The sequence below is a fragment of the Zalophus californianus genome, chromosome X (assembly GCF_009762305.2).
Source record: "Zalophus californianus isolate mZalCal1 chromosome X, mZalCal1.pri.v2, whole genome shotgun sequence".
Classification (NCBI taxonomy): domain Eukaryota; kingdom Metazoa; phylum Chordata; class Mammalia; order Carnivora; family Otariidae; genus Zalophus; species Zalophus californianus.
The window spans coordinates 50,876,670-50,948,758 of NC_045612.1; positions in this window are offsets into that span (position 1 = coordinate 50,876,670).

Genomic DNA, 72,089 nt, shown 5'->3' on the forward strand with positions numbered 1-72,089 from the left:
ACAAAGGCTGAGGTTTTGTTTCTTCTGTTATGCTATCAGAGAGCAAACATAACTTTAAAGGGTCTTACTCTGCTTGTATTTCTTTTTTTTTTTTTAAGATTTTATTTATTTATTTATTCATTTTAGAGAGAGAGAGAGAGCACTCCAGGGAAAGAGCAGAGGGAGAGAGAGAATCCCAAGCAGACTCCATGCTGAGTGCAGAGCCCAATGCAGGGCTCCATCTCACAACCCTGAGATCATAACCTGAGCCAAAACCAAGAGTCCAGTGCTCAACCGACTGAGTCACCCAGGCAACCCCTGTTTGCATTTCTGCTTCCAAATATATTTAACAGGTACATGGACAGTTTTGAATAATACACAAAATGTAATATTTTGCCTGACAATAATCTGTCATTTATTCCTTGTAAATCCACTAAGTCTATCAAAGCAAATCACAATTTTGGAGCTCTGTTAAGCACTTTGCATTTTTCATAGTACATCAGCACTTAGTTATTTAACACAGGTGTTTCTATACTTGTGCTACTTTAGGAAAATTCAATGTTCGATGGCCCTCAAGCACTTCCACCTGTCGAGTGTATTGGTCCATTATTAGTATACCGAATAAAATTACAAAATGTGTAAAATGTTAACTGATTAAAGACTAGAGGTTTTGTTTATTCTGATTCTGGTTAGATTTTTCTTGTCACTTCATTCATGTTAAGCATATTTTTACCACCTTGGGGGAAAAAAATGAAGTTGTTAATGATATATTTAGCAAGAAATACAGAGTTATATATTCAAATCAAGACTGCTTGAATTTAAAGAACAAATAGTTTTCTATGTTATAAATCTAATTTTGAAAAGAAATGAAGCAAGATAGAAAGCCAGTGACTATTGCAGGGATATAGTTCCATGCTATACTGTTCTAAACCATGCTGAGATGATAGTTCATTGCAAAGGGTTAAATGATTTAAAAATCACTCAAAAAACCCTTTGAGCACAAATAGCCCTAGAGAATGGGGGGGGGGGGAGCGATGCTGTGCTTAGTATTGTGCTATGAGAAAATGCAAGGTCCTTGACCCTTCCAAAACTTTATCATTTAGTTTGGAATGCAAAACTAATATGGGAAACAATTAGTGAACAAGTAGATGCTAAAGCTTCACAAATGAGGTAAAACTGGAGGTTAACTTTAGAAAACTTGAACAACAAAAAAAGATGATCTTAAATTTGGAGGGGAGAACAATTAGCATTAGCAAAGGCTTGAAGGGAAGAATAAATATGAAGAAGGCCTTGAAAATAATAGCTTGAGAGACTAGAAAAATGAGCTACTATCTTTGCTGTATTCAGAAGTTTGATTGTAGTAATTTTAATTACCATTTATTACTAAGCATTTTAAAATTTCCATTATAATTTCTTATTTGTCTCATGACTGATTTAGAAATGTTTCTGATTTCTGAAAGTATCAGTGCCCTTTCTTCTTTTTTTGGTATTGATCCAACTTAATAGCATTATCATCAGAAATTAATCTGCATAATATCCATCCACTGAAATTTTTGGTAGCTTCTTTATGTCTAATATGTATTCAGTTTTCATGAATGTGTTGTTAAGAAGAAAAGGCATAGGGGCGCCTGGGTGGCTCAGTTGGTTAAGCGACTGCCTTCGGCTCGGGTCGTGATCCTGGAGTCCTGGGATCGAGTCCCGCATCAGGCTCCCTGCTCAGCGGAGAGTCTGCTTCTCCCTCTGATCCTCCCCCCTCCCCCCTCTCATGTCTCTCTCTCTCTCTCTCATTCTCTCTCTCAAATAAATAAAATCTTAAAAAAAAAAGAAGAAAAGGCATACCCTCTAACTGTTCAGTGCAGGGTGCAGGGTTTTATATACATATATATCATATATCTGCCTATATATCTCCATTAAGTTAAATATATTATTTATGTTATCTAAGTTTTCTATAATTTTATTAAACTTTGTCTCCTTGACATATCAATTGAGAGAAGTCTGTTGAAACTTTGCACTAAAATGATGGATTTGTATATTTTTCCCTGAAGTTCTGTTTTTGCTTTATAAATCTTGAAGCTATATTATTAGTTACATGCATATAATCTCTATCATCATGTAGTGACTCTCTTCACCTCTAATATTTTCTTATACTATCTTTTGTCCAGTATTAATATAACCATGCCAACTTCATTATATATATTATATTTTTTTATTTATATTTATTGTATATAGTTAGTAATTTTCTGGTATTTTTTAATCCTTTTACCTTTTTCTTAAATTTTTTAATTTGACTATTTGACACACAATGTTACATTAGTTTCAGGTGTACAATTCAGTGATTTAACAAGGTTATACATTATGCTGTGTTCACAAGTGTAGTTACCATCTGTCCCATTACCTCATTATTACAATATCATTAACTGTATTCCTTATGTTGTGCCTTTTAGTCCCTTGACTTATTCATTCCATAGCTGGAAATCTGTGTCTCCCTTTCCTCTTCATCCATTTTGCCCAACCCCCAACCTCTCTCATCTCTAACAAACATCAGTTTGTTCTCTGTATTTATAAGTCTGATTCTGCTTTCCATTTTTTTACTCATTTTTTAAGACTTCACCTATGAGTGGAATCATATGGTATTTGTCTTTCTCAGTCTGACTTATTTCACTTAGCATAATACCCCCTAGGTCCATCCATGTTGTCTCAAATGGCATGACCGCATCCTTTTTATGGCTGCATAATATTCCATCATGTATATGTAGCACATTTTCCTTATCCATTTGTCTATTGATGGGCACTTGAGTTGCTTCCATCTCTTGGCTATTTTAAATAATGCTGCAATAAACATAGGGATGCATGTATCTTTTCAAATTAGTGTTTTTGTTTTCTCTGGGTAAATACCCAGTAGTGGAATTATTGTATCATATGGTATTTCTATTTTTAATTTTTTGAGGAAACCCCATACTATTTTTCACAGTGCCTGTACCAATTACATTCTCACCAACAGAGTATAAGGGTTCTTTTTTTTTGCCAGATCCTTGCCAATACTTGTTATTGCTTGTCTTTTTTATTTTAGTCATTCTAACTGGTGTAAGGTGATATCTTAATGTGGTTTGGATTTGCATTTCTCTAATGATTAGTGATGTTGAATATCTTTTCATATGTCTGTTAGCCATCTGTATGTCTTCTTTGGGAAAATGTCTGTTCATGTCTTCTGCCCATTTTTTAGTTGGATTGTTCATTTTCTTGGTATTGAGTTGTAAAAGTTCTTTATATATTTTGGATATTAAGCCCTTATTGGATATACAATTTGCAAATACCTTCTCCTATGTAGTAGGTTGTCTTTTTGTTTTGTTGGTGTGGTTTCCTCTGTGAGGCAAAAGCTTTTTAGTTTGGTGTAGTCCCAATAGTTTATTTTTGCTTTTGTTTCCCTTGCATCAGGAAACATATCTACAAATATGTCACTATGGCCTATGTCAAAAAAAATTACTGCATGTTCTCTTTTCTAGGATTTTTATGGTTTCAGGTCTCACATTTAGGTCTTTAATCCATTTCCAGTTTATTTTTGTGTATAGTGTTAGAAAATGGTCCAATTTCATTCTTTTTCATGTAGTTGACCAGTTTTCCCAACACTTGTTGAACAGATTGTCTTTTCCTCATTGTATATTCTTGCCTCCTTTGTCATAGATTAATTGGCCATATGATTGTGGGTTTATTTCTGGCATCTCTATTCTGTTCCATTGATGTGTCTATTTTGATGCCAGTACCATAGCTGTTTTGATTACTATGGCTTTGTAGTATATCTTGTAATCTGGAATTGTGATACCTCCAGCTTTGTTCTTTTTTTCTCAGGATTGTTTTGGCTTTTCAGAGTCTTCTGTGGTTCCATACAAATTTTAGTGTTATTTGTCTTAATTTTGTAAAAGTGCTCTAGGTATTTTGATAGGTATTGCATTGAATCTGTATATTGCTTTGGATAATATGGACATTTTAACAATATTAATTCTTCCAGTTCATGAGCATAGATTTTCCATTTGTTTATGCCATCATCAATTTCTTTCATCAGTACTTTATAGTTCAGAGTACAGGTCTTTCATCTTTTTGGTTAAGTTTATTCCTATTTTATTTTTTTGTGTGTGTGCAATTATAAATGGTATTTTTTTATTTCTTTTTCTGCTGCATCATTCTTAATGTATAGAAATGCTACTGATTTCTGGGTATTAGTTTTGTATCATGTCACTTTACTGAATTTGTTAATTACTTCTAGTAATAAGCTAGTAATAAAATAGTTTTTTGCTGGAGTCTTTAGAGTTTTTTATGTGCAATATCATGTCATCTGCAGATAGTGATGGTTTAACTTCTTTACCAATATGGATGCCTCTTTTTACTTTTTCTAGTCTGCTTGCTGTGTCTGGGACTTCCAGTACCATGTTGAGAGTGGATATCTTTGTCTTATTTCTGACTTTGGGAGGAAAGCCCAGTTTTGTTTTTTTTTTCCATTGAGTATGATGTTAACTGTGGGTTTTTCATATATGGCTTTTATTATGTTCAGGTATGTTCTGTCTAATCCCACTTTGTTGAAAGATTTTATCATGAATGGATGTTGAATCTTGTCAAATGTTTTTTCCAAATCTATTGAGATAATCATATGATTTTTATCATTCATTTTTTTAAAGTAATGTATGATGTTGATTGATTTGCAAATATTAAACCATCCTTGCATCCCTGGAATAAATCCCACCTGATTGTGTGAATGACCTTTTCAATTTATTGTTGTATGCCATTTGCTAATATTTTGTTGAGGATTTTGCATTTCTGTTCCTCAGAGATATTGGCCTATAGTTTTCTCTTTTTGTGATGTCTTTGGTTTTCATATCAAGGTAATGCTGGTCTTGTAGAATGCATTTGGAAGCTTTCCTCCCTTTTCTATTTTTTGGAATAGTTTGAGGAGAATAAGTATTAACTCTTCCTTAAATGTCTGGTCTTGTAGAATATATCTGGAAGCTTTCCTTACTCTTCTATTTTTTGGAATAGTTTCAGGAAAATAGGTATTAACTCTTCCTTAAATATCTGGCAGAATTCCCCCATGAACCTATCTGGTTCAATATTTTTATTTTTAAAATATCTATGTTTTTTATGTATTAGGCATAATACATAATAGTATTTAGATTATTATTTTTTAACACACCTGACAATTTTAATCTTTTAATGAGTGACTTTAATTCAATAACATTTATTGCGACTCACTGAGATATTTGAACTTGAACTTGCTTCTACAATCTTTGTACTTTCCCTTTCTCCTGATAAACTTTAAAAGTAATAAAGTAAATCAATAACAAAATTTCAAGGACATTAGAATACTCACCTTAATCAGTGCCTTCTGACTTTCACAATAATGTTTTTTTCATTATTTTAGTTCTCTTTTCTTCAATATCACACATTGAATATTGTTTTTGTTATCATTTCATAAGGATATCTGTTTATATACTTACATGTCACTATTTTCTGTGCCCTTAATTTACTTTTTTCTATCACACATTACTTCTGTACTTATTTCCTTCTACCTGAAGACATTCTTTAGAAGTTCTTGTGTTAATAGTCTGTTGGTGATGAGCGCTTTCATTTTTGGTTCATTTCAAAATGATGTTTTTCTAACCTTTTCATTGAGAAATAGTTTTCTGGATACCCAGTTGTAAATAGACAGTTATTTTCTTTCAGCAGTTTTAAGATTTTATTCCACTGTCTTGGATTTCTTTGTTATACTTAAGACCTCTACTGTTATTGTTATTTTTATTCCTTTGTAACTGGTTTTTCCTCTGGATTTTTATAAAATCTTTTTGCCTTTGATGTTCTGCAAGTGCACAATATCCCCAAAGTGTGGATTCTTTTTTTAAATCAATTCTGGAATGTTTTTATCCATTATCTCTTTAAATACAGTTTTTCTCTGTTCTCTTTATTATTTTTTCTGGTATAGTTATTTATATTAGACTTTCTCATTCTATCCTACATGTCTCTAAAATCTCTAGGCTCACTCTGAGTAATATCATCTCAGTCACTATTTTTTTTTCCATAAGTTGTTTATAATCTGCACTAAACCCTATCCAGTTAACTTTTAATTTAACTATTTTACCATTTCTAAATGTTATATTTGGTAATTTATCAAATATTACTGGTCATTTTTGGTTTTTTTTAAAGATTTTATTTACTTTATAGAGAAAGACACAGTGAGAGAGGGAACACAAGCAGGGGGAGTGGGAGAGGGAGAAGCAGGCTTCCCGCTGAGCAGGGAGCCCGATGTGGGACCCGATCCCAGGACCCTGGGATCATCACCTGAGCCAAAGGCAGCCGCTTAACGACTGAGCCACCCAGGCGCCCCTTACTGGTCATTTTTGATCATTTATTATTTGCTCTTTTGTATTTGACCTTTCATATCATTAAACATTTCATATGTCAATATTTACAACACATAACATTTTTGAGGGTCTAAATTTGTTATATCTAAAGGAAAGTCAGGGATTTTAAGTCCATTCAAACTGCCCTTCAAATGTAAATTCTATGAATAAAAAGTATCAATTGTGGAAGAGGTAAGAAAATAAAACATATGAGCTTTTCTTAAGGAACTTACAAGATAATAACCTCCAGTCAACCAAAAGATGACTACAAGAAAGGACAGTCCATAAGCATTGAAGATATTTAACAGTATACCTAAATCTACAACGATAGGGTGGATTACCAAGAAAGAGCACAATGAAAATTATGTCCAAATAATGATAAAATAATAAAACTAAAAGAAATCAGGAGAACAGAGAAAGAATGCTGATTCAAGGGGTAGAACTAATTCATTGATTGCCTTATCTGTAGAAGCTAAGAGTGAAACAATGTCATTTTAAAATTGCAAGACAAGTAATAGAACACAGTGGTGCACCAAAGGGTGTGTGTGTGTGTGTGTGTGTGAATAGTAGGAGTGGTCCATTTATGTGTCTGAAGGAAGGAGTGTTATATCACTGACATAGTTTAGAATTTCTAGTGCATGATAATAATAAAACACAGATATATTCAGTTAGTATTGTTATTAAATTCCTTATAGACAATGTACTCCCTTATTTCTGTACCTAGGATGGGCCACTCCCACTGTTCCCACTTGATATGCCACCAATAGCAGTATAAGCATACCAAACACTACATAAGTAAGCACCAAAAAATAATAATACTGCATAAAATTGATTGGTGGTAGGATGAGAAGAAAATGATAAGGATCAGGAAATATGCTAATTTTATTATTGCTTTCAGTAGGAAACTAAGAGAGTTTGAAGAAAGAGAACCAAGGTATTATGTAAAGTCAGTATAAATATAATTGCTTGAACAAAAATACAAACTTTTTTAAGTGTCCAAGGATTTATAAAAAATAAAGGCAAACTGATCACATTGTGAAAGACTTAAAAACAAAAAAGATATAAAATACTATGACATTATAACATATCTGTTATATCACTACATGTAAATTGGCTAAATTTACAAATTAAAAGAGAAATGGTTTCTGATTTTATTCAAAAAGTAAACCCAACTCATTTTTATACAAAAAATATACATCAAAGTGATTGAAATAGACTGAAAATAAAAGGATGAACAAACTCATCCTGGGGACAGGCAAACATAGATAAACACAGCATAGATAATGGTATTACAAGATAATGGTCTTAGACAAGATGATATTCAGTTTCAGTTGAGATGTGAAAATGGAATTCAAGATTATAGGGAGATTAGAAGAAAATTACTTGATAGCTAAGATGTAAAGATAACCATGTATTTGAGATATTTAGGCTGAATGAGAATTTTAGTATTATCTAGAAGATATACCTGGGCCAAGTGGAAAAATAACTTTGAACAGTTACGGGACCCCATCAAGTTCTTATCTCTTCCTTCCTTCTTTTTCTAAATATTTACTGAGTACCAGCTATGTGTCAGGCACTGTTTTAGCCACTTGGAAATCAGCAGTAAATAAAACAGATAAAAATCATGGTTTTTACAAGTCTGCATTCTAGTAGAAGAGACTCCCAATAAAGGCTCCCAATAAAATATTTCTACTATTTTTACTTTAAATAAAGTGAAAGATAAAAATATTCCAAGAATAGATATAAGTATCAAGGAAGAAAACATAACAGGACAGTATGACAAAAGAATGTAGAGGACATTGCAATTTTAAATAGGGTGGCCAGAGAAGGCCTTGTTAGGAAGGTAACATTTGAGCAAAGACCTAAGGAAGTGAAAAACAAAATCAGCCAGATATCTAAAGGAAGAGTGTTGAAAGGCAGAGGGAACAGTAGACGCAATCTCTAAGGTGGGTGAATGTCTGGCAAATGTGAACACTGGTAAGAGGGCTAGTATGGCTGAAATTGAAGGAATAAGGGCAGGTGCAGAAGGAGATGAAGTGAGAGAAATAATGGGGAACGTGCAGCATAATCTGCAGGGCCTTGCAAACCATTATAAGGACATTGGTTTTTACGTTGAGTGAGATAGGCAGCCATTAGTGGGCTTTAATGAAAGAAGTGACTTAATCTCTTGCTTATAAGCAGAAGAGAAAAAGAAGAAAAAAGAATCAAATTGGTAAAGAGAAAGGCATAATTAAGTTCCTGTTATAAAACACTTAAAGCCAAAGTTTGCATTTTTCTACCTCATTAGTAAAGCCATTGTAGTATATTTATAATACATAGAGTACAATATTTATAAAATGTTCATTCCATGATGAATTAAGTTTACTACTGCTGAAAATTAAATGTAACATTCTAGAGCAATTATCAAACTTTAGGGTGCATCAGGATCACATGGAGGGTGGGTTAAAACATAGATTTTTGGGCTCCACCCACCGAGTTTCTGATTTAGTCCTGCTGAGGTAAGACCTAAGAATTTGCATTTTTAACAAGTTCCTAGGTGAAGTCTGTGCTGCCGGCTCAGGGTTTGAACTTTGAGATCCCCTGGTCTAGAATACATAATGCATGTAAGTATTGCAGAGATGGTCTGAGAATTATTGGCAATTTTTTGTAGTCCTTCTGAGGAAAAAGCCTTGTGTATTGACCGCCAATACTTAGAACCTCCAAAGTATTACATTCTCATTACTGACATCTGAAAATAAAATGATTGGGTCCTTTTGTGTTTATTTACCTACCATATGTTAATTAAAAAGTAAAGAAAGGCATAAACTTCCTTTTTATAAAAACCTGCTTAATTTTTTAAAAAATTCTGAAAGTGCTAATATCAAATTTTTGGAAGAGGTCAAAATATTTTACTATCAAGTCAAATGCATTCATACTACAAAATGCGTAAGCCAGCTAATTCTTATTATTAAACCTAGTTTTTTTATTGTTACTCTGACTCTTGCAATTTTAAAATGACATTCTTTCACTCTTAGCTGTTATAGATAAGACAATCAATGAATCAGTTCTGCCCCTTGAATCAACATTCTTTCTCTGTTCTCCTGATTTCTTTTAGTTTTATTATTTTATCATTATTTGGACATATGTAATTTTCATTGTGCTCTGTCTTAGTAATCCACCCTATGGTTGTAGATTTAAGTATACTGTTAAATATTTTCAATGCTCACTGACTGTCCTTTCTTGTAGTCATCTTTTGGTTGACTGGAGGTTATTATCCTGTAAGTTCCTTAAGAAAAGCTCATATGTTTTATTTTCTGACTCTACTCTCAGAAATTTATTAATAAGATTTCGTTTTTATCATAATTATTCTGTCTCTGTTCTGAAGAGGAAATCGATAAGAGTTTACATGATATGTCATCTGGACAGTGATTCTTTTCATTAGTTTGTTTTTACTAATTATTATCCTTTTTAGAATAAAATGTGTAAGAAACCAAATAAACTTTTCCAAGGAGTTTTTGCTGTGATTTTAAGATGGTGTACCTGGAAACAGTTGACTATTACTGGAATACTAACCATATTAAGTGGGATTGATGTGCTAAAATTTTCAGTCCAAGAATTTTTCATAAATATTCTTTGCTATCAGCAAGGTGAATAGGAAAAGCATTTGGTATTGCAAAATTTTTAGGGATTTATTATTGTCAAGGAACATTTCTTTAGTTTTCTGGCTTTACAGATTTTCAGTTAACCAGTGAGGTTTGACATGTTAATTTGGTATTTAGAAAATCAGCAACCAAGTGAGAAGCAGGACCAAAGCCAACAAAATAAATGTGGAAAAAAGGGAGAATGTCTTTAATAGTCTTACAAGTTTTGCGAGCTTATCAATTTCTTCCTGCAAGGAATGTTGGCAATTGACCTATTATGCCCTGAAAATGAAAGGTTAAATATATCTAGTTACATGTATATTTGTTTTCCAAATCCCAAAGAAAACATAAGATAGAATAAATCATTTAGACTCAGAATATGTGATCTATTAAATCTGTCAATTTGGTGAAAGATGGTTTCAGGATGCAAATATCTTGTGACTGTGTTTGAAGTGAAAGAGGAGACAAATCAATTGGGCTTAGATTATTCCAAACCACTTTATTTTTAAAATGGTGCTTTTGGGAAGTTTCTAAAAATATTTTGTTTAAGTCTGAGGAGCATTCACTAAGAAGATGTACAGGTAATGACATGCTTTTATTTTTACTCTTTTTTTTTTTATTTGCACACTTACCTTTGAACTTCTGAAAGAATATTGATTATTTTAAATATGTAATTTCCTCAACTAAACAAAGATGATTTTAAACTGTCCGTATTTTCTGTATTCCACAGGTAAAGTTATTACAGTATATGAACACTTTAGATGCTACTCATTGCTGATGAGAACTGTTTTCTGATTTGTATATTTAGGTAATTTTAGTAATTACTAGTAAAGCTAGGTATATAGGTTCACTGAGAAGATTTGTGATCTTCCTGAATATGAGCCTTACTAATAAAATCTGAAATTTTTCCATGTATCTGGGCAGAAGCTATTAAAGCTGAATATCATCTGTGTTCTTTATATTTTCCCTATGTCTTACACATAGCAAGCACCAACAAATAAAAGATTGTGGAAAGAATGAATGCAAGAAACTTCAAGTACTTAATGGATAAACCTTTAATAGACCTTAATACAATGGTGTTGTTGCTTTTTAAAATTATTATTTGTTATTTATGTGAGGGTGGTAGATCAGTCAGGAAGAGATATACGATTTTGCCAACAGTTGTGCATTGTGCAATATGTGTGCTTTGCAAATGTTAACTTGTTTAATCTTTATAACAACCATATGAGGTGACTACCATTATTTTCTCCATTTTGCAGATGAGGAGACTGAGAAACAAAGATTAAGAACATTGCTGATGACAGAGCTAGGATCAAAACACATCTGGTTCCAGAGAACATGCTGTGAACCATTTAAGCACACTGATTCCTTTCACAGTCTAGTCTGTCCATCTTCTATTGTGTAGGCCAGAGTGAGGACTTTGAGAATGCAAAGTAGGTGATCCCTGTTGTGGATAGCAGGAGAGTAAAATGTAGCTAGTGAAATGATTGTTTCTAACTTAGAGGTGAGGTCAAGGACTTTTGAAAGACTATATAGCCTAAGGCTTATTCAGAGAGAGAGAATAAGGTAGCTGGGAGAATTCATATAGAGGACAGAATGATAAGAGTACTTCCAGAACAATTGAAGTAGCAAAGGAAGGCCCTTCACTCTTCCATTAACAACAACATTGTCATCATCACCATCATGATCATCATTATCATTTGTTTTGGAAAAGAAGGTATATACCAACAGAACTTTGACCCTTTTAAAAATCATTTACAGAAGTCTCACCCAGCATTTTCTGCTTAATTTCACTGTTAAAAAGTGGGTCACATGACCACATCTAGATAGGAGGCTACAAGACATAAAGGGAGTTCTAGATGGGATTGGGATCAATCAACACTCTATAAAAAATAATAGTTCACAATGAAAACAAAACCTTATGTGTGGAGATTTCATTGCAACATTGTTCATAAGAGCAAAAATTGGAAATAACCCACCTATCCAATGATAATAAAAAAGTAAATCACTGTATACACTTACAATGGAAAATAAGCAATCTTTAACAAGTTTATGAAATGTTATAGAAAATTCTTATAATATTAAGTGAAATAAAGCAGTACATTCTTCAGTACAAGATGTTAGCAGATCTCCTTAAGTTAGTAGGAAAATATGTGATTTTCAATATTTTTGTCATACTAATAATCAATATTTTCCAAGATTTTTACAATGTTTGTTAATGTTCTTCATAAGAAGTGTATTAACTAGTAGACTTTCAAAATTAAATTTTGAAAGCATTAAAAAACAACTCTGACTACACCAAGAAGGAAAAGAAAAGATTTATTGGATAGATATTTTGTCAAAAGCAAAGGAAGACTAGAGAAACCAGGCCTCATGAAAAAAAGGAACCAGGACAGTTCTAAGTATTTCAGTTTTAGTTATTCTAGCACCATCTCACCAGGATACTTCTACTGATCTCTTAGATCCAGTTGTCTTAATTTCTGTGTATCACCACTCAAAAACCAAATTCTCAGGAAGGAAACTCTAATAAGCCTACCTTGGGTCATAAACTAACCCTATGGCCACAGGAGCAGAGTTCTGTAAATGACAACCCTATTGGAATTATGTGGAATAGGGAACGGGCTATTTCCCAAAGGAAAATATTATGGTCAGATAAAACAGCATGTGTAATACCAGCAGAAAAAGGTTTCTTTTTTAAAATATACTCAAGCAACAATCAGTTTGTTTCTTGAGATTAAGAATTCCTCATATCAGTGAGGTCATATGATATATGTATTTCTCTGATTGACTTATTTCGTTCAGCATAACACCCTCCAGTTCCATCCACGTCATTGCAAATGGCAAGATCTCATCCCTTTTGATGGCTGCATAATATTCCATTGTATATATATACCACATCTCCTTTATCCATTCATCTGTCCATAGACATCTTGGCTCTTTCCACAGTTGGGCTATTGTGGACATTGCTGCTATAAACATTGGGGTGCATGTACTCCTTCGGATCCCTACATTTGTACCTTTGGGGTAAATACCCAGTAGTGCAGTTGCTAGATTGTATGATAGCTTTATTTTCAACTGTTTGAGGAACTTCCATACGGTTTTCCAGAGTGATTGCACCAGCTTGCATTCCCACCAACAGTGTAAGAGGGTTCCCCTTTCTCTGCATCCTCGCCAACATCTGTCATTTCCTGACTTGTTAATTTTAGTCATTCTGACCGGTGTGAGGTGGTATCTCATTGAGGTTTTGTTTGGATTTCCCTGATGCCGAGCGATGTTGAGCACTTTTTCATGTGTCTGTTGGCCATTTGGATGTCTTCTTTGGAAAAATGTCTGTTCATGTCTTCTGCCCATTTCTTGATTGGATTATTTGTTCTTTGGGAGTTGAGTTTGATAAGTTCTTTATAGATTTTGGATACTAGCCCTTTATCTGATATGTCATTTGCAAATATCTTCTCCCATTCTGTCCGTTGTCTTTTGGTTTTGTTGACTATTTCTTTTGCTGTGCAAAAGCTTTTTATCTTGATGAAGTCCCAGTAGTTCATTTTTGCCCTTGCTTCCCTTGCCTTTGGTGATGTTTCTAGGAAGAAGTTGCTGCGGCTGAGGTCGAAGAGGTTGCTGCCTGTGTTCTCCTTTAGGATATTGATGGACTCCTGTCTCACATTTGGGTCATTCAACTATTTTGAGTCTATTTTGGTGTGTGGTGTAAGGAAATGGTCCAGATTCATTCTTCTGCATGTGGCTGTTCAATTTTCCCAACACCATTTGTTGAAGAGACTGTCTTTTTGCCATTGGACATTCTTTCCCACTTTGTCAAAGACTAGTTGACCATAGAATTGAGGGTCCATTTCTGGGCTCTCTATTCTGTTCCATTGATCTATGTGTCTGTTTTTGTGCCAGTACCATACTGTCTTAATGATGACATCTTTGTAATAGAGCTGGAAGTCCGGAATTGAGATGCCACCAGCTTTGCTTTCTTTTTCAACATTCCTTTGGATATTAGGGGTCTTTTCTGGTTCCATACAAATTTTAGGATTATTTGTTCCAATTCTTTGAAAAAAGTGGATGGTATTTTGAAGGGGATTGCATTGAATGTGTAGATTGCTCTAGGTAGCATTGACATCTTCACAATATTTATTCTTCCAATCCATGACTATGGAATGTTTTTCCATTTCTTTGTGTCTTCCTCAAATTCTTTCATGAGTATTTTATAGTTTTCTGAGTACAGATCCTTTGCCTCTTTGGTCAGATTTATTCCTAGGTAACTTATGGTTTTGGGCACAATTGTAAATGGAATCGACTCCTTAATTTCTCTTTCTTCTGTCTTGTTGTTGGTGTATAGGAATGCCACTGATTTCTGTGCATTGACTTTATATCTTGCCACTTTACTGAATTCCTGTATGAGTTCTAGCAGTTTTGGGGTGGAGTTTTTTGGGTTTTCCACATAAAGTATCATATCATCTGCAAACAGTGAGAGTTTGACTTCTTCTTTGCCGATTTGGATGCCTTTTATTTCTTTTTTTTGTCTGATTGCTGTGGCTAGGACTTCTAATATTATGTTGAATAGCAGTGGTGAGAGTGGACATCCCTGCTGCATTCCTGACCTCAGGGGGAAAGCTCTCAGTTTTTCCCCAATGAGAATGGTATTCACTGTAGGCTTTTCATAGATGGCTTTTATGATACTGAGGTATGTACCCTCTAACCCTATACTCTGAAGAGTTTTGATCAAAAAAGGATGCTGTAGTTTGTCAAATGCTTTTTCTGCATCTATTGAGAGGATCATATGAATCTTGTTCTTTCTTTTGTTAATGTATTGTATCACGTTGATTGATTTGCGGATGTTGAACCAAACATGCAGCCCACAGATAAATCCCACTTGGTCGTGGTGAATAATCCTTTTAATGTACTGTTGGATCCTATTGGCTAGTATTTTGGTGAGAATTTTTGCCTCCATGTTCATCAAGGATATTGGTCTGTAATTCTCCTTTGTGATGGGGTCTTTGTCTGGTTTTGGGATCAAGGTAATGGTGGCCTCATAAAACGAGTTTGGAAGTTTTCCTTCCATTTCTATTTTTTGGAACAGTTTCAGGAGAATAGGTATTAATTCTTCTTTAAATGTTTGGTAGAATTCCCCTGGGAAGCCATCTGGCCCTGGGCTTTTGTTTTTGGGAAATTTTTGATGACTGCTTGTATTGCTATATACTTTCCTCTCCGACTGCCTTTGCTGCATCCCAAAGATTTTGAACAGCTGTGTTTTCATTTTCATTTATTTCCATGAATTTTTTAAATTTTTCTTTAATTTCCTTGTTGACCCATTCATTCTTTAGTAGGATGTTCTTTAGCCTCCATGTATTTGAGTTCTTTCCAACTTGCCTCTTGTGATTGAGTTCTAGTTTCAAAGCACTGTGGTCTGAAAATACACCGGGAATGATCTCAGTCTTTTGGTACCGGTTGAGACCTGATTTGTGACCTAGGATGTGATCTATTCTGGAGAATGTTCCATGCGCACTAGAGAAGAATGTGTATTCCGTTGCTTTGGGATGGAATGTTCTGAATATGTCTGTGAAGTCCATGTGATCCAGTGTGTTATTTAATGTCTTTATTTCCTTGTTGATCTTTTGCTTAGATGATCTGTCCATTTCATTGAGGAGGGTGTTAAAGTCCCCCACTATTATTGTATTGTTGTCAATGTGTTTCTTTGCTTTTGTTATTAATTGCCTTATATAATTGGCTGCCCCCATGTTGGGGGCATAGATAGTTACAGTTGTTAGATCTTCTTGTTGGATAGACCCTTTAAGTAGGATAGAGTGTCCTTCCTCATCTCTTATTACAGTCTTTAGTTTAAAATCTAATTTGTCTGATATAGGGATTGCCACCCTACCTTCTTTTGATATCCATTAGCATGGTAAATGGTTTTCTACCCCTTCACTTTCAATGTGGGGGTGTCTTTGGGTCTAAAATGAGTCTCTTGCAGACAGCATATCGATGAGTCTTGTTTTTTTAATCCAATCTTATAGCCTGTGTCTTTTGATTGGGGCATTTAGCCATTTACATTCAGGGTAACTATTGAAAGATATGAATTTAGTGGCATTGTATTGCCTGTAAGGTGACTGTTACTGTATATTGTCTGTGTTCCTTTCTGGTCTATGTTGCTTTTACGCTCTCTCTTTGCTTAGAGGACCCCTTTCAATATTTCTTGTAGGGTTGGTTTCGTGTTTGCAAATTCCTTTAGTTTTTGTTTGTCCTGGAAGCTTTTTATCTCTCCTTCTATTTTCAATGACAGCCTAGCTGGATATAGTATTCTTGGCTGCATATTTTTCTCATTTAGTGCTCTGAATATATCATGCCAGTCCTTTCTGGTCTGCCAGGTCTCTCTGGATAGGTCTGTTGCCAATCTAATGTTTCTACCATTATAGGTTACATCTCTCATCTCCCGAGTTGGTTTCACGATTTTCTCTTTGTCTCTGAGACTCGTAAGTTTTACTATTAGATGTTGGGGTGTTGACCTATTTTTATAGATTTTGAGAGGGGTTCTCTGTGCCTCCTGGATTTTGATGCCTGTTTCCTTCCCCAAATTAGGGAAGTTCTCTGCTATAATTTGCCCCAATACAACTTCTGCCTCTCTCTCTCTTTCTTCTTCTTTTGGGATCCCAATTATTCTAAGGTTGTTTCGTCTTATGGTATCGCTTATCTCTCAAATTCTGCCCTCGTGATCCAGTAGTTGTTTATCTCTCTTTTTCTCAACTTCTTTATTTTCCAACATTTGGTCTTCTATATCACTGATTCTCTCTTCTGCCTCATTTATCCTAGCAGTTAGCACCCCCATTTTTTATTGCACCTCATTAATAGCCTTTTTGATTTCGACTTGGTTAGATATTAGTTCTTTTATTTCTCCAGAAAGGGTTTCTCTAATAACTTCCATGCTTTTTTCAAGCCCACCTAGTATCTTTAAAATCATGATTCTGAACTCTTGGTCTGACATTGTACTAATGTCTGTACTGAGTAGGTCCCTGGCAGTCAGTACTACCTGTTCTTCTTTTTGTTGAGGTGATTTTTTCCATCTTGTCATTTTGTCCAGAGGAGAATAGATGAATGAGAGAACAAAATGCTAACAGGGTAACAATGTCCCCAGAAAATATACTCTAAACAAATCAGAAAAGACCTGAAGCCAGGGGAAAAGGAAGGGAAAGAAAGAAAAAAAGAAATAGAAAAAAAAAGAAAAAGAAAAAGATAAAAACAATCAAAAACATAACATAACAAAAAGAAAAACCAGAATATGATCAAATATGATCAGGCTGGTGCATAGATCAATGCCACACACTAGATTTTGGGTGTATTTTGGTCTCTTAGAAGAAAGTGCCTCCCAAAATTTTAAAGAAAGAAAAACTTATATATGTACAAAAATAAGAGTTGATACAATGAAGGGATGGAATATGACTATAAAGATGAAAATTATAAAAAATTTTATAAAAGGCGTTGATAAGAAGTTGTTTGAAAAAGGAAAGAAGAGGATTTTTAAAAAAAAGAGAAAAAAAAGGGGAGAGAATGTGATCAAGCAGGAGACCAGAACAAAGCCATGCACTAGAGATTTAGGGTATATTTTGATCTGTTAGAAGAAACTGTATCTCAAAATTTTAAGGAGAGAACAACTTATATATGTATGCCAAAAATAAGGGAAACTACTATGAAGAGATAGAATATGACTCTAAAAATGAAAAATAAAAAATTTTTTTTAAAAAAGGGATTGATAAGATGTTGGTTGAAAAAGGGAAAAAGGAAAATTAAAACAAAAAGTTAAAAAAATTAACTTTGAAAGACTAAAGAATCCTGGTTAAAAAAACATGGATTCTATGTGCAGTATTTCCCTAGCTCTGGAGTTCTGCCATTCTCATTGATGGGTAAACTTGGTCTTGGCTGGCTGTTCTTGCTGATCTTCTGGGGGAGGGGCCTGTTGCGGTGGTTCCCAAATGACTGCCAGAGGCGGAATTTCCCCACCCTTGCCGGGTCCGGGCTAAGTAATCTGCTCGGGTTTGCTCTCGGGAGCTTTTGTTCCCTGCTAGCTTTTGGTACAGCTTTGGAGGACAAGAGTGAAAATCACAGCCTCCCAATCTCTGCCCCCGAGGAGCTGATAACTTGGGGCCCCACTTCTCAGTGCACCTCCAGAGAAAAGCAGTCAGTCACTCCCGTCTTCCCAGTCTCTGGCCGCACTCCATGCTCACCCGGCCTCTGACTGAACATTTCTATCTCTGGCACCCGACTCCGTGTGGCGTATCCAAACCCAGCAGATCCCTGCGGTGCACTCCCACGCTGCTCCTCCCAGGGGAGGAAGGGGAGTCTCCCTGGATCTGTGGCTTGTTGGGTCCCTGCTGGAGGAGCAGTGGCCCAACTGTGCCAGGGATCATGGTTTATGGCAACCCCGAGCTGAGAGCCCATGCCTCGGCTCCGCTTCTGCAGCTGGCTTCCCCACTCTGATACCCGGGAGCTCTGCCATACTCAGGCACCCCCGGTCGTTCTGTGACCCCGAGGGTCCTGAGACCACACTGTCCCGTGAGGGTTCCACCCCCCACTTAGCCACTGGAGCGATGTCCCTCAGTGGAGCCAACTTCTAAAAGTTCTGATTTTGTGCTCTGGGGCTCTATCACTTGCCAGAAGCGGCCGACAGAGGCCCCTCCCCCGCCATCTATTGCCTCAAATTCACTTCTCCACACGTCCTACCTTCCAGAAAGTGGTCTCTTTTCTGTTCAGAGAGTTGTTGCTCTTCTTTTCTTCAATCACCTGTTAAGTTCATAGGTTTTCAGAATGGTTTGATCCCTATCCAGCTGAATTCCTGAGACAAGAGAAAATTCAGGTCTCCTACTCCTCTGCCATTTTGCTCCACCCTGATTAAATTAAATTTTTAATTCTATGATTTTCACTTTCTCTAAGGAATTTATTTCTTCCCTTAGCTTTGCCATTTCTTTCCCTTTGCTTTTCTTTGTGATATTTTCTTGTCCATTCCCTATTTTCTTGATTTAAAGCTAATTCATGTTTTTTCCATTAGCTTTTGTTTAAAAATGAAAGCTTTTAAGGCTACACGTTTTTTCTAAATGAAGTTTTGGCAACATTGTCTAAGTTTTAATAGATTGAGCTCTCACTGCTATTAATTTATAATAGCTGTGTACATTTTTTTAATTAAGTTAGCCAACATTTTTTTAAGATTTTATTTATTTATTTGAGAGAGAGAACGAGTAGGAGGAGGGGCAGAGAAAGAGGGAGAGGGACAAGTAGACTCCCTACTGAGCACAGAACTGGACTAAAGGCTCAACTCAGGGTTCGATGCTGGGCTTGATCCCAGGCTCAATCCCAGGACCTGAGATCATGATCTGAGCCAAAGTCAGATGCTTAACTGACTGAGCCACTCAGGCGCCCCTGTATACGTTATGTTTTTATATTCTCTTTGACCTAATCCTTATTTTAAATAGTCAAGGGATGATAATGATGATTCCTTAATAGTTATATATTTCATTGCTTAAACTACAGATATCTAGATTTATTGTCTCTCATGAGACAATAAATTGTATAATTTTAACTTGATTTGGAGGGATTTATTGAGGCTTATTTTGGTTGCTTGTTTGATTATTTGCTTTTTTTTTACATTTCATTTTCTGAAATTCAAATTTATTAATTTCTAAATATTGAAGTAGCTCTTACTTTATGCCAAGCACTGACTTAAGCACATTAAAAATATTAACCAATTTCACCTTCCAATAACACTGTGAGGCATTTATTATTATTATTATTCTCATTTGACTGATGAGAAAACTAAGATAGAAGAGTATAAGTAACATACTTAAAGTCTCAGCTAGAAAGGAGCACAGCCAAATTTGGAACCCTGACGGTCTGGTTCAGGAGCCCCTACCCTTCAGCACAATGCTACTCTACCTTTCTTCTTTTTTTTTTTTTTAATTTTTTATTGTTATGTTAATCACCATACATTACATCATTAGTTTTTGATGTAGTGTTCCATGATTCATTGTTTGTGCATAACACCGAGTGTTCCACGCAGAATGTGCCCTCTTTAATACCCATCACCAGGCTAACCCATCCCACCACCCTCCTCCCCTCTAGAACCCTCAGTTTGTTATTCAGAGTCCATCGTCTCTCATGGTTCGTCTCCCCCTCTGACTTACTCCCCTTCATTCTTCCCCTCCTGCTATCTTCTTCTTTTTTCTTTTTTTTGATTATTTGCTTTTTAATACTTAGAAATTTATAAATTATATTCTTAAGAGGAGGTTTAACAAGTTCGCTAAGTTCTGATTTATGTTATCAAAATATATTTTAAAAGTTTTGGTACTATAATTTCAAATTGCATATATAATACCTGTTTATACATGTTTTCTTATTGAGTTCATAAGAAGCAAATGTTATAAGGATAAATATATAAAATAATATAGATAATATCAAATTTTTATAAATTTTTCATGTATGGTTGAAAAGATAATGCAATTTCTCTGAATTTTCTTTAAAATTGTTACATTTTATTTTTGTGAGTTTGTCTATTTGCCTACTTTATTTTTTATTTTGAAATGTGTCATACATACAATAGAATATATATAATATATATATATTTAATATGTAATAACAAAATTAATTCCGTGTATACAGTACCCAATTTAAAGATTAAATATTATCAGTGCCTTTAAAGTTAGCTGCATGTCCTCCACGTCACAACACCCATTTTTCCCCCAGAAGAAGCACAATCCTAAATTTTATGCTTGTTATTCCTTTGCTTTTGTCTATAAGTTAAAACCATAATATAATCTCTAAATAATATTTCTTGCTTTTGGAAAGTTATTATTTATTAAAATGAAAAAATTCTTCTACCTGTTGACTCAGTAGTCTCATGACGAGAAATATTCCTCAGAATGTTTAATCTGCATTTAAGGTGGTCAATCCTATATCTGTCCATTTTTAGAGTTACATTTTCCCTTTTGTAAATTAATGGTTAATCTTCAGAGTGATACTTCGAAACTGTGTATATATCTATTCTTCAATAGCCTTACATTCATTGATGATCCTGCCTGAATCAATTATTATATTGTTAGATGTAAAATGGTGACTAAGTCTGTCATTTCTTTTATGCTTACTAGCTGTCATTATCTCTAAAGCAAAGCTTTCTTTCCCCCTCTCTTTTTGTGTACCATTATAGACTCATAGATTCTTTTTTATTTAATATATTACAATATATTACCATGCTCAGATTGTTCCAGAAATGGCTAGTGTGAGCCTTTTTTTTGATACACTTCCATTATTCTTTGAATACTTCCTTGCTTTCTAGCACAACATTTTTTTTTTAAGATTGCATTTATTTGACAGAGAGAGAGTGAGAGAGCACAAGCAGGGGGAGTGGCCAGCAGGAGAGGGAGAAGCAGGCTCCCCACTAAGCAGGGAGCCTAATGTGGGACTCTATCCCGAGACCCTAGGATCATGACCTGAAGGCAGATGCTTAACTGACTGAGCAACCCAGGCGCTCCCACAACACATTGTTCTTATATAGGTTTATCCTGTGCTTTGTCTGCTCCAGATCTGGAATTTGTTATTTTTACAAGGAGATCCATTTTCTTTTATGGAGAATAGTATTTAGAAATCAAGATCTGGGTATTAGGGTGCTTATTACTACTGGGGTCATTTTGCTTCTAGGATCTAGTTGACACTACAGAGAAGTATAGTCTTTAAGAAATCGTGAGTTTATACTAGTATTCAAATGCAAATGTAACAATAAAAGTTCTGCATTTTCTCCCATTGCATATTTATATCTCATTAGGGGACAATGTACAATTATTGATTTTGCCACGAGAAATGACTGGAAGACTTTCTATGTTATGGAATTTCTGAAATTTTTAACCATAATAAAGAAAGCACTTTCTCCTTCTGAGAGAATGTTAATAAGGTAGTGAGATTGAATTGTTGTTGTTGTTTTTTATTACAGCCAACAAGTCATGCTCCTTTAATGTACTGGTCACACATTTATTATATATATATACTCATTATTTCTCTATTATTTTCTACACATATGCCTGGGAACCTTTATTAATGTTGTTTTACCATCTCATAAAGAGGAGAAGTGAAATATAATTTCAAACGTTATTACTTTCAAGTGTTATTACAACTCTTTTACACAACAGAATACAACTGTCTTGTAATTTTAGTGAAATAGTATAATTAACCTATATGTTTATTTTTTCTTGATGCAATTATGATCTCTTTTGTTGTTGTTGTTGGTGGTGGTGGTGGTTGTGTGGGGGAGAACCTAATAAGATATTCTGGCAGATTTTATGTTGGATTTTAAAAGGAAATTTTCAAGTTTTAAAACAAAGTCCAAAGTTTTATAAGTATCAGAAAATTCAAGGAGATGAAAAAAATAGGTATTTCAACTACAATATAAAAAAAAAGACAAATGGAACTACACAACAAAATGAAATTCTGTATTTGATAAGCAAAGATAAAAGATCTCAGCAGGAGATTCAGCTACAAACATAAAAGAGGTGACCATTATAAGAAGCATATTTGCATGAAATAAAAAATATTGAGAACCATAGTCTCAAATATATGATGGTAATAGGTTAAATAAAAGCATATATTGTATGTGTGATTTTTTGTATTTATATAACAAATGACAGAAAAATTTGTTTACAGTGGAGACATGCATCACAGAACATTACTTAGACAATCTTTTTATTACTTTACTATACATATCAACTTGTTTGATTATGTAATGAGGCAATCAGGAAAAGAAATTGAGTACAGTCCAGTCTTTTCTTCAGTCACCTTAAGAACTAAATTAAATTATTGGATTGATCATTCAGTGATAAACAAATCTGTAAATTATCCAGCTTGTGATCACAGATACACAAGTAGTGACGGTAAGGTAGTGCAATTATTATCTTATTGTCGAGGTCCGGTTAAACATTCTACTGAGGGAAGCTCCAGGTATTAGCTGTGTCTTTCTTAACCTTATCTAGGAATCTCCTCCTGTGTTCTTTTCCAAAGTTCACTTCAAAGAGGGAAGGAGACATAGAACAGAAAGAGAAAGAAAAAAAAAAGAAAAAGGACAAAAGAAACTAGGTAGAATTATTTGTAGGCTGTAGAAGTTAGAAAAATAGATCCTAATAGCCATAAGTGTATTTATGTCATATATTTTCATGACACCTCTTAATCTTAACTGAATCTTACATTTTAAAATTAATCTGTTGTTCTTTCCTCCTTTAACTTATACTGTGTATGAAGTAACCAGCAAAATATCTTGGGAAGTACATTAACATTTTGCTGATAGATACATTAAGGAAAAATATTTTTTCATAACAGCTTAATAACATCTACAAAGTAAAATATACATGTAAGTAAATTTATAAGAACCTTCCTTTAGACTATCTATTACCTTATATACACATACAAATCCCTTTGCTCATTGAAATAAGAATCTATTCTTTTTTGAAGTTAACAACATAACAATTCACTATGAATGATGAGCATGAAGCTCATTAAGATAGAGAATTGACTGCATTTTTCACAGGAGTAGTTGTGAAGAAGATCTACAACCTATCCTATACATAGAAAAAATTCACAAACACAGGTGCACATGTTTTTAAATACTTGAGATTTCTGCATCTTGTTTGGGGGGAGCTTTTTTGTCCAGTAGGTAGATGATATTGGATGACAAATGATGGTGGAGTATTTCCCAAAGTAAAAGACCAAATGATGCTTATAGGATCCTGGTTCATGGTGGTAGAATTGTCTTCCATTTTTCCTTATTGTCTCTTGATTCTAAAAAGTTTATTAATAGCTTTATGAAGTCAGAGCTAAAACTTGACTAGAGTCTCCTATGGCAATAAGCAACATTCTATGAAATTTTCTCTTTGCTCTGGATAGATAAAGCCTCCCTGTCATGGAATGTTTAAGGACACTTAAACAGATATTCAAGCATGTTCCCTGATATAAATTTGTTCAGGGCTCTCAAGGAAAAGAAAAAAAAAGTCTTGTCTACAGTTAGGGCTCAGATTTGACTGATAGAAAGAGGGATGATACGATAGGAGGCAGGTATCAAAGGGGAACAACAAGAACTTTGTAAGCAATTCATCATAACTGAGGAAGATGTCTGGTGAGTGGGCCAGATTCAAACTATAACCTCATTGCTTTTCTATTTCAGAATTTTCTTTGATTTCTATTTCAGAATTTTCTTTGATTTCTATTTCAGAATTTTCTTTGATTTTCTGCTTGTATATTTTTCCATACAAATTTTAGAATCAGCTTCTCTAATTCCAGGTTAAAATAATAACCTGTTAGTATTCTTATTGGGACACATTATATTTATAAATTTTCTTGGAGTCCATTTATGTATATGTAACATTGAAGCTTTCTACGCAGGAACATAGCAGGCCTATTTATGTGTTCTTGTATTCTTCTTAGTGTTTAAAAGTTTTCTCTAACACTATTGAACAGTACACTTAAAAATGGGCCAGGTAGTAAAATAAGCCAGACAGAGAAAGACAAATACTGTAAAATCTCACTTACATGTGGAATCTAAAAAAAGAAACTGAACTCACAGATACAGAGAACAGATTGGTGATTGCTAGAGGCAAGGGGTGGAGGGTGGGCAAAATGGATGAAAGAAGTCAAGAGTCAAAATTTCCGGTTATAAGATAAGTAAGTACTGGAGATGTAATGTAAAATTTTATTAAAAAGAAAAAAAGGTTAAGATGGTAAATTTTATGTGTACATTACCAAAATTAAAAGTAAAAAAGAAAAAAGAAAGAAAGAGGTTATTGGTAATAGAATGTAATTAAGGAAGTACACAATTCTGCTCTGTCTAGGAAATAAACTAGACCTACTTTAAAAAACTATCTTTATATAGGTATTATAGAAGTTCATTCCTAAGTATTTTATAATAGTGTTGTTATTGTAAATGTTTTTTTGGAATAGAAATTTTAATTAGTTAATTGTGTGTGAGGATGGAGATGTGTGTGTGTGTGTGTGTGTGTGTGTGTGTGTGTGTGTGTATCCCATACATTAATATTTACCTTACTGAATTTTTTTTTAAGATTTTATTTATTTATTTGCTAGAGAGAGAGAGCATAGGGGAGAGTGAGCAAGAGTACAAGCAGGGGGAGCTGCAGGCAGAGGGAAAAGCAGGCTGCCTGCTGAGCAAGGAACCCGATGCGGGACTCGATCCCCGGACCCTGGGATCATGACCTGAGCCGAAGGCAGCCACTTAACCGACTGAGCCACCCAGGCGTCCCTACCTTACTGAATTCTTGGTTGCTTGCAGTGGTATTCTCCGTTGATTCTCTTGTATTTGTCTCTTCATTGTCTTGTATTTGTCATCTACAAAGAATGATAGTACTTTTTTCTTTTATCCAATTTTATACTTGACTGTCTCTTATCTGATTACATTAGCTATTGCCTGTAGTAAAGTGTTAAATAATAGTGGGGATAGTGGACATGCCAAACTTCTTACTGATTTAATTGGTAATGATGGCTGTGTTTCCTCATGATATTGAATTTTGGGCTGAGATAAATATAGTTAATCATGTTAAAAAAGTATTGATTTCTTCTTATGAGTTTTTAAAATTGGAACTTATCAATGAATTTTGTCAAATGCATTTTCAGTATCTATGAAATAAAGCATGTAATTTTCTCCTTTAATCAATTAATATAATTACTTATTTTAATAGGCTTCCAAATAGTAAACCATTCTTGATTCCTACAATAAATCCCATTGGTTCAGATGCATGTTTCTTAAAATGTACCGCTGGATTGTGCTTGCTAATATTTTGTTTAGGAATTTTCAGTGTTTTTATTATGGTCTAACTCATAATATTCAGTTTTTAAAAGTATACAATTCAGTGATTTTACTAAAATCACAAAGTTGTGCAACCATGGCTACTAATTCCAAAATATTTTCATCATGTCAAGAAAAAAACCTTACCTATTAGTAGTTACTCCTCAACCCCCAACCCTAGCCCCTGGACACTATTATTCTACTTTCTACCTGTATGTGTTTGCCTTTTCTGGGTATTTCATATAAATAGAAATCCAATATATAGCCTTTGTGTATGGCTTTTTTTACTTAGTATATTTTCAAGGTTTATCCATATTGTAGCATATATTTCATTCCTTAACTTTTAGAACTGAGCATCTCTTCATGTGTTTATTGTTTTTCTTCTTTCTTTTTTTGAGAATGTCTATTCAAATATTTTGCCCATTTTTAATAGAGTTATTATCCTTTTATAGTTTTATGTTGAGTTCCTTATACATTATGGGTACTAGACATTTTGCAAATATTTTCTCTCACTCTATAAGTTTTTCCTTCACTTTCATGATGATGTCTTTTAAGCATAAATGTTTTTAACTTGATGCAGTTCAATTTGTAGTTCTTTTTTTCTTGTGGTCTCTTATACTCTAAGGTGTCATATCTGAGAATCCATTGCCTACTCCAAGGTCACAGAGATGTACTGCTATGTTTTCTTCTAAGAGTTTTGTAGTTTTACTTCTCATATTTAGGTCTTTGATCCATTTTGATTGTTTTGTACATGGTGTGGATTAGGGATTCAGTTTCATTCTTTTGCAGGTAGATATTCAATTTTCCCAGTACCACTTGTTGAAAAGACTATTCATTTTCCTATTGAATTGTTTTGGCACCCTTGTTGAAAATAGATTGACTGTAAATGTATGGGTTTATTTTTAAACTTCCAATTTTGTTCTGTTGATCTTTATTTTTATTCTTATGCCAAAACCATATAGTCTTGATTACTGTAGCATTGTAATAACTTTCAAAATTGGAAAGTACATTTCCTCCAACTTATTTTCTTTGTGTTTTTATTGTCATAAAAATTACATCTTTATACACTGTGTACCCATTAACTTAGTTCATTTATATTTTAATCATATAGAAGAAAAAAGTTACGAAGATACACTCTTTCATGTTTACCTGTGTAATTGTCTTCACTAGTTATCTTTATTTCTTCATATAGATTGGAAATATTATCTGGTGTCCTTTCATTTTGTTAATTTCCTTCAGGCACTCCTTTCAGTATTTTTTATAGGCCAGGTCTGCTTAATTCTTTACTTTTTTTGTTATGTAAGAATGTCTTATTTTTTCCTTCTATTTTAAGGATAATTTTGCCAAATATGTACTTGCTTGGTAGAATTTTCCTTCAGCCTTTGAATGTCATCCTACTACTCTGGCCTCCATGCTCTCTGATGAGAAATATTTTGTTAATCTTATTGAGGATCTCTTACATAAATCACTTCTCTCTTGCTGTTTTGAATTTTCTTTCCTTGGTTTTTGGCGGTTTGATTATGATGCATGTAGGTATGGATTTCTTTTATTCTACCTTAGTTGGCATTTATTGAACTTCTTGAATAAGTATATTAATGTCTTTCATCATACTTAGGAAGTATTCAGCAATTATGTCTTTACTATTTTTTTCTATTCCTTGTCTCTGTCTTCTTCTACAACTTTAATTTTCATATGTATATATTGAGGGTGGTGCCCCACAGGTCTCTAAGTCTCTGTTCACTTTATTTATTCTTTTGCCTTTCTGCTCCTTAGACTCAATAATTTCAACTGACCTACCTTCACATTACTGATTTTTTTCTGCCAGTTAAAATTTACTCTAATGGAGTTTTCAACTTAGTTATTGTACTTTTCAACTACAGAATTTGTTTGCTTTTTAAAAATAATTTCTATGTCTTTATTGATATTTTTTATTTGGTAAAATTTAGAAAATTCTCATATGTTCTTTAGTTTTTTTAGACATGGTTTCTGTATTTTGAATATATTTAAAATAGCCAGTTTCAATTATTTGTCTAGTAAACCCAACATCTGAGCTTTTTCCAGGATAGTTTCTATTGATTCCTTGTTTTTTTCTTGTTTCTTTAGAAGTCTCATATATTTTTATTGAAACTTAACACTTTAAATAATATAACATTCCAATTTATCTTCAAGACTGTTGTTATTCCTGTCCTTTGTAGTTATTTTCAAGTGACCATTCTGAACTAATTGTGTAAAAACTGTATTCTTTGTCATTTGTGAGTTCTGAAGTTTTTGTTCAGTTATCTTAGTGGTGAGAGAATAATTGGACAGAGATTTCCTTTAACACTTGAATTCAATAAGTCTCCCAGGCTTTGTTGAGGGGGTCTGTGTGCATGTGGGTGCACATCTTTACCACTCAACTAGATAGTTGACAACTCTGTCTTAACCTTTACTTCCTACATCAGGAGACTCAAGGTCAACCAGATATGAGAGTATAAGGCCTTCCTAAGTTTTTTCTGAACATACTTACAGGTCTAGACATGTGCACAGCCCTGTTATATGCACAATCTAACACATGTGCATGACCTTCAAGATTTCCAGGAATATGTTAGAGCTTTACAAAAGCCCATATGGATATCTAATTGCTTAGCTTTTCCTTTTAGGCCATTTGGTTATAGTCTATTGTTTGTTCATCTGTTATCTATCTCCTCAGCCACAATGTCAAACATTTACCAGTAATTATTTAACAAATGCCCAGAGAGAAAGGCTTTTTTGCACTGACTGAGTTTTGAGTCACATAAAGTAAAGTCAGTCTTGCAAGTAGAGTATTCCAGGGAATCACCAGACAGGTCGAATAATGACAATTACCTGAGAATGAGGAGTTTGAAGGAGCTCCAACCTCTTTCTGCTTCCTCTACTTGCTGCCATGCTGCTGGTTTTCACCAAGACTGCAGGCTGTTGACTTTCAAGGCTACCCTGGAGTTAGGAATCAGATCAGAAGAGGAGAAGTTAAATTTCCACAAAGCTTGCTGGTATTACTAAGATTCCAAATTTTTTCTTGGAATAATGCTCCCCAGATTGCTCCAAGCATTTGTTTAATTTCCAGAATTCTGAAATTCTGGAAATTCAATTTAACAACTTTTGCTAATTTTCCCATTGACTTTATGGAGTAGAGAATTTGCAGAGGCCCTATTTTGCCATTTTTGTTGACATCATTCTTGTTAAGGAGTTTTGCATTAGTATATATAAATGAACTTTATAGGGTTTTATTTTCCTTCTGAACAATCTTTTCTAAGTTTTAGTGTTAGTATTAAATTCATATTAAAATACAATTTGGAAATTTCCCCTTTTGGGATAGTATTACCAGGTTTGTAATTATCTGTCTTTTGAAAATTTTATAGAATATTCTGTGAAACCATTGGAAACTAATTGCTATTTAAGGGGATAACACTTTGATCATGTTTTTCATTTATTTTATATAAATGTGTATGTTCAAATTTTCTATCTTTTCTGAGAAAAATTTGGTAAATTATATTTTCCTAGATTAGATATTTCATTCAGATTTTCAAATTTAATTGTGTTGTATAGGTTTAAGAAGATTTGTCTCTTTTACTTTTAATTAACTGTGGTTGTTTCTTCCTTTAATATTTTACCTTTTATTGGTGATTTTCCCTTCTGAATTTTTAGAATATTTATTTATTTATTTGAGGGAGAGAGAGTGCTAGTGAGGAGAGGGCAGAAGGAAAGAATCTTCAAACAGACTCCCTGCTGAGCACAAAGCCCATCTCGGGGCTGATCTCACAACCCTGAAATCATGACCTGACCAAAATCAAGACTCAGATGCTTAACAGACTGAGCCACCCAGGTGCCCCTTCCCTTTTCAATTTTTAATTATATTAGGTGGAGATATTTCTTAGCATTTTTATTTAAGTATTGTTGACACACAATATTATATTAGTCTCAAGCATACAATATAATGATTCAACAAGTTTATACATTATGCTATGCTCACCACAAGTGTAACTACCATCTGTTACCATATAACACTATTACAAATATAATTTATTACATTTCTTATGCTATGCCTTTTATTTATATGCCTTCTTCATTCCATAACTGGAAGCCTGAGGCTCCCACTACACTCTACCTATTTTGCTTAACCTCTCCCCCCTCTGACAACCATCAGTTTCTACCCTGTGTTTATAGGTCTGATTCTGTTTTTTGTTTGTTTGTTTGTTTTTCATTTGATGTTTTTTATTAAGATTCCACTTATGAGTGAAATTATATAGTATTTGTCTTTGTCTGATTTATTTCATTTTTCATAATACCGTTTAGTTCTACCCATGTTGTCTTAAATAGCACAATCTCATCCTTTTTCTTCATACATTCATCTATCAGTGCGTACTTGGGTTGTTTCCATATCTTGACTATTGTAAATAATGCTGCAATAAATATAGTGGTGCATATATCTTTTTGAATTACTGTTTTTATTTTCTTTGAGTAAATACCCAATAGTGGCATTAATGGATCATATGGTAAATCTATTTTTAATTTTTTTGAGAAACCTCCATAATGTTTTCCATGGTGTCTGTACCAATTTACATTACCACCAACAGTGTACAAGAATTCCTTTTTTGCCGTATCCTCACCAACATTTGTTATTTCTTCTCTTTGATTTTAGCCATTCTGACAGGTGTCAGGTGATATTTCATTTATTTTAATTTCAAGTTTTTATTTAAATTCCAGTTAATTAACATATAGTGTAATATTAGTTTTGGGAGTAGAATTTAGTAATTCATCACTTACATATAACACCCAGTGCTCATCATAAGTGTGCTCCTTGATATCCATCACCCATTTAACCCATCCCCAGGCCCACCAACCCTTCAGCAACCCTCAGTTTGTTTCCCAGAGTCAAGAGACTCTCATGGTTTGGCTCCCTCTCTGAGATCTCCCCATTCAGTTTCCCTCCCTTCCCTTATTATCCTCTGTGCTATTTCGTATATTCCACATTTGAGTGAAACCATATGATAATTGTGCTTCTCTGATTGACTTATTTCACTCAGCATGATACCCTCCAGTTCCATCCATATTGATGTAAACGATAGGTTTTCATCCTTTCTAATGGCTCAATTTGTTCTCTATACTTAAAAGTATGTTTTATGGCTTGCCTTTTTTTTTTTCACCCTATATTTGTGTTTCATTTCTTAAATTCCACATTATGGTATTTGCATTTCTCTGACTGACTTATTTCACTTAGCATAGTACACTTTAGCTCCATCCGTTATTGTGGTTTTGATTTGCATTTCTGTGATAATTAGTGATATTGAACATCTTTTCATGTGTCTGTTGGCCATCTATATGTCTTCTTTGGTAAAATGTTTATTCAGGTCCTCTGCCCGTTTTTTAATTGAATTGTTTATATATTTTTTGGTGTTGTATAAGTTCTTTATATTCTTTGGATATTAACCCCTTATGATATATGACTTGCAAATATCTTCTTGTATGGAATAGGTTGCCTTTTTGTTTTGTTGATTTTTTTTCCCACTGTGCAAAAACTTTTTATTTTGATGTAGTCCCAATGTTTATTTTTGCTTTTGTTTTTTTCCTTAAGAAACATATCTAGAAAAATGTTGCTATGGCTGATGTCAGAGAAATAAATAACTGCCTGTGCTTTCTTTTTGGGTTCTTATGGTTTCAGGTCTCACATTTAAGTCTTAAATCCATTTTGAGTTTATTGTTGTGTATGGTGTTAGAAAATGTTCCAGTTTCATTCTCTTGCATGAAAGTGTCCAGTTTTCCTGTACCATTTATTGAAAAATAAAATCCCTGTCTTTTCTCAATTGTATATTGTTGCCTCCAGTGTCATAACTTAATTGACCATGTTAGTGTGAGTTTATTTCTGGGATCTCTGCTCTGTTTTATTGATCTATATGTTGGCTATAATGATCTCCTTTTCCATAATTGGGTATGGGAACACCTCAGTCTCTTCCTCCAATATTCTCTGCTATTGAAAATATGGAAATGTATGAATTTGCCATTGAAGTGAAATTCCCAGAGGCAGTGATCTAGATATACATGTCTACATTTCTTTGCCTTCAAAATCTAAATTCCTCAAAGTTTTACAGTGTAATAATGAAAAGCTTAATATTAAGAAGGGGAGAGGGGAGGGGGAGGGGGGATTGGTTAGCCCGGTGATAGGTATTAAGGAGGGCATATACTGCATGGAGCACTGGGTGTTATACAAAAACAATGGATTGTGGATCACCCATCAAAAACTAATGATGTATTGTATGGTGACTAACATAACATAACAAAATTTAAAAGAAAAGAATTAAGTTGGGTGGCAATTTTAAAGAGTATTTAACAAAAAGTTCTCTCACTAATTGACAACTTGTTGGAGAGACATTTCAATTTTTTTTTAATGTTTCTTCTACATTTACTTCTCCTTTGAGTAAAATCATGGTCAGGGTATGGGTGACCAAAGCCACTCTATATTGAATTGACAACGTACAGTCAATTAGGCATCATTGTCTTGCTGATACATCCACTGTCAGATTTTGACAACAGCTGGCAGAAGTGAAAGATACCCTGGGAATATTTCTAGAAGTCTTTCCTTGAATGTGATAGATGTTGTTTATAGATCCCTTGAGGACAAAGTGTCTCTCTCAATATGACTTAAATGCTTAATCTCTGTACTATGCTGAGAATACTGTCCAAGCTAAACAAATCATGTCTTTTTATTTCATTTAAGTTCAACTGAACAAGGGATTTTTACTCTAATAATATGTAAACATTTAAACCTGTCATATCCCCATGCAGTATTGTCTCTATTACCTGAAGGTAATATAATTATGTAATACAATCATGTATAGTATTTGTAGTCTCTCAAGATAGAAGGGTGTTGAGTTATGGCAAATAAATCATGTAAAATATATACAAATTTTTGCTAAATGGCCAGCTTTCAAGTCAGAGGAATGAAAGGGCATAATAGTTTGATATTTGCAAAAATTCCTATTTTCCACTGGTTCATATCCTTCTAAAGTAAGTATGTACATTGACCAGATTCAGAGCATAGTAATGTCAGCTGTAAGACTGAATGCATTCTGCATTCTGAATTTCCATCTCCCCTCTGTTTTCATAGACTGCTGAGGATTTGTGGAGAATGGCTCACTTGGTTTTCAGAGTAGAAGGACAGTTTATTATCAGTGAGTGGTTGAGTGCATAGGGACTAGAGGTAGGGGTTATGGAGGAAGGACGGAGGAAAAGTCAGAGTAAGACACACAGTAATGACAGGTTTATTGGGATTGGCTGTTGGATTACAGTAACCTAGCCTCTAAATTAGAAAAGGTAATAAAAACACTATATCAGGCAAAAGAATGATGAGAAATGCATTACATTATTTCTAAGGCACATAGACTTCCAATTTTTTAAAAATTTTTCTTAAAAATGCATCCAAATCCAATAAGATAACCTCTGAATTAATTTCCTTTTACTGTTATTCTGAATTATGAATTCCAACAAAGTACCAAATGCTAAATCAGAGAGAACTGCCCTGCTGATGATTACCTGTTGAACAACAAAGCTCTTCAAAGAGGGTTGGATTTTTTCTATGCAAACTGTTCATTTTATTTAATAACATCATTGTATAACTAAGATGTAGAGTGGTATTTTTCCTCATCGAAATGCTAGTATCTATATACAACTAATTGCTGGCTGGTATCTCATAAAAGGGTCCCCAGTTATCATATCTCAAGATAAGCAACATTACCTTGGGGAGAAAAGAATCATTACCTTAAAGTAGAAGCTTGAAAAGTTAAAAAGAAAACTAAAATTCAGAATCTTTACCATATTTGGGTCCTATTTTAACTTTCTCCATGTCACCATGAACAGAGATTTTTCTTCAAAGTTTATGTAAGTAAATGTCCCTGAAAATGCCCAATAAAACAGAAAGAACACACCAACAAAAGGTTTCCATCTTTGCAATTTATAGAGTTAATCTGAATTATTACATTAATGATTTGAATACTGAGTTCTTATTTCCATTATGTGTTTCTCCTTTGTCATCTCTAAAATGACAATAATCAAACCATCCTATTTTTAAGTTGGCTGCAGAAATTATCGTTAGCAAAATTTCCTGGAACTTACAAACAAAAAGTAAAGGGTTTTTGTTTTTTTCTTAAAGATTTTATTTATTTATTTGAGAGAGAGAGAATGAGAGATGGAGAGCACGAGAGGGAAGAGGGTCAGAGGGAGAAGCAGACTCCCTGCTGAGTAGGGAGCCCGATGTGGGACACGATCCTGGGACTCCAGGATCATGACCTGAGCCGAAGGCAGTCGCTTAACCAACTGAGGCACCCAGGCGCCCCAAAAAGTAAAGGGTTTTATTATGAATACTGCTTGCTGAAAGTAGTAGCTCTAATGCCTTACTGTGCTGAAGCAACAAAATACTTAAGCAGTAAAGTGCCAGAACGTTCATCGTAATAAACAACAAATTCAAGGTTACAAAGGAGATTAACCTCAAGTTGCTTTTGCTTTAAGTTGGATAATTTCTTTTTTTTTTCAAATTGTTTTTAAAGATTTTATTTATCTATTCGTGAGAGACAGAGGGGGGGAGAGAGAGAGAGAGAGAAGCAGAGGGAGAAGCAGGCTCCCAAGAAGCAGGGATCCTGATGCGGGACTCGATCCCAGGACCTCGGGATCATGACCTGAGCCGAAGGCAGATACTTAACCATCTGAGCCACCCAGGCGCCCTAAGTTGGATAATTTCTGATCTCTCAGTTTCCTAAAACTGGTTTCCCAGTTTCTGTTACTAGATAATACTGAAGGAGAAACTAGAAGCTCCATTTTATTTGACATCCTTCTTCCTTAGAATTCACATAAGTAGAACTCAGTGTAGAAGAAGTGCAAAGAAAGCAAATATGAGAAGAAAAGTTAAATCTCCAAGGAGGACACATAGTGCTTCTTTCTGGCTTGGCTTAATGAGGTATTTTTTGGCATTGTTTTCTTTAACTTATTTGGACACTGTAAGATTGAAAGATGGGGATGTGTTCAATTTATTTTCAGTATATCCTAGGTCATTAAGTCACAAAATGAGGTCCACAGATTATCTGCATAAGAATCACTGGAATGTTGGTTAAAAATAAAAATTCTGGAATGACATCCAAGAACTACTGAAAGAAAATCTCCTAAAATTAGGCTCAGAAACCTTTATGAAGGTGATGAAGAAAGAAACTGACCTGACTTTGTAAAACAGTGTCTTGATAAAATAGGATTAGGCTGAACACAGAACAAAACAAAAACTACTAAATCACTAGACTGTAGTTGATAAATTTGTTTCTCACAATAAAACAGGTAAGCAATTCTGAAACTACATGTATACTGTTTGAATAAATTAGTAAATATAGATGGTATGAGCAGATTTCACCGTGGGAGAAAAAGATATTTATAAAAATAAATAAATAAAAGAAGAATGTTAGAATGAATCCTGTGGTGTTGGGTTAAACTTTTAGATAATATGAACTCATGTTTATTTTAATATATATGAGTCACTATCGATGACAGATAGGTAGGTAGATAGCTAGATAGAGGAGTAAATATGAATGTGTATGTATACATGGGTTAACATATCTACAAACATTTCCTAGGTCTGCATACCTAGCAACTAGATTTTGATTTCTAAATACTATTCTCCAATAAAAGGAGCCAGGGATACTTGGTAAATGGCTGATTTTAGAGCTGGAGCAGGGAAAATACAAGATGTCCTTGTAGCATCTTGTAATCCAAGAAAGAAAGGAAATATTTAAGGAAAAAAAAGGGAAAAGAAAAGAGAAGAACACAGTCAATCTAACAGAACTCCCAATGACCAAAGCCAGAATAATTTGAGTAACAAATACTAATGTGGATTATGACCCAAAGAATAAAATAAAAATCCATGAATCCATTCTGATATAAATAGTTGAATAAATAAATAATGGGAAAATAGAATAAACCTTCTCTACAGAACAGTTACAATTGATAACTGTTGAAGAAATGAGGAAACTAGAAACTTAGCTTAGAATACCACAGTAATAATTCCTGTAGGCAATATCAATGGATGGATGCTAAAATTATTGTGTAAAACTTTAAGAGAAAAGAGAATATTTGTAGTCTCAAAATATCACCCCCAAAATATTAATTACTGTGGTATTTATGGTATTTATATTATGCCCACAAATTCTTTGACACTCATCCCTATAGCATGTGGAATTTAATTTTCCCTTCCCTTGAGTGTGTGGATTTAGTGACTCATTTTTAATGAAAATAGTACAGAAAGGGGAAAATAGTAACTTTGTTGTGTAGAAATCTAGCAGACACCACTTTAACCAAGTAATCAAAGTTAAGATTACCAGTAGTAGGAGCACCTGGGTGGCTCAGTGAAGTAGGTGTCTGACTCTTGATTTCAGCTCAGGTCATGGTCTCAGGGTCATGAGATTGAGCCCCACTTTGGACTCCATGCTCAGCATTGAGTCTGCTAGAGATTCTCTCTCTCTCCCTCTACCTCTCCCCCCACTTGCTTACGCTCACTCTCTCTCTATCTCTCTCTCCAATAAATAAATAAAATCTTTAAAAATACTTACCAGTAGTAAGTTATATTAATATCACTGACCCCTTGATATTATGCAAGGAGAATGTAATATTGCCTGTTGACTATACATCACCCAAATCTATAACCTCATAAGAAAACATCAGACAAAATCAAGATCAGTCAACATCAGTAAAGATGGTGAAAGACAAGGAAAAACTGAGAAGCAGTTTTTATGTACTGAAAGATATTTAGGAGACATGACAACTAAATGCAAGGTAGTATCCTGGATTGGATCCTGGAATAGCAAAAGGACATTAATATAAAAACAGGGTAAATTTAAATAAATTATATAGTGTAGTTAACAGTATTGCACTAATGTTAATTTCTTAATTTTATTAAATATAACATGTTTGTATAAGATGCTAGCATTGAGAAATCTGGGTGAGGAGCATATGAGAACTCTTTTGCCTTAGCTAGGGCTGCCATAAACAAGTACTATAGACTGAGTGGTTTACACAACAGACATTTAGTTTTTCACAGTTCTGTAGGTTGGAAGTTCAAGATCAAGGTTTGAGATCATGGCTGATTTCTGGTGAGAGCTCTCTTCCTGGCTTGTAGATGGCCACCTTCTCACTATGTCTTCACATGGGCTCTCCTGGGTGCATGTGTGTGGGAATGGTGGGACCAAAGGAGGGAGAGAGAGAGAGAGAGAGAAATGTAGCATGATAATTTCAATGGAGGCATTATGATGATTTTTCCTCATTAATACATGATAATCTGGTTCATTGTTGGTTATACTAGCCAACAAAGATCCTTAACATTTGGTTGTGACCACTTGTGTTTTTATAAATATTAATCTGTCCACAGAGTTTTTTATGTGTGGTAGTATAGCAGAAACATGACTTTAGTTGTGGAACACATAAGTTGCTAATAAAGAACTGAGAACTGACATTTTTATTAATGTATTATAAAATGTTATATGTATACCAATAAATAGACATCAGTGAAGCAATGGGTTGCAAAAATCTCATTTTGACAGCAGTCCAACTATTCAAGGTGAGTGAGTAATAAGAGAAAGTGTCAACTATTTAAGATTGAAAATAATATCTGCAGAAGTTTACTCCTGCTGTCTTTTCATCTCCTATAAACACACACACACATACACACACACACACACGTAAAAATGCCAATTAACAAATTCCAGTGGTTTGTTAATAATCGGCCTATAGTGAATTAAACCTGAATTCATTCTGTTATATGTTTTTGGCAGCTTGGAACTCTATATATTTTAGTTTTTCTCTATTCTCTAAATGCAAATTTCTTGATGGTGTGTAAGAGAACTAATTAGATATAAATACCAACCAGCACCCAAATAACAAGGATCATAATGATCATACAGTGAACAGCTGTGCCATTCAATAAATTGGTTTCTTTTCTAATATTGCAGCAATTCAAACATTTTCTGGCTCCAAAAATGTTTTTCCCCTCCATAGGTAAGATTAAATTAAAAAAGAAAAAGAAAAGTCCTGCATTAGCAGGACCTTAGAAGGCCAGAAAAATCTGAGGCTTTTTGAACTTTTTTTTTTGTAAAAGCTATACAGAATTCTTATTGATTATGGAATTCTCTGATTTCTTAACTGGTAGCACAACAACATATAAGGAGTAATGCTTATGGTATCAGTGCAAGGAGGGAATAGAGGATTATAACTGAAGATTGAGAAATAAATAGCTGCCTTCTGTAAAATTGAGCCTTATTTTGTTTTGTTTTGTTTTGCTTTGTTTTTCCATATTCTGTTTTGATCTGCCATTGAAAAGGTTTGGGGCAGTGTTTTAATATTACTTTAGACTGACAGGTCTAAATTCAATTTAACTCAATACATATTTATGTAATGTTTCCTCTGTGCCTGGTGCTATTTTAAGTGCTGGGAAACCAGACAGACATCTGTTCCCTCCTTTCCTCAAGCAGCTAACAGTCTAATTTGGGGGAAAGCCCCAAATCCTCTTAATAGTATAAAACAAAATAAATAAAAATTGTGATTTCTGTGTAGGTAAAAAAGAGGCAAGGCACTGCCCAAGGAAATCATGGAGGGCTGAGGAGTTACCTGAGATAAATAGTTTAGGAAAGCTTCTCTGAGGAAGTGACATTTAAGCTGAAACCTAATTTAAGCTCATGAAAAGGGAACACTCCATGTTTCTACAAATCAGAAAGCAAAAAAATCATGCTACTTATTTTGTGGTCACATCTCAGTCCTATTTTGAAGTTTTGAAAAACAGCTGCCAGCTTTTACTTAAAAATGATGTTTGAATGCCTTGCCACCCTCCTAAAACTCCATTAAAATAATAACCAAAAGATTAAAGCTGGAAGGGGCATAATATTAATAATATTAATAGGACCAAAAGAATAGGAAAGGAGACAACAGGAAACAAAATTTTGCAATGCACAAAGCAGATGGATGAATAGATATTGACTTGGTACACCCAGTAAAGCTAAATCCTTATAGTGGAGAAAGCCAAGAAGCAACCAGTTTTATATCATTGTGCTATTGAAAACCTTAGGGAGGGTAGTGCCTGGAACCCCTGGAAGATGAACAAGGAGTTAAAAAACAGGAAGATTGGTTTAAAACATTCACTTGAATTTCCTTGAGGAGTTACAAACCCAAGTGCCTTTTCTATTTCATGTAGCTGACATACTGCCCTTTTCTCCCTATCCATGGAAAAATAATGACAGTCAATTCTCTGGCAAAGGTAAAATAAAGGGTCTCTGGAATGGGAGAAACTAGGCATAACTAAGGACTGGGCTACTGTATTAAAACAGGGGATAGTATGAAAGTTCATATGTTGAATATGAAAAACCACAAAATTTTCCCTCATTGAGATTCCAGAATGTTGGCAGCCAGGTTTATACTTTATAGCAGGGAGATTAGAAAATCCAGGTATCCTCTAAGGAAATGATTTAGCCAGGTCACACTACCATGAAGCCAGTCAATAAAATTAATCCAACATACAGAACTTCCAATCTGCTTTTTAGTGCCTAACACTAAACTATAATGCATCACTCAGAGATCACTAGCCATTTTAAAAAGTGTCAAATAGATAACAAAACAAATAGACATAAAAAAACAACTTGGAGGAAACAAAGACTATTAATGAAAAATAATATAAAAAATAGGTGATGGGTATTGAGGAGGGCACGTTCTGCATGGAGCACTGGGTGTTATGAACAAACAATGAATCATGGAACACTGCACCAAAAACTAATGATGTAATATATGGTGATTAACATAACAATAAAAAATTAAAAAAAAAAATATCCTCAGATACAGGAGAACTTATTAACTCATGAAACAAGAACTGTTTGCTATAAAAAGGAACATGAAAGGACAATAAAGCATTTTGAAAATTAAATTTTTTTATTCATTTGAGACACGGAGATATATATAGAGAGAGAGCATGAGCAGGGGGAGAGGGAGAAGCAGGCTCCCTGCTGAGCCAGGACCCCAATGCGGGGCTTGATCCCAGGACCCTGGGATCATGACCGGAGCCAAAGGCAGATGCTTAACCATCTGAGCCACCCTGGTGCCCCAAGCATTTTGAAAATTAAAAATAGCTTCTTATATATGAAAACCCAATAAGAAGGCTTAAAAGATAAAGTCTAAGAAATATTCCAGAAAGTAGAGTAAAAGGCAAAGAGATAGAAAATGAAAAAGGCAGTAAAAATAGAAGATCTATCCAAGAGTCCCATAATAGGAGTTGCAGAAAGAGAGAATATAGAAATCAGATGGAAGAAAATGATCAAAGAAACAATTCAATAAAATGTCCCAGGCCTAAAGGACATGAGTTTCCAGATTGAAAGGTCTCATAAAGTACTTAGCACAGTGGATAAAAATAGTCTCACCAAAACACATCATCATAAAGTTTTAGAACTCTAGAGAGAAAAGTGTCCTAAAAGATTCGGAGAAAGAATTTCCCTCACACAAGGGATCACATCACAGATTGGTATCAAACTTCTCAGCAATACTAGAAGCTAGAAGAGATTGAAACAATGATTTCAAGATTTTGACAGAAAATGACTTTCAACCTAGAATTCTATTCCTATGAACTATCAATCAAGATAAAGATAGAATAAAACCTTTTCAGAAGTGCAAGGTCTCAAAAACTGTGCCACTAAGTCATCCTTTCCCAGGAAGGTACTAGGAGGATCTACAACTCTAAAACCAGGATAAATACCAAGAAAGTGGAAGAAAAAAGAGACTATCATGGTTACCAAAAAAAAATGGTTCTTGGAAGGGCATTAAGAAGATAAAATTGTGCTTGAATATATGAAAGAAGATTTATACAACAGGGGAGAGTATGGGTCTAAATTAGTGATAAATACACAGAAAGCTAAGCAATCAATATCGAAATAATTGTTAATTGAGGGGAGAACCAAAAGTTGCGTAGAAAAGGACAAGTACACATAGATTACTACGTAACTCAGCACAGTTAAGCATTTGCTTTGTCATATTCATGTAAACACTAAGTAATAAATGAACTAACTATATTGAGAGAATGGGACACAGGAAGTGTAGTAGAGGTTGTGAAAAAGAACTAACTCTTCATCATGCAGTAAGAAAGAAATAGATAATACCAAAAAAATTAGTAACAATATTAAAACATAGCAATATAAATACATTATATGACAATATGAAAGTACATACCAAAATGATCAGTTAAAAGAAAGAGATTGGTTGTCTCTAGGTAGTAGGAAATATGGGATAAAGGGAGCCAGGGAAGTGGTCTTAATATGCCTCAGGATTATTTGCCTATTTAAATCATGTACTTGTTTAACTTTGATAAAATAAAAACTAAAACAAACATGTAAATAGCTGCCAAAATACAGGCTTGCTTACATATTCAAGATGTCTAAATTTATACAAACATAACAATTCTAATTACTTTGAAATAAAGTTATGATATGGTTTACCTCTTGTTAATCCTTAATTGAATCTAAATTATATAGTAATATTTGACTCCACTCTTTACTTGCTGCCCCAGCAACCAGAATGTGATACACAGTTGGTGCTCAATAACTGTTAGTTTCCTCATTTCACTCTTAAGGACTATTTTCCCTATATCATTTTCCATTGGTTCTCCTGATTTGTTGTGCTAGTTTCCTTCATGTGTTTGTCCCAGTTTCTCAACTGTGTGCTAATTATCCCACAATTTAATTTCATCCTCAACTTTCCCAGCCTTGCACACAAAACAATTTTGCAGGAAAATACTGCTAGACTGTAATATTTCTAAAGACAGATTTCAGAATTCTGTACCTGTCCTCATGTCACAAACTCCTTTGTTCCTGAAGCAGGTTACTATCCCATGTGAGTCTTCTAAGAAATGCAAACTATTACCACTCAAGAAGATTCACATGGGATAGTAACCTGCTTCAGGAACAAAGGAGATTGTTGAGTAGTTGAGGAGTTATAAGTAGTAGAACTTAGACCTTTAGTGTACATCTAGCACAGACTTCAACATCTTTCTTGTTCAAAAAACTAACAGCAGTGCCACTAAATCCCCACACATCCCATGGAATATTTTGTCATTAATTAGTCTTCTCTTTTTCTGAACATAAACCAGTTAGCATCTGAATCCAAATTTATATATAAAAAAGAGAAGAACAATCTCAGGACTAGAAGTAAATCAGTTTTAAGATCCTGAAACTTCAAATGAGCAAAAGTCAACAAATCTTTTAGAAGGACTCTAAAAGAGTTTGTGGCATGGTCAATAACAGAACTGAAGGATTCATATCATCAGTCCCTTCATCAGCACCAAATGAGTATCTCCAAAAAGATTTTTAATAATTCACTGGTATACAAAAGAATAAAGGTCATATTTAAAAGGTGCAAGCTGATAAACTTATTTTTTTAATTGAAGCATGATTGACATACAACATCCTACTAGTTTCAGGTGTACATTGCAGTGATTTGATATTCTTATTTTTTTAATTTAAAAAAATTTGAAGATTTTATTTATTTGAGAGAGAGAGAGAGAACACACACAAGAAGGGGAGAGGCAGAGGGAGAGGGATAAACAGACTCTTTGCTGAGCAGGGAGACCCATGGGGAGTTCAGTCCCACAATCCTGGGATCATGACCTGAGCTGAAGGCAAATGCTCAACCTGCCTGAGTCACCCAGGTGACCTGTGATTCAATATTTTTATTTTTTTATTATTTTTGTATATTTTATTTATTTATTTGTCAAAGAGAGAGAGCACGTGCACAAGCAGGGGGAGTGGCAGGCAGAGGGAGAAACAGGGTCCCTGCTGAGCAAGGAGCCCAGTGCTCCACTCGATCCCAGGACCCTGGTATCATGATCTGAGCCAACAGCAGATGTTTAACTAACTGAGCCACCCAGGCATCCTGTGATTCAATATTTTTAAACATAACAGTCCCCATGATAGGTTCAGTTACTCTTTGTCACCATACACAGTCACTATAGTATTATTGACTGTGTTCCCTATGCTGTACATGACATCCCCATGGCTTCTGTACTTTACAGCTGGAAGTTTGTACCTTTTAATCCCATTCACTCTTTTGCCCGCCCTCCTGGCCCCCTCCCTTCTGGTAACTGACAGTTTTTTTCCTGTATCTGTGAGTTTGTTTCTGTTTTGTTTTTTAGTGACATCTATTTTTAAATTCGTTTTAAATCTGCTGCTCACTTAATAAATAGGATAATCGACATTGAGCCATTTAATTTTAGTCAAATCACAAAATTTACATTTCTCCCTAATCCCCATCCCCATCACAACTCACTGGCATAAAAGAGAGTTTCATTTGAAAGCCTTCAAGAAGTTCTGGGAATTACCTGTGGAAGTAATACTACACATCTATGATAGAATAAAACCCCATGCTGATATACAGTATTGAAGCTAATTGGAAAATTCTCTGAATGTAAGAGAATTGGGTGCGATATATCTCAAAGACTGATTTAAGAAGGACAAATTTTGTTACAGAAAAGAAAATTATTTGATCTTTCCAATATAAGACAATGTTTTGATTATTTCATTATAAGGGTTCTATCCAACCAGGATTGTCTATCAACAAGTTGAATAAAGAGACCTAACTTTCTCCATCTGTCCCTTCATTGCTTTCATAAACAATTTAACTAGTATAATGATATTTTTAAGTTTTGCTTTAAATTAAGCAGACAGGCTCCATTTTAAGTAAAGTAATGGAAGCCATACTCATAAGAGTCATTAGAAATGAAGAAGAGATGTGTCTTAGTTGTCAAATTCATTTTATGTTTAAAAAGAAAAAAGGTTAATCACCAAATCCCCTAACTCGGTGAATTTTTTTCAAATATTGTGACCAGAACAACCTGGGGTCCTTGTTAATCATGCAAGTTCCTGGCTCTACCCCAGACCTAATGAATAATCTCTTGGGATAGAACCTGGAATCCACATTTTTAATAAATTTCCCAGGTGATTTTTATTCATACAACCATCTGGAAACCAGTACTCTAACTGGTTATAGGGCTTAGAGAAAACACTTTAAATTTCTAAGAAAGGATAAGGAATGAAAGTATAATAGACAAGAAAAGGAAGTAGTGAATAGATCACAAATGTTCACCCTCATAATCTTTAGATCTGAATCATCAAAAACCCACACACATACTACACACAAACACAGAGCATTTATTAGCTTTTTTTGTAATTGCTGTTAAATATTTTTTAAAAAATCAGAATATGAAATGAAGTATGTAATAAAATGCCTTTATATAATTTCAAAATGTGTACACATACTAAACATCACTACATACTTATACAAGGTTATATCCTTTGATAAGTAGTCTTTCCTTATTTCTTCAATAATTAGAGCTTAGTTTCCAGCTTCTTTGTTGCTCAGTGGGTCCACATAATAGGATCAGACCAAAAGGTTGTTAATGGAAGTGGTATATGAAAATTGAAGGAGGTCTTCTTTTCAGGAATGGAAATGTTAGTCTATTTCCGGCTGGCAAGAATACTGATATGTTGGCTGGAATGCTGGCATGATGGCAGGGCTCAAGTAGGCAAATTGCAAACTTTTGAAAGTGACTTAACAATAAGATAGAAGAAGATAGAGTTATAATGATCACTGAGTATTGTACTATCCTGAAACTGTCTATATTAGGTGAACAACAGGTGTCTGTCTTCAGAGTTATGTTAGTTTTTCATGTTAATCACATATAAACCTTCTTTGTCTTTGTGTTTAGAGAGAGGGAGATAGGGGAGTTTAAATTCCAGAAAGTGAAATACCAAAGATGTAAGGCTTAAACATTTAAGTAAATATCAAAATTTAGTTCTTTGCAAAAATCAACAAAACTGACAAATCTTTAGCTAGACTAACCAAAAGAAAAAGAAAAAAAGATTCAAATTACTAAACTCAAGAATAAGTAAAAGGACATCACTACCAACTTATGGGGTGGGGGGGATGTAGAGGAAACAATGAACAAATATATGCCAACAAATTAGATAACCTAGATGAAATGGTATTCTTAAAAAGATTCAAACTACCAAATTTGACTCAAGTAGAATTAGAAAACCTCAATAGAACTATATAAAAAATTAATAAACTTAATTGCTAATTAAAAAGTAGTCCAGAACCCAGGTTCACTGGTGAATTCCACCAAATATTCAAAGAAGAATGAACAGAATTCCTTTACAAACACTTTCAAAAAATAAAAGTGGAGGGAATTTTTCCCAGTTTATTCTGTGACAACAGTATTATCCTAATACCAAAACCAGACAAAGACATCAGTTATATAGAAAACTACAGACAATATCTTCTGCAGAGACACAGAAATCCTCAAGAAAATAGTAGCAAACCAAATCCAGCAACATACAAAAATATACAACCAAGTAGAATTTACCCAAGAATGCAAGGTTGTCTTAATATCCAAAAATCAATTAATGCCATACACTATATTAATGAATAAAGGACAGAAGTATATGACTAACTCAAAAGACATGCCAAAAACATTTGACAAAATCCAAAGTCCCTTCATGATAAAAAAAATACAGCAAACTAGGAGTAAAATGGATTTTGCTCAACCTAATAAAGAATATCTAGGAAAAAAAAAACACAGCTAATGTCACTCAATGGTAAATACTGAATGCTTCCCCCCCAAGACTGGGAACAAGGCAAAGAAATCTGTTCTCATCACATTTATTCAACAATGTACTGGAAGTTCTAGCCAGGGCAATTACTCAAGAAAAATAAATTACATCCAGATTAGAAAGTAAAAATTAAAACTGTCTGTCTTACAGGTGACATGATCTTTATAAGGAAAATCCTAAGGCATCCAGAAACAAAACAAAACACACAACTATTAGAGCTAATAGTAAGTTTGGCAAAGTTGCAGAATACAAGATTAATATTCAAACATCAATTGTATCTCTATATCTTAGAAGGAAACAATATTTAAATAAAATTAAGAAACAATTCCACTTGCAATAGCATTAAAAAGAACAAAGCACTTAGAAATAAATTTACCAAAAGAAGTACAGGACTTGTAATTTGACCCTACAAAATATGATTGTAATAAATTAAAGAAGACCTAAATAAAATGTACACTCAGTGTTCATAAATTCAAGACATATTTTTAGATGGCAATCTTTCCCAAGCTGATCAGCAGATTTAACACAATTCCTATGAAAATTCCAGCTGGCTTTTTGCCAAAAGTAATAATTTTATTTTAGAATTCATAAGGACATACAAGGGATGCAGAAAAACCAAATAATCTTGACAAGGAATAAAAATGGAGGACTTGTGCTTCTCAGTTTCCAAACTTATTATAAAGCTACAGTACCAAGACAATATGGTTCTGGCATAAGGATAGACCTATATACCAATGGAACAGAATTGCGATTTCAGAAATCAATCAATACCTTTATGGTCATTTTTTTTTACAAAGGTCCTAAGATAATTCAATTCAATAGAGAAAAACTAGTTTTTTCAACAAAATGGTATTGGAACAACTGGGTGTGCACATGCAAATGAAGTTGGACCCCTTCCTTATTCCGTACACAAAAATTAACTCCAACTGGATCCTAAACCTTCCTTTTTAGGTAGATCACCACAAAGAATATAACAAAGGAAAATAGATAAGTATCTTCTTTGGACAAATGTCTATTTAATTTTTTCCACATTTTTAATTGGGTTGTCTTTTATTATTGATTGAATTGGAAGAGTTCTTCATATATTCTGGACATGAACCCCTTATCAGATCTATAATTTGTAAGTATTTTCACTCATGCTGTATATTTCCTTTTCACTTTCTTGATTATATGGCTTGCATCACAAAAAAATATAATTTTGATGAAGTCCAATTTATCTAGGTTAATTCATCATATGTGAATTATACCTTAAGGCTGCTCTTTAAAATCTATATAAGGACATCTTTGTGAGTGAATATAGCCAGGGACAAATTTACTTAAAGCCTGCTGTGCTTTTGTGGAAATAGTATCACCAAAGCTACTGAAAAGCTGGCTTGCAAAGACCTGTAACATTTGACACCTAAAGCAATCCTGAGGCCCTGAAACATGCACCAACAAAAGTGAGCTACAGGTCTTATTCATCAATCTGATTTTGAGCTCCTTCTTTCTTGCAAACAAGGATTTCCCATACTGACTTTTTAGTTTGTCTTGTATGAAACACTTCAGCATTACATATTTTCAGGAAGGAAGCATAATGTAGTATTTCCAACAATGGACTTCAAACCCAAACTACTTGAGTTCAAATCCTAGCTCTATCTGTCAGTAATTGTGTGACCACAGGCAAGTTACTTAACCCTTCTGTATTTCAGGTATTCCCATTTGTAAAATGGGAATGATAATAATAGTAGCTTTCTCAAAGGGTGGGTGTAAGTTTTAAATGAGTACATGTATGCACAGCTTTAATAACAGTGTCTAACATATAATAAGTGCTAAGCATAAATTATTAATACTATTTCTATGTGCTTTTTAGTAGGGAGAGTAGATTTTTACATTAGCTCAATATGCCTACTACTCAGTTTTCAGATGGCAAAATAAAACCTTGCATTTACTCTCTCCCTCCACTACCTCACCTCTCCTCAATTTTCTAGATAGTGCCATGATCTCCTCAGCTTTCCAGATAAAATAACTCTGAGTCCTCAGAGTCTTCTTTATTCTTTTTCCTTCACTTCACACATTAAATCCATTAGCAATTTTTTTCAGCTCTATCTCTGAAATATATTCCAAATTTTTCCATGTTTCACTACATCCACCAACATCATCTTAGTATAAGTCGTCATCATTCTTCCCTTGGTCTGTTAGAGTAGTTTCCTAAATGGTGTCACAAACTATGTTCTTGCAACACTAAAATGTATTCTCCACAGTAGCCAGAATATTATTTTTTAAACCTAAATCAAATCACATCACTCATTAAAACTGTCAATGGTTTCTCATGTACTTAGATTATAATCCAAACACACTACCATGACCTACAAGAGCTTTTATGGTAGTTGAACTACAAATATTACAACTGTCATTTAAGAGGTAAAGTCCATTCTCTCTTTGAAATTGAGTTGCTCCTGTGACTTGCTCAGACTGATAGGATGAAGTGGAAGTGACATTCTAGGAATTTCAAGATTAGATCATAAGTGGTATAGGAGCTTCTGCTTCTCTCCTGGTGAAAGCCAGTTGCCATGTGTTAAGTCTGACTGCCCTAAGACTGAAATGTTCTGAAAAAGTCCAATCTAGTCATATAACTAGATAGAGGACACATGGAGAAGCACCTATACACCAGGGATATGAGGGTCTTCTTGGGCAATCCAGCCTAGCCCAGCCAGCAGATAAATACTGCCAAGTGACTTCAACTGACACCATATGGAGCAGAAGAATCACTGAGCCAAGGCCTGCTCAAATTCCTTACCCACAAGATCCTTAGGAAAAATAAATTATATTAAGTCATTATGCTTGGAGTGGCTGATATGGAGCAATAGATAATGGAAATATACTTCATGATGCTTTTCCCCAGTACTTCTCCAGACTCATGTGATAATAAGTTCTCCTTATTCTAACTATGCTTACTCTTTTTCTTCTTCTGATATGAAAACCTTATTCCATCCTCATGGCACTTGAAGACATTATACCCTTTCTTAGAAGTTCCTTTCCTGAATTATGAGCAGAGCTAACTTATCATTCAGGTCTCAGTTCAATTGTCACCTCTTCAAATAGGCCTTCCTTAGCTACAATATCTGAAGTAGCTTCACACCCCCACTGTGATCATTCTATCATACTTCATTTTATTGCTTATTATTACTTAAAACCATCTGAAGATTTTTTTCTAAAGATTGTATTTATTTATTTGACAGAGAGAGAGAGAGAGCACAAGTAGGGGGAGCAGCAGAGGGAAAGTGAGAAGCAGGCTCCCCACTTAGCAGGGAGCCCGATGTGGGGCTTGATCTCAGTATCCTGGGATCATGACCTGAGCCGAGGGCAGATGCTTAACTGACTGAGCTACCCAGGTGCCCCACATCTGAAGATTTTTTGACTATTTACTCATGTTTTTATTGTTGGCCTTCTTTCATGAGGACAGGAACTTTGTCTATTTTGTTCATTGCTGTAAAAATAAAACAGTGAATAGTGCATGGTGCATAGTAAGTGCTAAATAAACACTGAATGAATGAAGTTTAAAGGGTGTTCTTATATTCCATTAGACCCAATGTAGTGATTATTTGTTACTATAATGGATAGTCTCAATTTTCCTTACTTAAATCCTTTCTCTATCCTCTTAACCTTATGTTGTGCCCTCCAAGAAACTGGCCTTTATGTCTGGATCAGCAGTCTTCTTGTCCTCCATCTTCTGGTTTAGCCAGGGAGAAGCACTGATGGGAGATAAGAGGATCAGAAGAGAAAAAAAATCAGGGTATTTATTCTAATAGCTTCCTCTCAGAGAGTTCACTGGCAGTTAGTTACATCTCTCTTCCAAAGATAACAGCTCCCAGAAGGTAGCTTTCTCTTCTAGTAAAACTAATTTTTCCAGGATCTGATAATATTTTCCTCCTTTTGTCCAGTCAGGCCAAGGCACAGTTCCTCACTGTCACTAGTCCTAGCATGCTTCACCAGTTTTTGTTGGTTTACCTTAGCCCTTCTCATACCTTTTAAATAGTCTTTCAATTTAAAATCTCTTCAAACAATTTTTAAGTGTACCCTCATTTCCCTGCCAAAACCCTAACAGTTACTTATAGTTGTAAACAATAAATCATTCTTATATATAACTGTACCAGCTAACTTATAATACTTTTAATATTTTTCATAAATAATTATATATTTTTATTTTAATCTACATATTTGTTAATCTATCTGCAGATAATTGAAAAATGACTGTACCTATTTACCACTCTTTTTTGAAGCTAGTTCTTTTGGGTAATTATGAGCCTATGAGTACACACATATACCGACACACATTTACACACCCACATACAATACATCTGTTTCTGCTTTCGTTACTTCTGCTAAGGCAAACTCAGCATCTCACTTTGTGGATTCTGTTCTCACCGACTCCAAACACTGTAGTCATGGAGACCCACTCCAGAACTGTTCAGCTATTCTTTTACTAATAAGGCTCATACTGGCTCTGAAGGGAGATTACAACATCAAGGACAGGGAGTGGAAGTAGAAGAGTTTAGGATGATGTAATACTTAAGGAGAAGACAGTAAACAATCCAAATCAGTACCTTCATCAATGCACAGACCAAATACCGATGTAAGGAAGGATAATTTGTTCTGTTTAGCTATGTATGTTACCAACTTAATGAGAACACATGTTGGTAAAAATGTTAGTGGCTTTGAATAAGCATTGGCAAGATGGTTGCTTTTGTGAGTCTGGCTGCAAGGATGAGGCAATAACAACTTAATTTGAATTCAAAAACAAATTCCCTGAAAGTTAGATGAAGGCAAATGACAGTGCTAAAAGAGTAGAATTTATCTTTAACTTACAGTCAGATTTTAAAAATTGTTTTCATGAAACATTCATGCATCTTTAATCACAGAAGTATAAAGTTTTATCATTGGGAGGATCCTAAGATCATTTGTCTAAACCCTTTATTTCATAATTAAGAAATCAAGGTCTAGAGTGATCGATCAGGGGTAAAAACTGGTATAATTCCTTGTGTCTTTCTTTTTCAACCTCTGTTCTTTCCTTTTCATCATTTGTTTTTCAAATATGTCTTCCATGATCCATGATGTGGTAAGGTGGGCAAGACAAGATAGGTTGACAGCTCACAAGGCCCATGGAAAAAGGAAAGTCCCAGAATGGCACATCATTTTCAGTCCACCACAATAAAAGCATCTCTATTTTTCTTGGCTTTATACATGTTTCTGTGTAAGATTTTGTTTGGAAAAATCCCCTGTGTTAAAAAAGATAGAGATTTGAAAAGCTAGTTGAAGAAATCCACAAGAAAAAATTGCATTGATTTGATTGAATCTGTTGCTGCACAGGTAAATGTTTAAAAACTTGCTCTCTGAGAAAAGAAAATCTGATTTGTAGCATTTGCTGATTTCTGTCCTATCCTGGTTGCCTTCAAGATACCAATGTTATGTCAATGAGCATGCAAAATTCCTGAAAATTAAGCAATCGGCTTTGCCAAGCCATTATAAGCTTGTTCCAGCACAGCACTGATTGAATCCCTTCTGTGTGCAATGTACTCTCATGGTTTTTCTGATTTTTATTCTTGTATTTAAATAACAACCTAATAGTTTTTGTCATTGTGCAAATAGATAAAACACAAGAAATCAGTCTATGGGCCTTGGAAAATATTCTTCATCATTGTTAAGTGTTCAGGAACACTTTACATTTACATTTACATAAACTTTAATTGTTTATTTATTGGTTTGGGGTTTAGGGATAAGAATTGGACACAGGTAAACATGTGATCTCTTAGCTAAAAAGTAGCATATTTAAAGGGGAATGTTAATGAAAAAATTGTGGATGAAATCAGTGACCATCCTAGAGGTGGATGAGAATGTTTACACACATATGGATGTTTTTATGCACCAATGATATCTGCTTTTATACCCACAGAGGTGCTATTTTATCAAACATGAGGAAATATCTTGGGGTGGATTGCTCTTCCTGCTTAATCTCCCCAGGAAGCTGTTTGATTATATCCCATTATTCTCTTTGACTCCAGTGGGTGTTCCATGCTTAGATTGGCTCTTTTTTTTCACCCCAGTGACCTCCTTTCACATGTCTCTCATATTGCTTTACCTCCTACTGCCCTTGAAACACAAACACAGATAGAAATTTCCACATTAAAAGAGAAACGTTTTGAGGGATAAGAGAAGAAAAATCAAAGAAGGAATAACTGTCTAAATATTTATGCTAAGGTCATTTCAATGTACATGGCCTTTCTTCTTCCTCCTTTTCTCTAGTCTTATGTATGGGAGGAGGGATTTGGAGCAGGTCTTACATCATAACATCCACATTTGTACTTTACAATGGGTACATTATAGCCCAATCTCACTTATGAATATTGTTCCAGTTAATCTTTGAACTCCTACCTTCTGTGCTATACTTTTAACTTCTGGCATTTAAAATCTCAGGAGTAGAAGAGACATCTTCATTTCTTTCATTTTTTACAATCTCTTCTTGAGCACATAAAAATCTTAATAATACAATAGTAAGAAAACTATAATGTTCACAGAGGTCTACCTGCCTATTTTCTTTTTGTTTTGTTTTAAGATTTATTTATTTATTTGAGGGGGGAGGGACAGAAGGAGAGAATCTTCAAACAGGGGCTCAATCTCACAGTCCATGAGATCATGACCTGAGCCGAAACCAAGAGTCAGACACTCAACCAACTGAGCTACCCAGGTATCCCAAGCTGCCCTTTTTCAGTCTCTCTGTGTAAGTTGGTGATGAGAATGAAACAAGGGTAATACTCTCTAAGCCAGTCTATAGATTTATTTCATCTTTTGAAGAATTTTTAGGCTCAAACTGAATGAAAATGGATCTTTCAATAAGAAGAAATTTTCTGAGATGTATTTTTAAAACATTTATTTATTTATTTTAGAGAGAGAGAGAGAGCATGGGGTGGGGGAAAGAGGAGGGAGAAAGAGAGAGTCTTTTAAAAAAACTTTTTTTTTTTAAGATTTTATTTATTTGACAGAGAGAGACACCGCGAGAGAGGGAATACAAGCAGGGGGAGTGGGAGAGGGAGAAGCAGGCTTCCCACAGAGCTGGGAGCCTGATATGGGGCTCGATCCTAGGACCCTGGGATCATGACCTGAGCCAAAGGCAGACACTTAACGACTGAGCCACCCAGGCACCACAAAGGAGAGAGTCTTAAGCAGACTCCATGCTCAGCACAGAGCCAGTTGCGGAGCTCAATCTTATAAGCCTGAGATCACAACCTGAACTGAAACCAAGAGTTGGACACTTAACTGACTGTGCCACACAGGCACCCCTGGGATGCATTTTTAACAAAGTTGAAAATCACTTTAATTAAAGCATAGTCAAGCCATATGCAAAAATCTAAACAGTCATAGTTTCATAGCCAGATTTATAAATTCTCTCTTACTACCTTATGATAGAGGTAACAATTGCTCTAATACTATGTTAGTCTGCACCAAACTTGCTGCTTTAGTTTATGATAAATTCCAACCAACCCATGCTCCCTTATCTTAATTACCAATACTTGTCTTCTATAGGTGATGGTCCTTCGATTCCAGTAAACATTGTCAAGTCATTTATTCTCTATTTTTAATGATCATCATAGAATTTACTGATACTGAGAAGATGCTTGCTTACATTTTCTACTTAAAACCAAGTTACATAGTTAGACTCATTCTTTTTCATAAGAAAACTGGCACTATGATAGGAAAACACGTAAGTAGGATCAGCAGTCACAGTTGGATTTTAAGCTGAAAGACGAAGTAAACTATGACATTGCAGAGTTTCCCATTTTCAGTTAATCAGAGGTATATCTGCATTCCTTTTATTTATAAGGTGGGAGAACATTTTCAATATCCAATCTGAAATTTCATCCAGATAGCTGAGATTCAAGCTGTGTACTTTCTGCCTCTTTATCACTTCCAGTAATAAAGATTTTTGCAATCAGAATTTACCTGGCAATTTGATTGATGATGTAGGAGCCATAACAGAAAACACTTTGACTCTTCCTGAATGGTCTTGTTCCTGACTTCTTAAGAGGATCGAAAATCCAAGTCTATCAAAAAATTAAGATATGATTCAAAGATGTTTACAGGAGGCATGTACAGTGTCTCTAGGTTACTTGGGCTTTAGTGTGTCATGTCTGTTTTAGTTTAGGATGTTTAACTAAAGTAGCAGAGAAGGGAAAGTTGATACAAACATTAATTCACCTACTTTAACATAAATTTAATTTAAACCTACTTTAAATAACCAAGACTCAAAAATATCTGTGTCCAATTTTTCAATTTGATTAATACACTAATTCTCAAATATGTATGGATGTGGGAAACAGGATTTTATCAAAAACACATATATGCAAGGCTGGTCAATTGATAAAAATAATTTCTAAATTATTGGAAATAAAATTTTAAGAGATAAACAAAATAAAGTATATCTTTTCTCATGATTAAACTGATATTGCTTTGTTCATTTCACTATACCCTAGCCAGTGACAAGCTGGGTAATGAAATAATGTAATATCTGGTCCCTTTATTTTCAACACCAGGCCACTGAACTGCACATCTCTCCCCACCACTGTGACTCGAGATAGGTCTCATTGTTCTTTAAACACACAAATTAGTCATTTCCAACCCTATCAAAATCCAATCCAAGCATCATCTGACTGCCTTTTCTCTTCTCCTTTCCCCAACAAGAGTACTTTCCTTATATAAACCCCTATAAATTTGCATGGCCTCTTTCCATTCCTATTCTAGGTAGTGGATTTCATTTCTGACCCAACCTGGGGCTCTGTGTTACATGAAAGAAGCCTACAGGATCTTGACTGTATGTGAGAGGAACAAGGGCAAATAATACAAGAACATTAACCTCTAGAGTATGTCTTTCATGTGGCAGACACAATAATAACAGATAGTTATTATCTAATTCAATACTTAAAACAATCCTTGTAGCATTGTTATCATCATTTTACAAATGAAGAAACTGAAGTTTCAACTAAATTTTATTCTACTCCAGATCCCATACAATATGTTTTATCCAAAATGCTCACTTGACTGATCAAATTGAAAACATACTCTGTAGGTTGTGGAAAGTAACAAGTTGGGTAGAGTTTCTAACATCTTTCCAAACAAAAACAAAGCTCAAAATGAGAAATCGTCATTTAATACAAGATATAGAATAATATTTAATGGATTTTTTTTAAGTCATCCACACATTTATTGAGTAGTAAACTAGAAAAGTATGTAAAACTTTGGGGTTGGAATCGGAGGAAAAATCTCTTCAGGGCTGAAAGGAGGTCCTTGGTTTCTTACTACAAAAATCTCCTAAAAGCTATATAAATACAAAGGTCAGTTTATGGAAAAACTCCAAATTGCACAAACCACATTAGGTAGGAGAAATGGTCAAGATAGAAGGATGTAGGCTGTGGGCAGCCAGTCTGCAGCAGGGATAGCTGGGCTGGAGGCCACAGCTCAGGTCCAGGACCTGTAGGTAGGAGCAGACTGGGAAGAAGTCTAGAGGCAGAGGTTATGCATTCACCCAAATCCCTTGCTTTCCAGTTGGTCTCTAGGATGATGATGCTTACCTCAGACAAGGCAATACAGAGAACATGACTCTACAGGTGGCTACTGGCTTGATCCTTTTGAGGACCTTGACCAGTTGATGTAATCAGTTTGCTAAATTTCCACTGTATTGAAAAATCCAACTGGTGGTTTTGTTATCATTTATATTTACCCTGAGTCCAAATGAAAAATGCATGATAAAAAATGAAGAGTGACTAGGTTCAAGCAACAAAGCTAAATCTTATCATCCTAACAATTCATAAATTGAATGTAAATGAATGTTTGAGATTTAGTAGACAAGAACTTACAATTCTATAATAAGAAATAGGAAAAGGAAGGCAAAAGATATGATCATTTTATATTCTTATTTTGTAAGGTTCTTATTCAAGTATTGCATTTAGTCTTGAGTTTCATATGTTAAGAAATTGGGGAAGCTGCAGAGAAGAGTAACATAGAAGAACTAGGTTTAGGACTATAGGCTGAGGAAACTCAGTTTGTAATTTAATCCTATTAAATACTATGTTGTGTTCTTTTAAAAGGCGCAAAGCACTTAATAGGAACATCTGTAACATTGACAAAAGGGGAACTACAAATATTTTTTTTTAAGTTGCAAAAAAAGGTCAAAAACATTAAGTACTGTGCTAGGTCATTTGTATATGGTATTCTATTTAATACATTTAATCTGTGAGCTTTTCCTTTTTTAAAAATGAAGATATTGGGGCACCTGGGAAAATAACAAGGTCCAATATAGCAACCTTCATAAGAAACATGGAAATGTAAACACATAAATTTCTCTTTTGTTGTTGTACATAAAGATGCACACAAAGACATCACTGCTATCCTTTTAGGCCCCATTTGAACTTTTAACTATTGACTTCAACAATTTGACCAGCTTCCAGCCAATGGCCATAAGTCAACATAGTATCTTCAGGTCAGCCTTTCTTAATGGTCCCTAAATAGGGACCATTCATATTTACTTTTTTGCTTGAGTTAATTGGTCTCTGTTTCCTATAATTTGTCTGATTGGGTCCAGTTCCTATCATTATTCACAAAACTGGAAATCAAGTATTGGTTGCATTTTGAGCAGTCCAGTCAATTCAACATTTCCTCTTCTGCTCTGTGAGGCATTTCACAATGAACTGTCATTGGTAAATAACACCATTTGACCCAGTTAATGCTAAACCCGTATTATAAAATAAGGTATTGGTTAGAATAATTATTTTATTAGTTCGGTTTAGAAGTATGATTTATGCTAAAACATCATTTAAATTTAAAGCATCTCATTTTCTCCCATCTTCATTTCTTTCTGTCTTCCCTCCTGTTTCTCCCTCATTCTTTACAACTACTAGCAATTTGATAACAAATTTTGTGCATTTCACAAGTTTTCTTTTTGCTGTCTGCTTTTTACTTCCCTTTCCTACTGTGCTAGAGTAACCAAAGAAGATGGAAAGCAAATGTATTTGCACTCATTACTTTTCATTTGTCATTATCAAAAATACCATTGTGTGGAAAAGTAGTTTTTTTCCCTCAAAATCATAATATAGTGACTGATTCTAGATGTACTGATCTCCTAAAAGCTTGGATTCTTACCCCCATCACCACTCCATAATGCTGTTGTCTGTGTATCTGTGAATCTAAGAATAAGGTTCTGCAAAATAATAATTAATGTGTGTTTTTTACATTTGACAAACAATGGTATTTATATTTATTAAAGCTTTGCTTTCAACTTTAATAATGGTATTTATATTTATTAAATCTTTGCTTTCAACTTTAAAATAATAAAATTTTTCTGCTGCATACTCTACAATTGCTAGCTTTCAAAAACTATAGAAATTTGGTAATTAGCATTCAGACTGTTAATGAATATGTGAAAGTATTGAAGTTATAAACAGATCTAATGGTAATTACTGATTTTTACAATCTAATTTATATTTGTTAGCTTCCTAGAAATAAACAAATTTATTAGAGCAGGCAACTAAAATTGGAATGCTAAAATTTGAGGGGATGGAAAAAGGAAAACACTCTGTTCGTCAGTTGACATATTATATTGTCCATCATAAAGAAAAGTTACTTTTAGTCATTGTCTATAACACTTTAACATGATTTTCATTTCTAATTATCTCAGTAGTTGTTATCAACATACTCTAACTTTTTTCAAAATGAATTTATTGTCATTCTACTTTGTTTTAAACTACATGTTGTTTATACCATTTAAATAAAGTGCAAGTTTCACAAAATTAAATTGATGGCAGGGTGTTGCTGTTATGAAAATGTTGGGGTAAAGTTTGGTGTGCACAAATTTCTGTCTTGATAACTTACATAATTCTCTGGTGGTTCAAATCCCAATCAGACCATAGAACAGTTATTTTGTATTTTCTGTTCAGTTTCAAACTACCCACATTATTTCATCAGCCAAAAGGAGAATGAAAATAAAAAATTATATATGTTTATAAAACAAACATGATGGTGGGTGGTGTTTCAAAACCACATGTATAAATCTTTAAGACCACATGACCAGAAATTGCTTAGCTATATTACCATTCCTCATTTTAATACAGCTATAAAATTCCTTAACAAGTCCCCCTTCACTATTTGCCTTAACTCTCTAGTGCCAGTGGATAGCTGAAGGAATTTTGCTTAGAGAAAAACAGGAAAGCCATCATGTAAAGGGTGAGAAAGGAAATATTTTCTTCTCTCAGAGCAAGATTTTTAGTCTTTTGTACTTGGCTCAAATCAAGAACAAAATACATACTCGCAAGCAAGCTTTTAACCAAAAGTTTAGATTTTCTGCAAAGTCTGAATTCTACCTGAATCACAGAAACTTTTAACAGTCTACAGGCACAAGCTTCAGAGAGCTGGATGAAGTTGTAAGGCTATTAAAAAATGCTATGGGCTTTAGATTTTGACAGAGTTCAAAAGCTGATGCTTTCATTTGGAAGTATAATTTTCAAAGAAAAAGGGATGGTTAAAAGAAAGTAAACAATTTTACTTCTTTTCACTGATCATACTGACAAGTGTTGGATATATTTAAGATTATGCCAAGAATCAGTGACATGTCAAAAACGCGCTTTAAATGGCATCTAGTTAGAAGGCTACCAAAACAATTAAGGGCAGTTAGAATTGGTGTAACTCTAGCCAGTGTCTTATGTTAACATGTTTGAACATCTTATGTTTGAACGTCTATGTTAACATGTTGTGAGAGAATGGCCAAACACTTTCCTTCCATATGAGCTGTGTCTTCAACATTAGCATTAGTGTCTGATTAAAGCTTGAAGAAAAGTCACTGAGCTATTCTGCTTTTGTTCTTTATCTTAAGGGCCAGAAATCAGAAAGTTTTAATGAGGCTGTGGACCTAGAAAAGAATTCCCATCAATTTATACTTATCTCCAAGTTGTTCAGTCAGGTGTAGTTTTGTATTTTATTCTCCAACTATGATTGTTTCCTCAAGATGAAGATTATGACTTCTGTGCCTCTATGTAACCCAAATAAATCACAGGTCCCTATGGGTCCCAATCTATAAATGAAGTTGCATTTAAAAGAATTATAAATTCTAGAAGGCTCAGGCCAGTGCAGAAGATTTACACAGCACTCTACACAGAAAGCTCAACAGAAATTTGATATATACATATACCTCTATTCTCAAAGTTCCTTGGCATAATAATTGCTAAAAAAATCTTTCCTGCTTTCTCTCATCTACTAAATTCTTTATTTGAAATAATGCTCTCTCTGTTCACTTCCTCCTATCTTGCCCTGGGGCACACTGTCTAGTCCTCCGAACAGAAGCTATCTTTAGTAGATCTCTTCCCATCTACAGGCCACTCCATAAGGGCTAGTAATCTAATAGCTTCATTCCTTCCCTTTGGCAAGTGTGGTTCTTCCCTTACTCTAACTACTCTCCTGCACGAAGTTGTTATGAAATATCTCATTACATTTGAAACCTCCAATAGTACCTAACACATCCCTAAGGTCATTTTAGGTGTTTAAAGACCATTTTATGGTTGAAAAATGTGCAGATTTTACTAGTTTCTCATTAAGGAACTACTTCCAGCTCCTCATTTTTCTTATGCCAAATTAGCAAAAAAGAGGTAACAATGCAATTTCTTCTCTATGAAAAATGTTAAAACAGATGCACATCTTAAGGTACCCAAAATACAATGCATGAGATCATTGCAGGAATGTTAAAAGACTAAGTAGACCTACAGAAATATTGTTCTGCATATCAAATGGCAATGGCATCACGTACATTAACATGTGCAGCAGGTTCTGTCTGAGAATCATGTCCCTCCTTTTGATATCCCTGTATTAAGAGAACATTCACAAACAAGTAAATGAATGCAGAATTTACACACACACACACAAACACACACACACACACACACACCACTTCTATGAAGAAGAAAATATCTTTAGGTCAATTTTTGACCTTCCACATTGACATAAATGACCAATGACTTAAAGAAACCAGAAATCATTCTTATAAAAATTAAGGCAATATGATATTTTTGTTACATATTTACCTTTAATTACATCTGTCATATTTCAATGATGAAGAGTTTTATCCCTTGAACACATTACAAATGAAAGTGGCAAAAGGCAGACTAGAAACAGTTGAAGTGCATGCTTAAGAAAAAAAAATGACAAAATCATGCTGAGTGGATCCAATACAAATTCATACTGTCTAATGTCAGCTATTTCTCCTCTGATAGCAGTTCTTTTTTTTTTTTTTTTTTTTTTTACATTCTCAGTAGCCATGCACAAACCCTCCAATTTCTTCTTTTTTTTTTCTGGAAGGTTTTTTTTTATTATGTTATGTTAATCACCATTCATTTCATCATTAGTTTTTGATGTAGTGTTCCACGATTCACTATTTGCATATAGCACCCAGTGCTCCATGCAGAACGTGCCCTTTTTAATACCCATCACCAGGCTAACCCATCCTACCACCTCCCTCCCCTCTAGAACCTTCAGTTTGTTTTTCAGGGTCCATCGTCTCTCATGGTTCATCTCCCCCTCCAATTTACCCCCCTTCATTCTTCCCCTCCTGCTATCTTCTTCTTCTTCTTTTTTTTAACATATAATATATTAATTGATTCATAGGTACAGATCTGTGATTCAACAGTCTTACACAATTCACAGCACTCACCATAGCACCTACCCTCCCCAATGTCTATCAGCCAGCCACCACATCCCTCCCACCCCCCACCACTCCAGCAATTATCAGTTTGATTCCTGAGATTAAAAATTCCTCATATCAGTGAGGTCATATGATACATGTCTTTCTCTGATTGACTTATTTCGCTCAGCATAACACTCTTCAGTTCTATCCACGTCGGTGCAAATGGTAAGATGTCATTCCTTTTGATGGCTGAATAATATTCCATTGTATATATATATACCACTTCTTCTTTATCCATTCATCTGTCAATGGACATCTTGGCTCTTTCCATAGTTTGGCTATTGTGGACATTGCTGCTATAAACATCGGGGTGCATGTACCCCTTTGGATCCCTACATTTGTATCTTTGGGGTAAATACCCAGTAGTGCAATTGCTAGATCATATAGTAGCTCTAATTTCAACTTTTTGAAGAACCCCCATACTGTTTTCCAGAGTGGCTGCACCAGCTTGCATTCCCACCAACAGTGTAGGAGGGTGACCCTTTCTCCACAACCCCGCCAACATCTCTCGTTTCCTGACTTGTTAATTTTAGCCATTATGACTGGTGTGAAGTGGTGTCTCATTGAGTTTTGATTTGGATTTCCCTGATGCCGAGCAATGTTGAGCACTTTTTCATGTGTTTGTTGGCCATTTGGATGTCTTTGGAAAAATGTCTGTTCATGTCTTCTGCCCATTTCTTGATTGGATCATTTGTTCTTTGGGTGTTGAGTTTGAGAAGTTCTTTATAGATTTTAGATACTAGCCCTTTATCTGATATGTCATTTGCAAATATCTTCTCCCATTCTGTCAGTTGTATTTTGGTTTTGTTGACTGCTTCTTTTGCTGTGCAAAAGCTTTTTATCTTGATCAAGTCCCAATAGTTCATTTTTGCCCTTGCTTCCATTGTCTCTAGCGATGTTTTGAGGAAGAAGTTGCTGCAGCTGAGGTCGAAGAGGTTGCTGCCTGTGTTCTCCTTTGGATTTTGATGAACTGCTGTCTCACATTTAGGTCTTTCAAACATTTTGAGTCTATTTTTGTGTGTGGTGTAAGGAAATGGTCCAGGTTCATTCTTCTGCATGTGGCTGTCCAATTTTCCCAACACGATTTGTTGAAGAGACTGTCTTTTTGCCATTGGACATTCTTTCCCACTTTGTCAAAGACTAGTTGACCATAGAGTTGAGGGTCCATTTCTGGGCTCTCTATTCTGTTCCATTGATCTGTGTGTCTGTTTTTGTGCCAGTACCATACTGTCTTGATGATGACAGCTTTGTAATAGAGCTAGAAGTCTGGAATTGGGATGCCGCCAGCTTTGCTTTTCTTTTTCAACATTCCTTTGGCTATTTTGGGTCGTTTCTGGTTCCATACATATTTTAGGATTATTTATTCCATTTCTTAGAAAAAAGTGGATGGTATTTTGATGGGGATTGCTTTGAATGTGTAGATTGCTCTAGGTAGCATTGACATCTTCACAATATTTGTTCTTCCAATCCAGGAGCATGGAACGTTTTTCCATTTCTTTGTGTCTTCCTCCATTTCTTTCATGAGTATTCTATAGTTTTCTGAGTACAGATTCTTTGCCTCTTTGGTTAGATTTATTCCTAGGTATCTTATGGTTGGGGTGCAATTGTAAATGGGAACGACTCCTTAACTTTTCTTCTGTCTTGTTGTTGGTGTATAAGAATGCCACTGATTTGTGTGCATTGATTTTATACCCTGCCACTTTACTGAATTCTTGTATGAGTTCTAGCAGTTTTGGGTGGAGTCTTTTGTGTTTTCCACGTAAAGTATCATAACATCTGCAAACAATGAGAGTTTGACTTCTTCTTTGCCTATTCAGATGCCTTTTATTTTTTCATTGTCTGATTGCTGTGGCTAGGACTTCTAATACTATGTTGAATAGCAGTGGTGATAGTGGACATCCCTGCCACGTTCCTGACCTTAGGGCGAAAGCTCTCAGTTTTTCCACGTTAAGAATGGTATTTGCTTTTATGATATTGAGGTATATTCCCTCTATCCCTATACTCTGAAGAGTTTTGATCTAGAAAGGATGCTGTACTTTGTCAAATGCTTTTTCTGCATCTATTGAGAGGATCAAATGATTCTTGTTCTTTCTTTTATTAATGTATTGTATCACATTGATTGATTTACAGATGTTGAACCAACCTTGAAGCCCAGGGATAAATCCCACTTGGTCGTGGTGAATAATCCTTTTAATGTACTGTTGGATCCTATTGGCTAGTAATTTGGTGATAATTTTGGATCCATGTTCATCAAGGATATTGGTCTGTAATTCTCCTTTTTGATGGGGTGTTTGACTGGTTTGGGAATCAAGGTAATGGTGACCTCATAAAACAAGTTTGGAAGTTTTCCTTCCATTTCTATTTTTTGGAACAGTTTCAGAAGAATAGGTATTAATTCTTTTTTTTTTTAAGATTTTATTTATTTATTTGACAGAGACAGACACAGCGAGAGTGGGAACACAAACAGGGGGAGTGGGAGAGGTAGAAGTAGGCTTCCCGTGGAGGAGGGAGCCCAATGTGGGGCTCGATCTAAGGACCCTGGGATCATGACCTGAGCCAAAGGCAGACACTTAATGACTGAGCCACCCAGGCACCCCAGGTATTAATTCTTCTTTAAATGTTTCATAGAATTTCCCTGGGAAGCCATCTGGCCCTTGGCTTTTGTTTTTTGGAGGATTTTTGATGACTGCTTCAATTTCCTTAGTGGTTATGGGTTTGTTCAGGTTTTCTATTTCTTCCTGGTTCAGTGTTGGTAGTTTATACATCTCTAGGTATGCACCCATTTCTTCCAAGTTATCTAATTTGCTGGCATACAATTCCTCATAGTATGTTCTTATAATTGTTTGTATTTCTTTGGTGTTGTTGTGATCTCTCCTTTTTCATTCATGATTTTGTTGATTTGGGTCATTTCTCTTTTCTTTTTGATAAGTCTGGCCAGGGGTTTATCAATCTTGTTAATTCTTTCAAAGAATCAGCTCCTAGTTTTGTTGATCTGTTCTGATTTTTTGGTTTCTATTTCTTTGATTTCTGCTCTGATCTTTGTTATTTCTCTTCTCAAGCTGGGTTTAGTCTTTATTTGCTGTTTTTTCTCTAGCTCCTTTAGGTGTACGGTTAGGTTGTGTTTGAGACCTTTCTCGTTTCTTGAGAAAGGCTTGTTTTGCTATATACTTTCCTCTTAGGACTGCTTTGTTGCATCCCAAAGATTTTGAACAGTTGTGTTTTCATTTTCCTTTGTTTCTATGATTTTTTAAATTCTTCTTTAATTTCCTGGTTGACCCATTCATTCTTTAGTAGGATCCTCTTTAGCCTCCATGTATTTGAGTTCTTTCCAACTTGCCTCTTGTGATTGAGTTTTAGTTTCAAAGCACTGTGGCCTCAAAATATGCAGGGAATATTCCCAATCTTTTGCTACCGGTTGAGAACTGATTTGTGACCTAGGATGTGATCTATTCTGGAGAATGTTCCATGGGAACTAGAGAAGAATATGTATTCTGTTGCTTTGGGATGGAATGTTCTGAATATATCTGGAAGTCCAAGTGGTGCAGTGTGTCATTTAAAGTCTTTATTTCCTTGTTGATCTTTTGCTTAGATGATCTGTCCATTTCAGTGAGGGGGGTGTTAAAGTCCCCCACTATTATTGTATTGTTGTTGATGTGTTTCTTTGCCTTTGTTATTAATTGCTTTATATAATTGGCTGCTCCCATGTTAGTGGCATAGATATTTACAATTGTTAAATCTTCTTGTTGGATAGACCCTTTAAGTAGGATATAGTGTCCTTCCTCATGTCTTATTACAGCCTTTGGTTTAAAATCTAATATGTTTGATATAATGATTGCCACCCCACCTTTCTTTTGGTGTCCATTAGCATGGTAAATAGCTTTCCACCCCCTCACTTTCAATCTGGGGGTGTCTTTGGGTCTAAAATGAGTCTCTCGCAGACAGCATATCGATGGGTCTTGTTTATTAATCCAATCTTATAGCCTGTGTCTTTTGATTGGGGCATTGAGCCCATTTACATTCAGGGTAACTATAGAAAGGTATGAATTTAGTGCCATTGTATTGCCTGTTAGGTGACTGTTACTGTATATTGTCTGTGTTCCTTTCTGGTCTATGTTCTTTTTAAGCTCTCTGCTTAGAGGACCCCTTTCAATATTTCTTGTAGGGCTGGTTTTGTGTTTGCAAATTCCTTTAGTTTTTGTTTGTCCTGGAAGATTTTTATCTCTCCTTCTATTTTCATTGACAGCTTATCTGGATATAGTATTCTTGGCTGCATATTTTTCTCATTTAGTGCTCTGAATATATCATGTCAGTCTTTTCTGGCCTGCCAGGTGTGGATTGGTCTGTTGCCAATCTGATGTTTCTACCTTTGTAAGTTACATATCTCTTCTCCCAAGCTGTTTTCAGGATTTTCTCTTTGTCTCTGAGACTCATAAGTTTAACTATTAGATGTCGGGGTGTTGACCTATTTTTATAGATTTTGAGAGGGGTCTCTGTGCCTCCTGGATTTTGATGCCTGTTTCCTTCCCCAAATTAGGGACGTTTTCTGCTATAATTTGCTCCAATACAACTTCTGCCCCTCTCTCTCTTTCTTCTTCTTCTGGGATCACAATTATTCTAATGTTGTTTCATCTTATGGTATCGCTTATCTCTCGAATTCTGCCCAGTAGTTGTTTATCTCTCTTTTTCTCAGCTTCTTTATTTTCCATCATTTGGTCTTCTATGTCACTAATTCTCTCTTCTGCCTCATTGATCCTGACAGTTAGAGCCTCCATTTTTTTATTGCACCTCATTAATAGCCTTTTTGATTTCGACTTGGTTAGATATTAGTTCTTTTATTTCTCCAGAAAGGGTTTCTCTAATAACTTCCATGCTTTTTCAAACCCAGCTAGTATCTTTAAAATCATCATTCTGAACTCTAGTTCCGACATCGTACTAATGTCCATATTGATTAGGTCCCTGGCAGTCGGTACTGCCTCTTTTTCTTTTTGTTCAGGTAATTTTTTCCATCTTGTCATTTTGTCCAGAAGAGAATAGATGAATGAGAGAACAAAATGCTAACAGGGTAACAATGTCCCCAGAAAATATACACTAAACAAATCAGAAAAGACCTGAAACCGGGGGGAAAGAAAGGGAAAGAAAGAAAAAAGAAAAAGAAAAAGATAAAAACAAACAAAAACAAAACAAAACAAAAAACGAGAATATGATCAAATATGATCAGGCTGGTGCATAGTTCAGTGCCACACACTAGACTTTGGGCATATTTAGGTCTGTTAGGAGAAAGTGTCTCCCAAAATTTTAAAGAAAGAAAACTTATATATGTACAAAAATAAGGGTTAATACGTTGAAGGGATGGAATATGACTGTAAAGATAAAAATTATAAAAGATTTTATAAAAGGAATTGATAAGATAAGAAGTTGGTTGAAAAAAGAAAGAAGAGGATTTAAAAAAAAAGGAAGAGAATGTGATAAAGCAAGAGACTAGAACAAACCATATACTAGAGATTTGGGGTATATTTTGATCTGTTAGAAGAAACTGTATCTCAAAATTTTAAAGAGAGAACAACTTATATATAGATACCAAATTAAGGGTAACTACTATGAAGCAATAGAATATGATTCTAAAAAGAAAAATAAAAAAATATTTTTTAAAAAAGAGATTGATAAGATGTTTGTTGAAAAAGAGAAAAAGGAAAATTCAAAAAAATAGTTAAAAAATTAATTTTGAAAGACTAAAGAATCATGGCAAAAAGCCATGAATTCTATGTGCAATATTCCCCTAGCTCTGGAGTTCTGCCATTCTCATTGATCAGTAAACTTGGTCTTGGCTGGCTGTTCTTGCTGATCTTCTAGGGGAAGGGCCTTATTCCATGGTTCTTTGCCAGAAGCGGAATTGCCCCGCCCTTGCTGGGTCCGGGCTAAGTAATCTGCTCTCGTTTGCTCCCAGGAGCTTTTGTTCCCTGCAAGCTTTGGAGGAGAAGAGTGAAAATGGCGGCCTCCCAATCTCAGCCACAGAGGAGCTGAGAATTTGGGGCCCCACTCCTCAGTGAGCCCCCAGAGAAAAGCAGTCAATCACTCGTGTCTCCTCAGTCTCCAGCCGCAGTCTGTGCTCACCCAGCCTGTGACTGAGCATTTCTATCTCTGGCACACGACCCCATGTGGAGTCTCCAAACCCAGCAGATCCCTGCAGTGCACTCCTGTGCCACTCCTCCCAGGGGAGGAAGGGGAATCTCCCCGGATCTGCCACTTGTTGGGTCCCTGCTGGAAAAGCAGTGGCCTGACTGTGCCCCAGGTCACGGTTTATGGCAACCCCGAGCTGAGAGCCCACGCCTCGGCTCCATCTCTGCAGCCAGCTTCCCCACTCTGATACCCAGGAGCTCTGCCACACTCAGGCACCCCCGGTCTTTCTGTGACCCCAAGGGTCCTGAGACTACACTGTCCTGCGAGGGTTCCACCCCCCACTTAGCCACTGGAGCGATGTCCCTCAGCAGAGCAGACTTCTAAAAGTTCTGATTTTGTGCTCCCTGGCTCTATCACTTGCCAGAAGCGGCCAATGGAGGTCCCCTTCCCCGCCATCTATCTTCCCAAATATCATCTGGATTCATTTCTCTGCACATCCTACCTTCCAGAAAGTGGTCGCTTTTCTGTTCAGAGAGTTGTTGCTATTCTTTTCTTCAATCTCCTGTTGGGTCTGTAGGTGTTCAGAATGGTTTGATCCCTATCCAGCCGAATTCCTGGGACCAGACCACATCCAGGTCTCCTACACCTCTGCCATCTTGCTCCCTTGATAGCAGTTCTTTCGTTCCTTTTTACTGATTTCCTACTGTGCTTCTGACAGTGATTTTTCCAGGTATGTTAAGGTTCTGGTATCAATTCTAATATGTGGGTTTTTCCACTACATAAACAAATCTCTAACACCAGCTGGGTGTCCTGCAATTTAACTCAATTCTGACACTATCTACTTAGAGGTAGCATCAGATCCACAGCTTAAGGGTTCAGTCCTATAAGACTGCACCCTAAATCCCACTTCAGATGTCAATTGCAAGCCCAGGTTGTCACCTGTGTTTCTGAACAACTGGCTATAAATCAGATGTTCCCACCAAAGCCTCCTTGGGTTCAATTAATTTGCTAGTGTGGCCAATAAAACTCAGCAAAATGTTTCACTTACCAGATCATTACCAGTTTATTATAAAAAGGATATAATTCAGGAACAACCAGATGGAAGAGATGCATGGGACAAGACATGGGAAAAGGGCATGGAACTTCTATGCCCTGCCTCAGCACACCATTCTCCCTGAATCTCCATGTGTTTACTAGCCCAGAAGCTCTCTGAACCCTGTTCTTTTTGGTTTTTATGAATTTATTACATAGGCATAATTAATTAAATTATTGGCCATTGACAGTTGATCCATCCTCTAGGCTTACTCCCCTCTCTGGAGGTGAGGGCAGTGGGACTGAAAGTTCCAACCCTCTAATTAAATGGTTGGTGCTCCTGGCAACCAGCCCCTATCCTTAGAAGCATTCCAAAACTAGCATCATTAACATAACAAAAGACACCTTTATCATTTTTATCACAGAAATTCCAAGGGTTTTAGGAGCTCTGTGCCTGAAAAGGTACAAAGACCAAATATATATTTCTTACTATAAATCACAACATCACGCAGTCTCTTTCCATTTCCAAGGCTCACTGTCCGTTTTCTGTGTTCAAAAATACTCCTGGGCTCCTGGGTGGCTCAGTCAGTTAAGCATCTGCCTTCAGCTCAGGTCATGATCACAGAGTGTCAGGATCAAGCCCCACATCCGGCTCCCTGCTTAGCAGTGTCTGCTTCTCCCTCTCCCTCTGTCTCTCTCCCCTGCTTGCACTCATACTCTCTCTCTCACACTCTCTCTCAAATAATAAAATCTTTAAAAAAAACCCTATATAAATCATGAATGAAAGAGGAGAGATCACAACCAACACCAAAGAAATACAAACAATTTTAAGAACATATTATGAACAACTATATGCCAACAAATTGGGCAATCTGGAGAAATGGATACATTCCTAGAGACCTATGAACCATCAAGACTGAAATAGGAAGAAATAGAAAACCTGAACAGACCCATAAACAGCAAGGAAATTGAAGCAGTAATCAAAAATCTCCCAACAAACAACAGCTGAAAGCCAGATAGCTTCCCAGGGGAATGCTACCAAACATTTAAAGAAGAATTAATATCTATTCTTCTGAAACTGTTCTAAAAAATAGAAATGGAAGGAAAATTTCCAAACACTTTTTATGAGGCCAGCATTACGTTGATCCCAAAACCAGACAAAGACCCCACCAAAAAGGATAATTACAGACCAATATCCCTGAAGAACATGGAGGTAAAAATTCTCACCAAAATACTAGCCAATAGGATCCAACAGTACATTAAAAGGATTATTCACCATGACCAAGTGGGATTTAATCCTGGGTTGTAAGGTTGGTTCAACATTTGCAAATCAATCACCGTGATGCACTACATTAAGAAAAAAAAAGTACAAGAACATTATGATCCTCTGAATAGATGCAGAAAAAGCACAGCATCTTTTCTTGATTAAAACTCTTCACAGTGTAGGGATAGAGGGAACATACTCCAATATCATAAAAGCCACTGATGAAAAGCTCACAGTGAATATCATACTCAATGGGGAAAAACTGAAAGCTTTTCTCCTAAGGTCAGGAACATGGCAGGGATGTCCTCTATCACCACTGATCTTCAACATAGTACTAGAAGTCTTAGCCTCAGCAATCAGACAACAAAAAGAAATAAAAGGCATCCAAATCAGCAAAGAAGAAGTGAAACCCTCAATTTTTGCAGATGATATGATACTTTATGTGGAAAACCCAAAAGACTCCACCCCAAAACTGCTAGAACTCATACAGGAATTCATTAAAGTGGCAGGATATAAAATCAATGCACAGAAATCTGTTGCTTTTCTATGCAACAAGAAGAGAGAAGAACGCAAAATTAAGGAGTTGATCCCATTTACAATTGGACCCAAAACTGTAAGTTACCTAGAAATAAATCTAGCCAAAGAAGCAAAGGATCTGTACTCAGGAGACTATACTCATGAAAGAAATTGAGGAAGACACAAAGAAATGGAAAAACATTCCATGCTCATGGACTGGAAGAACAAATATTGTGAAAATGTCTATGCTACCTAGAGCAATTTACACATTCAGTGCAATCCCTATCAAAATACCATCAATATTTTTCACAGAACTGGAACATAATCCTAAAAAGTGTATGGAACCAGAAAAGACCCTGAAAACCAGAAGAATGTTGAAAAAGAAAATGAGAGCTGGTGGCATCACAAGGCCTGACTTCAAGCTCTATTACAAAGCTGTGATCATAAAGACAGCATGGTATTGGCCCCAAAACAGACACATAGATCAATGGAACATAATAGAGACCCCAGAAATGGACCCTCAACTCTATGGTCAACTAATCTTTGACAAAGCAGGAAAGAATATCCAATGGAAAAAAGACAGTCTCCAACAAATGGTGTTGGGACAATTGGACAGCCACATGCAGAAGAATGAAACTGGATCATTTCCTTACACCATACTCAAAAATAGACTCAATATGGATGAGTGAACTAAATGTGTGACAGGAATCCATCAAAATCCTTGAGAAGAACACAGGCAACAACCTCTTTGACCTCAGCTGCACCAACTTCTTCCTAGAAACATCGCCAAAGGCAAGGGAAAGCAAGGGCAAAAATGAACTATTGGGACTTCATCAAGATAAAAAGCTTTTGCACAAAGAAACAGTCAACAAAACCAAAAGACAACCGACAGAATGGGAGAGACATTTGCAAATGACATATCAGGTAAAGGGCTAGTATCCAAAATCTATAAAGAACTTTTATCAAATGCAACACCCAAAGAATAAATAATCCAGTCAAGAAATGGGCAGAAGACATGAGCAGACATTTCTGCAAAGAAGACATCCAAATAGCCAACAGACACAGGAAAAAAATGCTCAATGGCACTTGGCATCAGGAAAATACAAATCAAAACCACAGTGAGATACCACCTCACACCAGTCAGATTGGCTAAAGTTAACAAGTCAAGAAATGACAAATGGTGAGAATGCAGAGCAAGGGTCACCCTCCTACACTGTCGGTGGGAATGCAACCTGGTGCAGCCACTCTGGAAAACAGTATGGAGTTTCCTCAAAAAGTTGAAAATAGAGGTACCCTATGACCCAGCAATTGCACTACTGGGTATTTACCCCTAAGATACAAATGTAGTGATCCGAAGGTGCATATGCACCCCAATGTTTATAGCAGAAATATCCACAATAGCCATACTATGGAAAAAGCCCAGATGTCAATCAAGAGATGAATGGATAAAGAAGATGTGATATATATATATATGTGTGTGTGTGTGTGTGTGTGTGTGTGTGTGTGTGTGTGTGTGTGTGTATACACACAATGGAATATTACACAGTCATCAAAAAAAATCTTGTCATTTGCAATGACATGGATGGAACTAGAGGGTATTATGCTAAGCTAAATAAGTCAATCAGAGAAAGACAATTATCATATGATCTCAATGATATGTGGAATTTAAGAAACAAGGCAGAGGATCATAGGAGAAGGGAGGGAAAAATGAAACAAGATGAAACCAGTGAGGGAGAGAAACCATAAGAGACTCTTAATCTCAGGAAACAAACTGAAAGTTGCTGGAGGGCAGGAGGGTGGTGGGATGGGGTGACTGGGTGATAGACATTGGGGATGGTATGTATTGTGGTGAGCGCTGTGTGTTGTGTAAGACTGATGAATCAGACCTGTACCCCTGAAACAAATAATACATTATATGTTAATTAAAAAAATACCCCTATATAAAACCTCACTTTATATTTTCCTGAGCAGATTGAGGGGCGTAAATTTCTGTGTTGTTTCTCTCCTCCACATCAAAATATCTGTCACCATATTTTCCCAACTATTATATAATCTCAAGAAGGACACCCCTTCTTCCTTTGTTCACCTCACTTTGCTCTCAATCCCATCTTTTTCATTTCCCCTAAAACCTTGCTCCATCCTTTGTATCAGGTATCATTGGATCAAAGTTTGAAATTAGCCCACGGATTTGTTTTGTTTGTCCTGAAGAGTTTTTTTTTTCTTTAATGTTCTTAGAAGGATACATGTTCTTGCCTTTGTCTCCACTCCCACTTTTCCCTATCAAATTGCATTCACTGGCTTCAGTTATTTAGCTACCTGCCCAGACCTTGAAGATATTTCAGCTTCTGACAGCTGTTTTATATCTTCAGGTATCTTCACTGGCTCCTTTACTTTAGTTTATGTTCTCAGATCCTTCATATTCCAAAAATACAAATTATCTCTTCTCTGAAGCTTGCCATCCCCTGGAACTACTATCTAATTCCAATACTTCTTTATACCATTGTATGTCTTCACTTTTTTGCATCCTATTCCATTTACCCTAATCCTGTACAAAGAAAACACACACTCACACACACACACACACACACACACACAAAGAGTTAAATTCTAAAAGTAAAAATAATACATATATATTCATGAATTATAGACGAGACTCTTCCACTTACCAACTTTGATTAATAATTTAACCCCTGAGATTCAGTTTCTTTATTTGTTATACAAGTATTAATGAAGCCCAAGAGCTAAGTTCTTGTCTCACAGAGTCAAAGAATGAATCTTGCAGACAAAGGAGAGTGAGTAAAGCAATAGAGTTTTTATTAAGCAAAGGTACAGAAATAAAAAAGCTCTCAGGTGTGAGAGGGGTCCCAACAAGGTTGCCACTGAGGGCTTTTAAGGTTGGTCTTTTATTGAAGGCTAACCAGGGAATTTAACTCTTT